Source organism: Epinephelus lanceolatus, chromosome 19, assembly GCF_041903045.1.
Source record: "Epinephelus lanceolatus isolate andai-2023 chromosome 19, ASM4190304v1, whole genome shotgun sequence".
Lineage (NCBI taxonomy): Eukaryota > Metazoa > Chordata > Actinopteri > Perciformes > Serranidae > Epinephelus > Epinephelus lanceolatus.
This window is the reverse complement of record NC_135752.1, coordinates 15,818,123-15,880,806: the sequence shown is the minus strand read 5'-3', so window position 1 is coordinate 15,880,806 and position 62,684 is coordinate 15,818,123. Positions and strand designations below refer to the sequence as shown.

Below are 62,684 nucleotides of genomic sequence, written 5' to 3'. Positions count from 1 at the left end.
AACCTGTGATGCTTACATCAGCTGTAAACCACAGATGGACCCTATCATACGTGACAGGAAGCTCCATGCTGTGGCCTAAGCTACACAGGAAATGCCCCCAGTGACCAGCCACCACCATTCATTCCAGCAGCAGCAGATACTCCAGATAATCCCGCCTTTCCTTTTCAACTGAGCCCCCTTGTGTTTCTCTGTGCTGTGACAAGGAAACGATGGGTAGGCCTTCAGAGTGAGTAGTGCTTTTTTGATCCTCTATCCCCATGTCCACACAGCACTTGAGGTCTACTACATGTTCCAAGTCAGCCATAGATCCACACACCCTTCTTCAGGTGTATTAAGCAGAATTTCTCACTCTCACATTAAGATAATAGTGCAATAGTTTAGGAAACAATGATGTTTAAGTAGGGCTGTCAAAATAATGCGTTAATTTTGATTAATTAATCACAGAAAAAATAACACGTTAAAAAATGTAACGCTGATTAATCGTGGTCTGTGGTGCCTTTTGACCCAGTGTGTCACTGAAGGCCACAGTGGCTTTGTCACATGATGGATGCAGACGAGACGTCACTGCTTGGCCCCCTGAATGAAACATTAACATTTAGAATACACCCAGATGAAACTTGATACGAGCACCTTGCTCTGCAATTTTTGCAGTAAGGAATTTGCATACCATCAGAGTACTGCAAGCCCGAAATATCACCTCAACACGAAGCATTTACAGTAGCAGCGAACCTAGAGGTCCGAGCTAGCACAGCCTCTGATGCTATAGTGCTAGCAGCCAGCCTTGTCAAGCCGCACTAGACCAGGCGTTTAGAAGCAAATTGAGTAAGTCTACCTGTGACGGACTAACTAACTCCCTCGCAAAATGGACTGCAAAGGACTGCAGTCAAGTTTCGGTGGTAGAGGACAGGGGGACAATTCTGTCTAAAATCCAGCAGCTTTACTATGATACATCTGCCAAAATTCATTTGAATTGAATTTTTTAAAATACTTAAGTTACTTTAAGTTGATGTATACGATTAATTTAGATTAATTAATCACAGAGCAAGTAATTAATTAAATTATTTTTTAATTGCTTAACAGCCCTAGTTTAAAATATTTTGTGTAAATTACAGTAACTAGCAATACCAATGCTTGACTTATGCATGATGCATGCGCAATGGTTATGAGTGTATGCAAGGTCGAAGTGATGTTACACCATCAGACTTGGTTCTTCACAGGGGTTCTGTGTGATGGGTTTTCGCCAGTCCATACAACATTTTGGAACTATGTGGGTGTGGATTGGCAGAGAACCATGCTTGAGACGTGCATTTCGATATAATGCCCCCTACAGTTTGGGAGACTATTGGTTTGCCATGAGGAGAAACCGTAAAGATCCAAACCCTTTCTCATCACGATCCCGCGTTGGCTCATCGGCATGCAACCATTCATGCAGAGAGCATAACTGAGCTATAAGTCTACAGTCATGCTAGTGGCTCAGTGAGACTCAAGGGCTTAATCCTCACATCAGCATTCTACCATACTCACAGTGACAAAGCTAACATGCAGATGTTTACCAAGTATAATGTCTAATGAACTTGCACTTGTATAGCGCCCTTCTAGTCTTCTGACTACTCCAAGCACTTTTACACTTACAGAGTCATATTCACCCATTCATACACTGGTGGCCAAGTGTACCATACAAGGTGCAATATGCTATTCAGTTTAAACGCACTTGCACACTGATGCCATCGGGAGCAGGGGGTTCAGTACCTTGCCGAAGGATACAACTGGGATAAGAGGAGCTGGGGATTGAGCTGCAGATATTCCAGTTAGCAGACGACCCGCTCTGTCTCCTGAGCCACAGCTGCCCATGTTTACCATGTTCATCATTTTACCTTTGTGTGTTAGCATGCTAACCTTTGCTAATTAGCACTGAACATGAACTAGAGCTGAGACTGTTGGAAAAGTTACTAGTTTTGCACGCATTTAGTCATGAATTTTCTTTTCATGGCAATACATGTTATTATTATTATATTTCACTAAAAGACAAACTCATAGTTGGACGAGCAGGGTTGTACAGGGTTATTTAGCAAGATAACTGAAAATTATTTTACTGTGGAGTATATAGCTCTAATTTGATTTTTGGCAGTAGTGCTATCCCAAACATTCAAACTGAAAATGAATACCAGCAAATTAAAATTCAATTTGATTATTTCACTTTGATACTGGCACTCCTGAGCTTCCATACGGTACTGACTCAGCTTGCACTGATCACGTTATTATACTCTCATGCATTATTTTTGGTCTTAGAATGGTGATTTCTGAGTTTGTGGCACAGATTCAAGTTATTAGGAATAATAACAACAAGACAAGAGTGTAAAACTGGAAGATGATGATGGTTTTTAAAATTTTGTATGATATCAAAGCTTCAGACAGCGTAGTCTTTTCTTGTTTAAATAATTTTAATTTCTCCTTTTTCTTCTAGCAAAACAAGTAGGTAACAAATACTGTTGCGCAAACTGGTAATAACTGATAAATATTTTTGCTTGCAGTAAAAAAAAAAAGAATCATTAATGATAACTATCTCAGAGGGTAATAATATTCCAATAGACTTTATGATATATTATTAAAATTTCCAAAAAAAAGGTACATTATTTGATATTAGCATACAGTATGTCATTCTAATGATAAAATCAAATTTGATGCACATTATGTTTTTTCTAAAGACAAATGTCCAAATATATGTCTAACCATATTTATCGATCCAAAATACATTTGTTGTTCTAGTACATTTGTACTATGTGCCCTTATACATATAAACAGTAAATTGCTAATTAAATGTGTAGGTGGTAACTGTTCACATGAATGTGGAAAAAAAGACCTGATAATGGTGACAATCAAAACCAGAGGGGGGTGGCATTTTTACTTCTGATTCCTTTACTGGATATTTTTCTTGTTTCTTATTTTGTAAACAGAACACCATCTTATTAAATCATGCCAACATCTCAAATCTGATGATGTACGTATCATTTTGAAAGGGCGGCAGTGAGAAAACAAAATGTACACCTGCGTCTGGAATGGTCTCTTCCACTATTCTGCAAGCCTCCCCTGAATGAGTCATCCAGCCAGCTCCTCATTGGATAAGACCATGCCATCCCAAGGGATTGCCTTGCAGAGGCAGAAAGGCCTTGCTTCCATTCACAGAAACATTGGTATGCCAGCCTGCTATTTCATTCACATAAAAGACTAAATATTGCATGCTTTTTGTCCTCTGCTCTTCTTCTCCTTTGTCTTCTTGCCTCCTCTTTTGATTTGCGAGGGTCTGCCTTTTCTTCCCTGCTTCTGTGTTTGCCTTTTTTTTCCTGAGGAGAGAAAGCAGACGTGCTGTCTTTTTTTTTTTTTTTTTTTCTATATTTGCCAGGCAGGAAAGAGAGATGTTGGGAGGGACTGCAGTGCGAAATCTGCAGCAGAGTGAGAGCGGAAGCTGCTTATGAATGAGTGTCAGTCTTTCGGCTTTGCTAGATGCTCCTGAGGACATTTTACATGAATGGTGTCTGGCTGTGTGCTTACCGCTACCGGGGAGACAAAGATGCTTCATTGCTGCTGGTTTTAAGGAGACCCATGAGCTTTTTGTGTTATCCTTTTGGTTGTTTCATTGACTCATCTGCCTGAGAAACATGCCGTTCATGCTGTGTTTCTTTTTTTCATTTGTGCCATTCATGTAATTCAACCTGGACCAACTGCTGGGTATTTTAGACAAGCTGTGAGATTGTATCCGCTTCCTTGTTGGGAACTGAATTTTTGATTCCTTTGTTGCAGAATACTGATAGAAAATTAGTGCTACACATTAGACAAATGCTCTCAAAACAATTTAATAGAAAAAAATCATTAATCTTTGCATTAATGCCTGATTATTAATATTTTGTGCAGAAACAACAAGTGTATTAAGCAGTCATAGGTTTTTGAAAGTCCATAACTGAGAACCAGGAGTGATGTCTGCCCATATTCTGCAGCTATTATAAATTAACATGGACAATATATGAATGATGTTGCGTATTTCCAGTCTTACCAAAATTTTACTGTATTCTGGCTTTCAGTGATTCCCTGTATAGAGGTTTATTTTAGGAAAATGGCATCTTTATGAAACATAAATAGAGATTTTATTCTTGAATCAACTACGTCTGTATTTTTTGTTAGAGAAGATTTTGGCAGTCACTCTGATTATAGCTGTTTATTCAATGGATGCTTGTGTTCGTTATTTATTTATTATCATTTCTGTAATTAGTTTATTGCATTTATCACCCTTTTATCACAACTTTTATCAGTTCATCCATTTAATAAGATATTAATTGCGTGTAACGAGAATTCAAGCAAATTATTCTCAATAATTATGTCACTGAGTTAAATAATCAAGCTACCTCTCATTCCTCATTTCCTTTTCCCAGAAAAACAAATTACAGAGAATAAATATCAGACTGGGGAATTTAAAAATTGATTGGTTCCAGTGTGCTGTAAGTGGGAGGTTTTTTTTCTCCCTCCGACAGGAAGTGATTTGCAGTGTTCAGCAAGCCTTTTGTTGAGAAGGTTTTCTCAGATCAGTGAGTCATGCTTTAGCACTGAGCCGGCAGGCAGGCAGGCAGGCAGCAGTCAGTAGAGAGTATTTGCTCTTCCCTCGCAGTATCCGTGATCATCGACAACATAGACCTTTCTCTGTTATTTTACTTTTTGGATTTTTGAGGCTAGAAATCGGCAGCAGCAGCAGCAGCATCACCGCTGGAAACCAAACAAGCTGCACCACAACACTGGCAGCCTTTTAGAGACCTTTTTCCTCTCCATCCTCTTCTTCCTCTGCCTCAATGCTGGGTTTCCATGGATTGTGTCTGTATATTTCTCTCTGACGGATTGGATTGCAGCTCTGGATTTTACTGAGAGCAGATTGGACTTTGGCGACAGCGGCAGCAGCAGCAGCAGCAGCTCAACACAACCACCACTGTAACCTCAATAGAGAAAATTACAGTCAGGTGGCCTGTGATTGCTAAAAGGCGTTTGCTGCCTGTACTGCTGCTGCTATGTTACAGGAGAGGGTAATCAGCACGGCTCAGCCACGTCTGCCAGCACACTTGTGAAAGAGGCAGGCTGTGCGTGTCGGTTGGTGGAGAGAGGGGAGAGAGCAAGAGAGAGAAGGGTATGCTTCACCGTACCAAATACAACCGCTTCAGGAATGAGTCAGTAACATCCGTCGATGAGCTTCTCCACGGCCTTTCCATGAACCCCAAGGTCTCGGCCACCCCCCAGTCTGCAGCCGAGACATCTTACACACCCCCGACTGAGGTCCAGCCCTCCTCCACCACCACCGCTTCCAGCACCCCCACCAGCCACGGCTCTGACCACCTGGAAGATGGAGGCACCACCCTCTGCACCCTCATCAACAAGGTGTCCAGCCTGAAATTCAGCAACTCAGGCAGCCTGCTGGGCATCAAGGGTCTGCCCTCGGCTGTCAAGGACCTGGCTGTGTCTAAGCTGCAGGGGGGTGGGGGATCGGGCTCAGGCAGCTCCAGTGGCCCGAGCCCCAGCGTGGCGACAGCAGCAGCAACAGCGGCAGCAGCCTCTGGTGTGGGCGGCTCTCTGTGCAGCTTGGCCTCCCATTCAACCCCCTGCTCGCAGCTGGAGCCAGCCGTCAGCATGAGCAAGAAGAGCCGGCTGGACGAGCTCCAGCCCGGTGGAGAGGACTGGAATCCAGGTGGAGGTGGTGGACTGGTGAGCAAACCCTCCAGAGGATGGCTACACTCAAGCGAGAAGATCTCTGGTCCAGGAGTGACATACATTGTGAAGGTTGGTGGTCTCTCTGTCTCATTTCTGTTTTTGTCTTCTCCCAAATCTTTTCCCATTCTCTCTTTTCTTTCAATGACTCAAGCTCAGCTACCTGCAAGGAGGAGGGCGATAAAGGAGAGATAATGTAGTTTCATTGGCACACCACAACATGCCCTTGAGTGGGTGTATGTAGGTTGGCTACAGCAGAAGGCTGAGTGAAGGAGCAGCGACCAGAAAAAAGATATTGAATAATTCAGGAAATAGAGAAGGTCAGCATTTGAGAAAAGCAGAGGAAAAACCTGTGATGGGAAAACAAAAACAGCAATTATCAGTGTCATGTAAACATTTCAATTCATACAGTCTTGTATATGTGGAGCCACAGCGTTATGCTTTTGTAACCATGGTGATGTGTTATTTCTGTACATTGTGCATCTCCGTGAGCTCTACAGCTGTTTTAGCTTGCAGATAGTGAAATGGTGGAATAGGACAAAAAATCGACATACAGTGCATGTTTGTCTCGTCTCATCCGTGTCTCATGTTAACGTTCGGCCATCATACATCATTTAAAGGGGCACAAGTTGGTGCACAACTACGAGAGCTGTGAATGTCATCATGCCGGCAATGAGTCACTAGCATGAGGAGTGATGATGCTGAGCCCTGGCTCTTCAAGGTGTAAAGTGAATGAAAAAATGGAGCAAACCATTTTCACTGGAACCATAACGTAGCAATAGAGTGTGCATCTTCCTTTTTTATTCACGCAGCACATTAAACAAAAAGCAGCATTTGATTTTAGGAGGGCTGAATGAGCATACAGAAGAGCAAGATGAAATGTGTTATATTCCAAATCAAGTTACACAGTATGATTGCCATCATATGACACCTACTACAACTTGCCTGAACAAAGCCTACAGTATCTGTGACCAGCGTGACATTCCATTAACTGCATTAAGGACAGGAGCGCTTATTTGTCCAGTCAATGCTGCTGAAAGCATCCACACTGTGAGAGGGGAAATGGGTCCGGTCCGTGCTCCCCCACCCTCTGCTTTCCCTGTGGTTTGAGATCCTGTGTGTATTGAGTTCAACGTGGTGTTATGCTCACAGCACTTTTAATTAGCATCATGTGGTCACTCCACGCGCATCATGCACCATTACTCTAAAGGGACATTGATTGACAGTGACACTGTTTACGCTCACACTTTTAGCCCATGGCCGCTGTGTGTTTATGCAAAAAAAAGTCCTCAACAAATGGCTAAAACTTAACTAAAAACCACAATAAAGATCCATGGAGCTGAGAGGAACTGCAGATCTTGGCGACCCCTATCACAATGTGATCCCTTGTTATATTATAGCTGCTTTAATTATTGTTATCAACATCCTATTTGCCGTGGTTAGTATATTCTAATTACCGTATTTGCTGCCTGTGTTGTCATCCATAACTGTTTATCCTGCATTTTTGGTGCACATTTTTTCATGTTATTCAACATCTATTAATACAGTTCAACAACCTACTTCATTTCGCCTCTTTATTAAATTTCAGTGCTTTATCCTCTTGACCTGACATATTCTGTCTAGACTGAACAAACTGGACTGTATGATATAATATTTTTAAAGTAACAACAGTACACATTATGAAACAACAAGAAGTTTTCTGACGTCTTTAACTCGAGTTAAACTAAGCCATGTTTTATATGTGGATAAGGTTTCCCGTGTATCATTAAAAAGTTTTAAAAGGAATCTATGAATTTATCTAAAACTAAGGCTTTAATTGGTATTAAAATATCTTAAATAAATCTGTTTAAGGCCTTAAAAATGCTAAGACATAGGAAGCAGGATTTTAGGAATATTTTATTTCTGAAGTCGCATCATAAAATCTCAGAATAATTGGTTACATCTATTACTACAATTCTACTTTAAAAAAACAAACAAAAAATTACCAATAACCTCTCACATAAAGTCATGCCAATCAACATAGCGGAACTAACTTCACTCATATGTTGTTTCTGGCAGGGGTGTTGTCTGCTAGCTAGCTGTCACTGTACCCTGGATGACATGGGGAAGTTCAGATTCAGTGGAAATTGGCCATTTAACCAAGATTTTGGCTGAAACGGGTAGAAGGCAATGCATACAAGGCTAGCTGTATTTCTGGAAAAGTTCATCAAGGCAGTGGGATCCCACAAGGAGAGTGAGGAACACAAAAATGCCAAGAAAATTTGCCAACAAATGCCACATACAGTTCCCTATTTAAGTTCTGTACCACCCTCATCTCCGCCACAACACAGAAAAGTCATGTTATATGTTAGAATAAACATGCAAAATTGTCCCCAACCCTAAGCGACTGATTATTTATTTATTTATTTAACTCCTATTTAACCAGGAAGTCCCATTAAGATTGAAAATCTCTTACAAGAGAGACCTGGCCAAGGTAGCAGCCAATCAGAACACATTAGTATGCAACAAATACAACATTTAATACAAAAATCCACAATAAAACAACAACTATTCAAACATAGTGGCCTCACAAGAAAAACTAGCACGCGTCTCTGTCACCACATTCATTTCATCAGTGGATATAAGTGTTTATCATTAGGATAATGCTGTTTTTCCCAGATCTGGACATTTCATTAAAAGAGTGATGTAGGTTGATATTTGGTTTTCTCCTTCAATTTTGGTCATTGTAAAACTGGTCCTTCAATTTCATCCTGAATGGCATTTAAAAAAGTCTTGGAACTTCTTAAATCTAACTTGCCTTAAGCTGTAGGAACAATGTGGAAACAAACTAAATGTTTAAGTCGTGAGTACAGCATCAAAACTCCAGTAAGCAACAGCTGTAGCCAGTATGATATATGACTTAATGTGTCAGGTCTTTGCCTGGTATAGAGCCAGCAGTGTGTGTGTGTGTGTGTGTGTGTCTGTGGTTTTGTTGGTGCATGTGAAAGGACCTGCGCTCACTCAGAGGCTGTTATTCACTGGGATCATTTATGAGCTCTTCAGAGCTGGCCTCCCATTGATTTTCATAATTAATTTGAAGTTCAGTTTTACTGTGTGAACCATGTACTTGTTTGTTGTACAGCATGAGAGAAAACATTGTGCTCAGAATAGGTCTGTACCAATTTTAGAACTGTTTGATATATTTTTGGCCCCGCTGAATTGTGCACTTCAAACTCACTACTCTGAAAATAGATAACATTAAAAATTTGCAAACGTCATGTTGACAAAACGGTATTTGTTTGCTGGTGCTTGCAAAACGCTCACTGGAGAGAAGCGGCCTCATAATGTGAAAGTTATGATTCTAATATAACTTTTTGGAAAGGAGTGGAAATAGAAACGTAAGTGTGTCTGGACGTCTGTTTTGTTTACAGCTGGATTATGAATGTGATTCTGATAACGATAGGAACTCGTCAGCACAAAATGTTCTCAGTCTGTGCGATATTAATCAGAGGAGGTGTTGTAATGTGAGTAGGTGGCTGGTACTGAAGATTGTTTTATGGGATGGGAGGACTGCAGTCACCTCATGTGGTATAGTAACACACTGATGCGGTTTCCAAATTGCTTAATTTTTTTTATCTCAACTCTGCATCAACCTGATGTCAGACGCTGGCTTTGTGAACTCCTGCTACATGTTGAAATCATGACACACATTTGCTGATGTAATACAGCTTTAGGTCTGCTTGCAACAATGAAAGAATATTAACTAAAATGACCGATTATGTGGCATTTGTAAGAAGCCACAGCAGCTGATGGCAAACAACCAATCAGAGCTGAGGAGTCTCTAATGCAGCTGTCAATCCAGATGATGCCTATTCTTTCCAATGGAGTTGCTCGCCAGGTGCATATGCCAAAAAAAGTTTTTCTAGCTTCCAGGTTTACTTTGACGGTATGTGGCCCACTGAATATGTGCAGTAATGTTTCTCCTGCTGGCCCCTCCTGTGAGTTCCCGCTCAACTCATAGTCTTTACATTGTGATGATGTCACAGATTTTTAAATCGCTTTTCTCAGCTTGAGAAAAGTTTTACAAATATAAAACCACCATGGCTCAAACATTTATAATATAGAGATTCATAATTGACCTTCTTTGCAGTTTGAGGTGTCCTGTCAACCGTGTTACATACGTGTCTTTGACAGTGGTGGTTTGGGAAGATGCTTTTGGGGCCCCTGGGGACTTTTTTGCTGCAGTACCATGAGTGGCCACTGGGAAGATTTGCTGCAAGGCTAAGCAGCTTTCCTGGGGGCCTGTGTCAATTACATCAATCAATAAGAGTGTTTGTGACCTGGCTGCCATGTTGAAAACAGTCGAGCTAAAACAAAGCACCGCCCAATGGCAAGATCAACTTTCTCATTTTACAGCTAAACAGTACACTAAAATATGTTTCTGAGAACATTTGAGAAATAGGCAATGCAGTAACAAAATGTTGGTTCATATTTGATCAGCACTGCTCAGTTTGACTGCAGTTCACAGGCAGTGATTGACATGATTGACAGCTGCTCCTTGGCTCTGATTGGTTGTTTTCTTTCGCACACAGTAGATTCTAGGAAATGCCATCAGAAGCACTATAAGGAGGAGGAATATGATTTTTTTCCATGTCTGTTTCGTGTACTTTGGACAGGATATAGTGACAGTTTCAGCAAATGTCACAAAAGGGTTTTTTCTAAATAAAAGTTACCAACTACAGCTTTAACAACAGTGACCCACTGAAAGGCAGCACTGTCAATTGTCAGTGTGAATCACCCTTTTGTGCAGGACACATTTTAAGTAATTTGTTAGTTGAGTTGGTTGGTTCATTGTTGGGTAATGGGTAGCTTAGCAATGGACTTTTATTATAAATAACGAAATTGATCTGTTCTCATAAAAATAAACTGTATGTGTTCTTGAGGCCTAACAATCATGTTTGCATTTTCTTCCTCATAAAACATTTTCAAAACTAATTTTAAGGTTTTTTTAATCCTAGATTGTTTACTCTATGTTTGATAGTTAGCAGACTTCTTCTTTGTATCCTGACGTGTTACTGCCAGAGAGTGTTGATCAATGGATTAGCATGAAACTGGCGACAGGAAATTATATTGCGCTGCTGCACACTTTCAGACATGCATATGTGTGCAAGATGGAAACAAATCAGGGACTTGCTCACAAAACACTGCTCCATAGTGCTACTAGTGGTCAAAAACCACTTGTGACAGTGATGTCAGCAAGTCCCTGATTTGCTTTGGTCTAGTCAAACCTTACCTCTCTGGGTTTAATCCCTGTGTTCTAAATATTAAATGTATGTTGTAGTGATTTGGTATATGTTAAAGGACTGCCGTTATTTGGATTTAGTGAGTTTGGATTGGTAACACAAACAAATTAGGTGTGTTGTTTTTTTGTTTTGTTTTTTGTACAAGATGATGTTCTAGTCTTGAATATAACTTTTGACATTTTTGCTTTCCAGTATCTTGGCTGTATAGAAGTCCTTCGGTCAATGAGATCCCTGGATTTCACCACAAGATCACAAATTACAAGGTATGTCCACACTTGGTATTCTGACTTTTCATGGATTCCCTTAAAAACAAATCCCAGAACATTAGTTATTATTCCATGTGATGCTTTATTGTTTATACAACACATACATAAGACTGATGCATCTTTGTTCACAAAAAGAACCAATTTAACTGTCAAACATTATTTCTTATGAGTTTTTTACATTTTTTAAGCTTTAGTGAGAAACTACAACATTTTGAATTAAAAATCATGTCACATCTAAAACACTGGATTATTAAACCCTTAATCGCCAATTATACTAACACAAGTTGTTATTTCAGCTGATATACGTGAACTTGAATTTATAGACTAAATTCCAAACTCACATTATAAGATCAAGAAATTATATTTCAGTAGGTTAGTTTCCATCCACCTGTTTTTATGTGCATTTTCAATTTGCACATAAACAATCTGGGTGGAAAGTTTGAAAAGATTTGGAAACAACACACTTATAAGTGTGTTGTTTCCAAATCTTTTCAAACTTACTCATATAGCCTACTCATATATGAGTATGCACCTGTGCACACGGGGCTGTTTCCAGAACTTTTGCAAGAACACATAGCTGTATTATTAATTGTTCAAAACTCTCTGTTTCCGTTGGCCAATGTGCTCTCCATTATTATACTTCAATTGTTTGTCTTCATGACTGACTCTTTCAATTTTCATGATCATCTAATTGTTATTAAGTACAAAGAGAATAGCAGCACCTAACTGGAGAAGTAGCACCATCTACTGCTTTTCTTGATTAACCAATCCCAATATTTACATAACAGAAATGGATGGAAAAGTCACATCAATTTGCATTTCACCTTACTGATTTTATTCATTTGGATGGAAACCCAGCAAATGTCAATCTCTTGATCACTAAAATTGTGCATCTGCTTAAGTTTACATTTTATAAACAGACGCAAACCTAGGCAGGAGCGTAGACAGAGTTTGCATCAGGTCCGTAAAACAAATAGCCGAAACTTGAATGTATCTCATCAGCATTAAATGCTGCAATCACCAAATTAGCCACAGTAACTTTCAGTCACCAATAGGCCTAATTGCCTATCATTTATTCTTGCTAACTTACGTCAGCATATCCACCCAAACGTGCTATCTAGCATGGTACCTATTGGTAAAAGCACTTTTAACCAAATTTTCAGAAAACTGGCAAAAGAAAACTGCAAATTTATGTGCTGTTACATCCACCACTGTTCTTTAGATATTGGGACTTGGTTTATTAAGATAATAAGTGGGAGGCGCTAATTCTTCAGTCAGGAGCTACTGCAGAAGAGGGCGCAACAAGATGATGTAATTAAAAGAGCGCAAATGATGGACACAGTGGATGTATAAAACAACACAAAGCAAACTGGACAATGGAAAGTTTTTAACAACGAATATTACAATTCTGTTACAGCTAAATCTGTTTCCATTGCCCTCAGTCACATTTACTTTTTATCGATACATCAACTTTTATATCTACCTCAAGTGTAAAGCTTTTTTAGCAATATTTTGAGATTTTTTGAATTTGTGGTGTTTCTAATCAGTTTTTTTATGTGCAAATTGAAAATGTGAACAAAAGAGGTGGATGGAAACACACCTAGGCCTACTGATGGCTCTATAGCTTGTCCAGGCAAAGGGAGTAGGAGCAAATCTGGGAGCAGAAAAGCGATGAGAAGGGCAACACATGTAGAGCAAAGGCAGAAAGTATCAGAATCCCACTGTCAGTAAACCTTTTGTGAACTGTATTGTCAGTTCAAACTTTTTTGCCTTAGCAGATACAATCTTATATTTAGGATTCAAGCAGCAAATTAAGTTTAATCTGCAATCCACCACTTCTAAAATAAAAACATTTTGAAATGTGATAGGATTTTGATAGAACATATTGAGAGTGCATTTAGGGTGCCTGTTATCACAATTTGTTTGCATGGAATTTTCTGTGACTCCATGTATATCTCTGAAATCATTGACCAATGTGCAGTGAGGCAAAGGCCAGCAGTGAATCGGTTTGTGTCATGTCCGCTTTAATGCTTGACTTCCTGAAGTCAGTCCAGGCTAATGTTAGCTTGCAAGGCCACACAGCAGTAGGCTCTGTCTTTCTCACTGTGTGTACGTGGGTTTCTCTTTCCCTCTAATAAAGAGAGAGATACACAAACAGAGAGAAAATGTTATGTCTCATGCTATTGCTATTATTAGATTTCCCCTTTTCTAAAAGAGCCTACTGCTGTGCGTGATTTATCCACGTAGAAAGGATACAGAAATTAACATTTCTGTTTCTGTCATGAAGCTGATATTCACTTTGTCTCAGAGGGGAATTTGACTTTTCTGCATCAAAGCAGCTCTATCTTTAGCCGCTGTTTAATCCACACATTGTTGTCTTATACGTAAAAATGATAGCGTGGTGATAGCCGCTGCAGATCAAACGGTTCACTTCACATCTTAAAGACAGTTTTAGATTCCACTCTGTGATGTGTAGCGCTGTGTACCGGATACAATTGCATGGTTTGAAGAGGTGCAGTGCATTTGTAATATTCCCTATGGCACCATATAAAACACTCTGCACTGCATATTGAATCTTGACTCGGGTCTCTTGTGGCCAAGGTGATTTCATTTTATGTGTAACAACCTGTAGAGTTCAAGCACACTGTAAATATAATCTTTCTCTTTTACTTGAGTGTATTACTAAACCCTTTTCTTGTCTTTTGTCTCATTTATTTATGGATAAGTTATATTTTATCCTCCATATGTTACTAGACACAAAATCAAAACCAATTGCAGCACCTGCAAATAAAGTGATAGATTCATAAATAAAAAAATAATGATATAAAATAAAGGAAAACATGGAATACAGTAAGTTAAAATTAGGATATACAAACTTTTTACTGTACATTAAGCCAAGATTTTGGTTTCCAAGGATTGCTGAATAGTCTAGTAACTCTCACATCAGATTATGCAAAGATGTAACAAAAGAGAAATAAGTACAACTAGCTGTAATAATGATAAGTAATGACAGAAAAAATCAAAAAGAATCCAGAGATGATCAGAAACCACTAAAAGAAAAAACACATACCATCTCTGTACCTTAAAATAAAATCTGCTCCTAAATCTGCTAGTTGAGTGCTAATTAGCTAATGCTAGCATGCCGAACACGTACTATACCTACTGACCATCAAGGGCCATATTCACAAACACTCTGAGGACTTCAAATTTAGCCAAAAATTTTTTAGCAAGGAGTCCTAACTTAGGAGTGATTTAGGAAAATTCCTAAATGAAATGAAATGAACTGCATCACATTATGAGTCTGAGGAAGCGCTTTCATTGTTTGTGTAATCATTGTGCTGGTGGAAGGTTATGACAAACCCACGTCATCACTTCTGCACTGTTGCATTTTCCAGTTTCAAATATCTTACTGTTGTGATCGGTTCACAGTGAGTACACTTCTGGACTCATCAGGTCATGTCACATAATTCACTTGCATTCAGTCAAAGGCTGTGATTAGGCTAATTGAATTCCACAGTTTAAAACTAGGGATAACTTTCATCTTTTTATTATTGAATATCATGTTACAAATAACATTTTATTTTTTTCTGTCCAAGAAAATAAAAATGACAAAATCCTCAAAAGTAATCAAATAAGTATTTGAAATACTGCCCATCTTTGTCTTATGTTGTAGTGTTGTTGTGTTGGGTAGAAAATGTGAGGGCATTCCTAATGAGATCAACCATAAACATTCTCCCTACACGGTTTAATCAGTAACTCACTGTCATCCAGTATTTGGAGAATATTTCTCCTACCTCTTTTTGTTTCCATTATCTTCTGCTCTGCTTATGCAACTCTTTAACCTCTTAAAAGTTCTGCCTACTCCTAACAGTTTTTCACCTGAGAAGCTCTCTCAAGGGCTGAGATGCTTTGGGAATAACTTTTACCAGGATCTAGTTTTAACTTAAAGGGGAAATTCTTAGAAAACATCGTAATTGTACAAATATTCTTAGAATTTCATCACTAGGAGCAACTCTTTGTACTAAGAGGCTTTGTGAATATGTGCTTATTATGTTAGCATTGTCACTGTTAAAATTCACTTACTCTACCATTACGTATGAAAATAGATGCATCCATTTTAATTGCTGCTCTCATACTTCCATGCATCCTTTATGATGGCATGGATACAGCCAATAGATGGCAGACAGAAGGCTCTGTCAGTCTCCGTCTCTGTCTCCTTATCTAACATTGAGCCTAAATGAGCCCTTAGTATGTGTGCGTGATGATTTCAGCATTTAGCTGAGAGTTCTTTTGTGCCTATGTACATCCTCACAGAGTCGCTAGTTTGTAGTAGTATGTAATCATGAGGAGTAACCACAAATACAGTCTCAACTTATGGGTATTAAATATTCGTAACTATGTTTCTTTCATTGATAATCACCTGAAAATAAGAATCGGCATGATTTTGTTACCTTGAAATGAGCTGTTTATATCTACATATAGAGTGGGTTTTCTCTCATGGAGTCCGCCATGTTGTTCTACAGTAGCCCCAAATGGACAAATTAAATCCTGGCACTAAATAAAGCCATTTGCCCTTTCGTGTTTTTGCGTCGGCCACCGTAGTTCTCCTACACGCTTGGCACACGAGAAGTTTGCAACCTCACCACTAGATGCCACTGCATCCTACACACTGGACCTTTAATGGCAAAATAACGATGACTCTGTGGCTGTCTATGGTCACCATCTTGGCTTCTCCCTCCTCTCGCTCTGTCTCTAGGGAAGCCATCAGCCTGGTGTGTGAGGCCGTTCCAGGGACCAAAGGAGCTCTGCGGAAGAGAAAGGTACATGGATGGACAGAGAGGGGAAGGAGGGAGGGAGATGGAGTGATGCCCACACTGAGAGAGCTGAGAAAATGAATGTTAGTAAAAGGTACAGTAGAGAGAAAAAAGAGGAAACAGTATTAGATATTCATTTACCCTTCTATATATAGCATCGCCTCTGTAAGTTTCTCTCATCCTTGCTTCATGTAAAAAGAGAGGGAAAACAGAAAACGATAGAAAGAGGAAGATTTGATGAGAGAGAGAGAGAGATTGTACTTGGAGAAGAGAGAGAGAGGCCGAGGAGAGAGAAGAGAGATGAAGAGGTATGGGACTGTATGTGCGTGGGCGTAGCTCCAGCCCACGATGCATTGCACACCGCGCACAGTGCTTAGTGACTCATGTAGTGCACAATATCTGTGATCAGGAGGCTGAGCTAGTGTGTGTGTGCTCGTGTGCATGTGTGTGTGAGCGTCTGTCTCGCGTGTGCATGTACATGGTGTGTGTCCACAGTGTGTGAGGAGACTGTGTCTTAATGTGGGGTGTGAAATGAAGCATTACTCTGCTCTCTAGAGCTTGTTCAAATGTCAGGGAAGAGTATATAACACAGCATCAGCGCCAGCTAGTTTCTCTCTCAGAATAGATGTAACACATAAGATAATGTTATTTTGGCTGTGTGACAAACGCACCACGATGACATCAGATTCATACTAAGAATTTTGAATGGATTTTGGCTAATTTTATCTGGCCTCTTTGCCTCGTCTCTTCATCAAAATCAACGCCCGCAACTGTATTTTGAGTGTGCAACACTTCACAGTTCCTCATTAATAAATTAAATTTGGGTGGCCTAAACTGTAATTGATAAAAAATATGGAAAAATAATATTTCATCTGTATTCTTTTCCTAGTGGTGAAAAGACACATTAGTGGATAATACTCCTCAAAGCAGCGGTTCCCAACTGGTCCAGCCACAGGGTCCAGATTTCTCCTTAGTCATTAGGTCAAGGTCCACACAGTTAGATGTAATCAGCGTCATACTTGCGTTTGGTCAAGTTGTCGAGCTAGTTTGCTGTCTCTGTCATGAAGCTATCCATTAGTCACTCACTCTACAGCAGGAACACTTTGGAATAAAAGCTATGCACCAGAAATTCACTGTACTTCAAATTAAAGGGTGTTTTTTACAAACTTGACACGTTCTTAAGTCACTTGCGGCCTAGTTTGCCATTTTGGGAATGCTTCATCACCTATTCGCAGAGAAAATAGTTAATATGAAGCTATAGCTAGCAGTAGCTTAGCTTAGCATAAAGCCTGGAAACAAGGGGGAACAATTAGCCTGGCTCTTTCCAAAGGTAACAAAATTCGCTCACCATTGTCTCTTCAGCTCAGTAACTAACCTGTTTTATGTTTGTTTAATCTGTACAAAAACAAAATGGAAAAATTCTGATTTTACAGTGTGCCGGTTATGATTATGTGCCAGACTATTTCTTGGTTGGAGGTCAGTGGAGACGCCAAGAAGACACTGCACTCGGGCAAGAAATAGCATGTCCATCCGCTAAGTCAACTTTTGGTCTGTTGTTGACAGTGGTGTCGGGAAAAGACCACTTCTAGTTTGTAGTAATGCAGAGAAATGTTCAGAAATGCAGAAAGTAAATATCGTTTTCTTCATGACATTAACACGCCAACATGCAGAGGAGCTGCTGGGTTAGTGGTTGTTTGATTAATACGACTAGACAAATCCAAGTCTCCAAGTTTTATATCATACCAGTTGAAGAAATGTGAAGGAAAAAGTTGCTGGTGTTGGCCATCAAGAGGGCTCATGCTAACACTGATGAAACCAAAACAGACCCTGGTCCCACAAGTGAAATCACACTTATGTGTGCTCTTCCCAGGTGAGAATAATAAATTAATTTCATACTAATAAGTTATATAATAATGGAATAACATTCGTCCAAGCCCATGTGCTTGGTCTTGCATTTAGGCAGTCATTAGGCCTAGGCTTGGTCGGTTTAAAATGCTTTACTCATGCCACACTTTATGCAAAGGTCGTTGTGCCATGTGAGACAATCTATGGCTTGAATGAAGATTGATCAGGGTGAGTCTTCTCTCATATCTTGCCTTGGAATCACAAAAAAGAGATTCAAAGCAATCTCACACCATGTTGGCCTCAATATTCTTCAATAAAAATGTAACTTTAGGTTGTGAAAATACCAAAAAAAGACTTTGCAGTTTACATATCCCCTATCCCCCAAACAAAGATGGCAGTAATCTTCAGTAATTGGTGAGCTTCAGAGGAGCTTGGAGGTGGATTGTTACCTCTGGACAGAGGCAGGTTTGCCATTTCCCCCGTTTCCAGTCTTTACGCTAAGCCAAAGTAAGCTAATCAGCTCTGTCTGCTATCAGTCTGTAGCTACATATTTACCATAGACACGTGAGAGTGGCATTGATCTTCTCATCTTAACTCTCAGCAAGAAAGCAAAGGAGTTTTTTCCAACTAATGTTAAATTATTCCTTTAAGCAATACTGTTTAATTATTAAAAAGAGACTTTGTTGCAGTAATTTGTTGTGTTTGTGTCTGTCTGTGTCCTCCTCGGATCCTCTCAGCCACCGTCCAAAGCTCTGTCCAGTATTCTCGGGAAGAGCAACCTGCAGTTTGCTGGCATGTCCATCAACCTAAATATCTCCACCAGTAGCCTCAACCTGATGACCCCTGACTGCAAACAGGTCAGTGTGCAACCTTTGCAAAGTTATAGGATTCTGTGAGCCACATGTGATAAATATAAATGATACAATAATAATGCTGTGGTCAGGAAAAAGCATCATTACATTAGAGGAGTCTGCACAAACATCCCAGCAACCACATGTAGCGTGTGTAGTAAGTAATGCTGGGTCAGATGCAAAAAAAAAAAAAAAGACACTGAAAAACAGATCCAGTGAAGAAGAGTATTGGACATGCTCGAAAGCTCAGTGAATAGCTAAATAAGTGGACCTTGTATTTTAGAGTATTTACCACATAGGCAGTATGTGTTATTAAGTTTAAGAATGAATCTCCATTGCGTGTGATCAGAAAAGTGATCAGAGGACGTTTGTTGCCAAATTTAGCTTGATGCAACTCAGGAGATCTTATTTTTAGCTGTTGCTAAAGTGACAAGATTTTTTATAAATAGATTTAAGGATGTTTGTGTAAGGATGTTTATGCAGTATAAGAACAGTACAAAGAAGAAGACAAGTAAGACCACGACCTCTCCAGATGTTGCTGGAATAACCGGAGGAGGTTGGCAACTTGACTTCCCTCATGCACATAACTATATTTAGCCAGTTATGGGTAATAAAGAAGTTTTCTTTGCGGTGGAGGTGGTCAGTGGTCACAGTGTGTAATACTGTCAGACCCAGTGTTCTTCTTTGTACTGCCTGCAGATGGCGCCAAAGTGAAATGTAATTCAAATCCTACACATAGTAACTCAAACAAGACATGATAATATTCCTGATATATTGAGTATCAGTGGGTAATAATGCAGAGACTGTTTCAGAATGATCTTCAGATCCGGCTCAACCAATCCTACCTGTCTCTGGTCCTAATCTCTGAGTTGTAGCTCAAGAAAAGTTAAACTGAACAATTATTACTTGTCTCATCTAACTCCAAGAGCTGAATATTTCCAATATGGCTGCCTCGTGATATGTTACATACAGGACTCTTCTCTCTCATGGAATTTGCAGGCAAAGGCAGATACACAAATGAAATTCTGGTGAACATTTTAAAGTGTACAATCTTTGTAGAGGCATGCATGCACATTTGTATCTACCTGTGTGTATAAAGAGGCATTTACTAACTCATATGTACTGTATACCTTTGCTGTTGACAGATCATAGCCAACCATCACATGCAGTCCATCTCCTTTGCATCAGGTGGAGACCCCGTAAGTAACTCAATGACCTTTGTTAGAGTAACTGGCATCTGTGTCTTGTGATAATTACAACGTGAAGTACTTCATAAAAAAAGGCCCGATTTACTGATACAATAAAAATATGTATATTTTTTGCCCATGGGAGATACTGTAATTTGTCAAAGGTCATATTGCCATTCTGTCTTTATTAATTTATATTTTTTTATGACACATTTCCATTCAGTGCATTTATTTGTACACTGCAGAGAAGCATGTAGCAGATATTGTGAAAACAGTTTATACACAGTGAAGATTTTAGTAATCTTTATCCAGTCTTACTGCAGTACATTGTTCACCAAAGACTGGTCCAAAAGATGTTTATCCCTCTTTGAACATGGCAGCAATGTTGATAATCAAATATTCAATTTGGATTACATTATCAATTAGTTATTCCTTATTTGGAAAATAAGAATTTTAACCTCACCATCGCTGACATTAAAGCTGGAGTGCACAACTTTTGTCTCCCCCCTCTGGCAGACAGAGTTATTACATAAGCACTATCAGTGTTTGCTTGTGACACAAGCCTGCAGGTGAGCTCAGCGCATCTCCCCACCCCCAGGAGTGCCCTTTTCAAGTTTTCCCAGGAAAATACCTTGACTTTAATCCTTTCTCTTAATGCAGACTTTCTTTTTTATCCCTGTTTCTGACATAATAACATTATCCAGATGATTGGCGCTGCTTCTTCATCATTGGGCCCATAGAGCAGGTGCACTTGAGACTCTCAACGGCCAAGTTGCCTACTTCTAGTTTAGCGCTCTGCTAACTTGAATGGGGATAAAATGATTTTTGCATGTGGCTCTGTTAGACTTTCTGGGCATTATCAAACTGAATGGATTAAAAATCCTGATAGTCAAACAAGTCATTTCCTGGCGGTTGTGATGCTCAAAAAAATGTATCCACTGATTTATAGACATATTTTTCCAGTGAGAGTTCATGGGCGATAAAAGCCTTTTTGGGCCCAATGGTTTCACGTGACAGACTTAGGAGTTGTAATTCCACTGTTTGGCTACTATGAAAATAGCTTGGCTTCAAAGGTCAGCGCACTTCTTGGGGGCCTGCTCCCTCGCTGTGGTCTCTCTCTGCTTCCTATCTCTTTTATGTCTGGTAGGCTGAAATAAATAGACACCACGACTCTGCAAATATTGCCAAATACATAGAGCTTGTACCGTGCTCTGGCTCTAATAACCAATGTGTAATAACAGTGACCTAACCAGAAAATAAAGGTTTTGGTATAAAGGTATTGTGTTATGTTATAGTTGGACATTGTTACAACAGTTATAAAGTGCCTTTTTTTGTCTTCAGGACACAACAGATTTTGTTGCCTATGTAGCAAAGGATCCTGTTAACAGAAGAGGTGGGTGTTCACTCCTTAAATACTCTAAAGAGTGTCTCATATCTCACATCAACATGCTCATTAAAATGTGTCACTCTGGCCCTCATCAGCGTGTCACATCCTGGAGTGCTCTGATGGACTGGCCCAGGACGTCATCAGCACCATCGGCCAGGCCTTTGACCTTCGCTTCCAGCAGTACCTGCAGTGTCCCTCAAGCAAATTGTCCTCCACACATGACAGGTGAGGAGTTCACATATCACTCACTGAAGTACACATTCACTAACACAAGCCCACACACACAGGCAGTATTGAGTTTCACAATCAAACTATGTTTTCCCTCAGGGTATTAAACATGGAGGAGTTACCATGGACAGAGGAAGAGGAGGAGTCCGCAGAACATCCCTACTATAACAACATCCCCGGCAAGATGCCACCCCCTGGAGGCTTCATCGACACCCGGCTGACCAATCAGAACACAGCATCAGATGGATGCCAGGTACAACTCAGTTTATGTGGATCAGTGTCAGAAATTTTAGCTCTCATGTGGGCATAATCTGAAAAACATAATTCAATCTTTTTTAACTTATAACTGTGTCTGTATGTCATCAGATGGGCCCAGGCTCAGTAGATCAGACATATTACCAAGGGCGGCATTGTGGGGAAAACTGGGGAGATGAAAAAAAGCCCATATTCATACAACAGGGTGAGAAAATCCATGCTTTCCCTCTACGTAAATACAAAAACTATGTTTTAATTCAGCAGAATGTCATCAATTTATCACCATGGCTGTGATTGTTTGTCCAAATGTCTACCATAGGATCATTTGATATAAGCAGCCTGCCCGAGAGTAAAGGTCAGGCACCAAAAACAGGAGAGATGCCCGCATATGTGAACACCCAGCAGATTGACGCCCAGGTGCTTGCAGCACTCCAGGCGGAGGCGGAGAATGTGACAAAGGGTATGGCAGCTGCAGCCAAAGAGAGCCCACAGAAGGACCTGTTCGACATGAGTAAGTCTTGGTTGGTCTGTGCTGTTGTTTTAGTTTCTGTGGTCATGTGATATGAATATTGGATTAAGAATCACCTGTTGAAGCATGAGTATCTCGACAGGATCTTTGCTTCGTTTTCAGAATATCATTGTAATGACTTTGTAATTCGAGTTCTTAATTATAGAGGTTTGTTCTTTTCAGTGACTTCATTGTGGCATTATAATAACACCGTATCAGTGTGAGGACAATAGTAGGCAGTGTTAATGCTAGTGTACAGCTTTATTCTTTCCTCCTTTCAACTTCCACCTTTAGCTTTGCTATTATTATACATCAAAGATCGGTTACATGACGATGTGTGTAACCATGTATGAGGAATCCATGATACAAATTACATGTGAGCAGTGAACTATACATTTCAAAAGTTAACTGTTCTTTTATGAAATCTAGGTTCAGGTGTCATTGTCAACCTACTGTAGGTCTTTAACTGGTAACAGTCACATTTTACTTTGTTTCTCTAATAATAAAATCCAGCTGTGGAGGAATAGTAAAAAAAATGTCCTATGTCTTTTCCTCAATTCTCTTCTTTGACCTTTATTGAAAACATCATGAGGTCAAGGAGAGACGTAAAGGACGTAGGAAAAGACAACCATGGTGCTAAAACAATCAGACTGCACTATAGGCTCTGTAACTATATGACAGAGGATGTTATTGACGCAGGTAATTTTAAATGTTGCTGTCATAAGGAACTGTGGGGCAGCATTATCTCCTTTCCTTTTGCTAAGAATGGTCTAGTGTACCCTGAAGGAAATAAAAAAGAAGCATTTAAGCACCTTAGAGAATTCAAACAGCTCTTATCATGGCTGACTCTTAGATACTTATGGGTCATTTCACTCAGTTAGGAACCTTCCTCAGCAAAAAAGACAATTTGATTGCCATGCATTTGTATCAATAAAGGTTGTATTTGAATCACTCAATCAATCAATCAATTAATCAATCAATCAATCAGTCAATAAGAGTACATATAAAATGATATGACTGAGTATAAAATGATATGACTGAGTAAGAGATTATGCAGAGAGGCTTATGCCTGCTGTCTCATATTCATAAGATGTGTTTTAAACTCTCTGGTCCCTTGTTTATTATAATAATAATGATGATGACTTTAATAAGGACACAGAAAAGTCCAGAGCGTACCACATAAAAACAGACAATCGTCTATGTACAAAAATAAGATATAATAAATATATATATATATATTTAAATACCCAACACTACATTATGCGAGTTCATATAAAAAGACAAATTTCAATAAACTGCACCCCAAACACGCTGGAGAGCCAGTGGCCCCACAGTCTTGATGAAATCCTGACTGAGCTCAGGTCAGGGTTGGCGAAAGTCTTGATAATATAATTTCTGAGACAGAGACCCTGCACATATATTGATATATATGATTTTGTATTAAAGCAGGGCAGGTAGGCACAACATTTACAAACATTTGGCTGGCACTGCACCATTGTGGAAGTGAAGCCCTCTCATTCCATCATGAAAGGCCACATTAAGTCCTTGCAGTATACAGCAGGGTACAAAATGCTCACAAAAGAGCTATCTTCACATTAACTGAACGCATGCTGAATTTGCGAGCAAGCATATTACATTGCACATACAACTTGCAACACTGTCTGTGGATATCTTTATCATCAGACAAATCATTGACAATATAATGGCCGAGATATTTAATCTCATTACACACTTGTTAAGTGTCAGGGTAACTGCTGAGTTTTGTGTAGGTGTGAGGTTAAAGTGAATGTCTTGTGTTAGTTTTGTAAAAGGCTGGCACCTGCCAAGTATGTCTCCCTGCCTCTAACCCAGTACATGCTGGGAAAGGCTATAACGTACTCATGTCATGGCCCTGAATAATATTAACTTGGTATAGAAAGTCAATGTATGAACATAGAGAACAAATCAAGACACTAAAGGCCCGTTTCCACTGAAGAAGTTCCTGGTACTATTTGGGGGGCAGGAACTACTACAGGAACGTCCTGTCGCCCAGCCCTCTCAACTAAAGTGTCTCCACTGAGAGGGCTGAGTAGGAGGAAGGTTCCTGTAAAGTTACCGGGCTCTGGATGTGACATAATTGTTGTGCGACCATTTTGACCAGGGTGACGTAGGGACGTAGTTAGCTGTTAGCCGTTAGCGGTGTCTGTATTAACTCAATAACTCAATAAACGGTCCGTGAAAAAAAAAAAATTTCCAGCGGATGTCTTAGTTACAACATGATTGAGCTAACTGGAGTAGTTTCATGTCGTATCCGACAACGGGAGGCTTTTAACAGATGATGTCCTGATGTTAGCTTTGCTGCTGCTGTTAGCTGTCCCTGTCAGCTGAAGCCACTGATGCTTTCTAGACATTGCGATTTCCCAAAACTGAACAAATACCACACATAGCAACACAAAACTGCTTTGCTAGCTCAATCATGTTGTAACTAAGATATCCGCTGGAAAAGATATTTTTTTCACGGACCGTACATTGAGTTATTGAGTTATTAGCGACACTGCTAACGGCTAACAGCTAACGTTTAGCCCAGCTAATCTACGATAAATATAGTAATTACAGAACGTCACATCCCGCCTTGAGTATATCCAATCAGCACCAAGTAAATCCCAAGCCCCAGCCAGGAGTCTCTCGGGGCCGTTCTGAGTACCTACTCCGAGGCAGGGACTTGTTTAGCCCCTGTAAAAGTTCTGTAACTCTGTCCTTCGGGGTGGTTCCTGCGGTGGAGACACGCACCAACGCCCCGGCCCCATAAAATTATCCCGAAGTTCCTGCGGTGGAAACGGGCCTTAAGTGAAACTGTCAGGTTTACTTATATACAACAGTGTGTCATCTGCATATCACTGCATTAGTTAACAAATTATATGATGTACAGTGTAAGTATACACATGTACTGTATGTGCATACAGATATAAAAATTGAGTGTGCAGACAGACTAAAAAAATAAAAAATAAATTTTTACCATTATGAAGAAAGGTAAAGAAATGATGACCTTGTGTTTCTGAGAAACATGTGAAGGTTTTCATATTTTATGGATTAGCATAGTTTACAAGTCTTGATGGCTGTAAGATACCGATTTAAAAACTGTACTACAGATATCCTTCCTCTCTTAATTCATCATTTTGGCGCTGCCCTCACCTATACCAGAGCCCTTTGAGGATGCCATTCAGTCGCAGTCCCATCCGCTGTCCCATGGGCAAACCCAGTCCCAGGTCTCCAGTCTTCACAAGGCAGCATCGGTGGACAACTCGAGTCCTCTTCTTGTGCGTTCAGTGGCCTTCCGGGCACAGGAGGAGCTGGAGGGCCAGCCGTGGTACCATGGCAAAATGAGCCGCCGTGACGCTGAAAAACTGCTGAAAGAAGACGGGGACTTCCTGGTTCGTAAGAGCACGACAAACCCAGGGTCCTACGTACTGACGGGCATGCACAATGGACTTGCCAAACACCTACTGCTGGTGGACCCTGAGGGCACGGTAAGATGGGTTAAAGGATGCGTAGAGTTTGTTTCAGGGAGATATTGTAGAGAGAAATGATTTGTGAAGGGGTCAGTGACAGAAAAACTCAACCTTGCTGAACTTAATCTTCTTATGAGGCCACAGCTGACATTTAACAACCCTTTCTCTTTTTCAAAGGTACGGACAAAAGATCATATATTTGACAGCATTAGCCATCTTATTGGCCATCACCGTGACAACAATCTGCCGATTGTGTCCGCTGGGAGTGAACTGTGTCTCCTACAGCCCGTTGGAAGGAAACAGTGATGCTTGCAATGCCTGATGGGAAATAGGAAGCTCCGGACAGTCTCTCCTTCCATCCTGAAACTTGAAGATGAACCATGAAGAGAAGATGCTTGACGGCTCTATGCGCTGACAGTGTTTTTGGGAGATTACTTTACTGGAGGCACTGGAAGATGCAAGATTTGTTTAAGACAAAAAAAAATTATTTATAGAACTGTTATTATTTTGTTGTGATGACTGAAATGCTATATTTTTGAGAAGACATAGGTGCATTTGGACATAATATCTTGATTTGGTGTTTTAAAAGATTAAAAAAAAGACAATTGTTCTTGTAGTTTAGATGAAGTGCAAATCAAACCTCAAAGAGGTGTTAACAAGAGTATTTTAGAATAAAAAAACCTGAAATTTTAGTTTTGTCTGTCAAGCACAACCACATTTCTACAGGAACCGTTGGCTAAGAGGTCGCTGAAACAAAAACAGTTTGGACAACAAATGCTGTTTATAAGGAATTACTTTAGGAGAAATGTCCTTTAATCTCACCAATAGCGTGACAGCTCACTCAATTAGTCACTATATGAAATCTGCTTTTATCGGGGATTAGAACTGAATGTGTTTTGCTTTGCAGTATCACAAAGTGTCGGGGTGCAAACAGACATCCTTCATAGTGCTGTCAATGGCTTTAAAGATAAACTTTTTTTATGAAGTATTTTCTTGTGTCACTGCAGTCGCATGACTTAAAAATCAACTGTTCTTGTGGACATTGTTCGTAGACCTTGATACCCCTTTATTTGAAAGAGGTGCTTGTGTATGCTGACACTGTAAAAATATTTATGCTTTTCAACCAGTGATTATTTCTGAATTGGTTCTCTCTGGATTCTTCTTTTAGGTGTGTAAGTCAATAATTAGTTTCGGGGCTTGAGTCATGCAATGGATATTCTCACATTCTTGATTAGCATTTTTTTTTTTTTTTTTTGGTGAACCTTTAAAAGCTATGATTATTTGAATGACCACAATTGAATAGCACAATCAGAAAGTTAGATAAGATAGATCATCCGTGTCAGTACCAAGACGAATTGTGTTTAGACGTCATTTACACTTTTTAACTGAAGAGACTGAATTAGACAAACACACAGTGCACTCAATACAGAATGTTTAATACTGGATCACCGTCACTTATCGATGTTAAACGAAAAAGATTTTATTTCTTAGTGTGTGGATATCTCATGGCAAGACTGCTGTACTGCCACTAGATGTCATCACAGAAATACTTGTTCACCCCGTCACTCACGTCAATTCTCCTGTGTTATCACTTATTCGTAGCAGAAGATGCTGGCTGTGTATTGCTTTACAGTACAGGGGAAAACACATTATTGCTTGACAGGTCCGAGTTAATTTGCATTTTGCAGTCCACTGTACACAATCATTCCTCAGAACAGTTCACTGTATTTAGTGTTACACAGACTGTTTTTGTAGAGTGGGAAGCAAACATTTGAAATGACTAACAGAAATTGTACACAACAGCAACAGACTCTTAAAATGCTCTCATCCTTACTATTGTCAGTACTCTGATGGAAACCAAATGAATGGGGCATTGTATTTGATATGCACTGGACCACTTCAGCATGTGTTCAATGAGTTTGACAAGACAGATGCAATGTAATATAACGTGCCTGTATTTTGCTGCAAGAGGGAGTGTACAGTACATGCATCTCACAACCACACGTTTTAGCAAAGAGCAGTATTGGGGGGGGAAATGTCTATCACCAGATTAATTTTGGTTTAAGCTGAGAGGATTTTCCTTGATTCCTTGTGTCTGTATGAGAGTGAGAATGCACGAGAGGAGGAACATGTTGGCATATTTCAGAGAAAGGTTAGAAGGAAAGGGCACAAAGAATCATAGAGGGGTTTTTTCTTAACAGTTATCCACCATTAACTTAGTCCAATTCTTTGTGACATAATTTCATCAAATCTAATATCTTGGGAGAAGGAATAATGCGCTATTTTTTTTTTTTTTTTAAAGCACTCTACTAACATAAAGAATTATTTTGAGATTTAGATTTCCGAAAAGCAAATTTGTTTTGGAGGAGTGTGCCTGAGACTGACATGACACCTGTCATTTACATGAGGGAGTCTTTATGAATGTTTATGACTGTTGTCATTTAGTGTCATACAGTCATTTATTTCATTTTCAATGCAAAGTTTACATTGTTTGATAAGTCTTTGTTATGACAACTTGACATTAAAGGTTCAGTATGGAATTCTTGAGGAAGACAGTTAATTGTTGAGTGTCATTCCCAGGTAGTCAAATACCGACGCTTTGGGTCAGCAGTTCAGTCTGACTACCAGCCCAAGGTTGTCCGTATTTGACGACCTAGAAATAACACTCAACAATCAACTATCTGCATCCTAAACCCTAAGTGCATCCTAGAAGTGCATTGTAAACCCTAAACCAAGACAACGTAACCTGTCATAAACATGACATAGCAGGCTGAAATATTAAACTGAAAGAAAGTATTAACAATTTGGACTAGTCCTTAAAATATCATGAAGTGTTATTACACTGTCAAATGCTTTTATAACTATCATGAATATTTTCCTTCACTTCAATTGCTGAGAATATGTCGAAATCGTCTGTTTGAGGAGGGACAAGTAATTTACTTGTGTATTGCTTTCATTAGGGTATGTAAACGTATTTGACAGTATAATAACATTTAATGACATTATAAAAAGTCTAAATTGTACCACTGACGTTGAGGTCAAGGAAATTATTAATGTTACCATTACAAAATGATTTGACAGTATATTATAACTTAATGGCATCTTTATGACAAATCCAAATTATACTACTGTAGTTGAAGTCAAAGAGAATATTCATGACAAAATCGTAATAGTCTCATGACCACACATTATTGCTGCAATTGTGGGGGTCCCAATCCCCACTAGGGGCCGCCAAAGCCTCACTGGGGTCATGAGGTCTACTTGACTTTAGGGAGAGTAAGAACACTTTTGAAAATATAAAAAGCAGACCTATAGCTCAGCATTCAAGACACAAACTTAAAAAACAAATCTCACAGGATAAGGGCACGGGGAAGACCTGAATACAAGCTGTATTTACAGAGCCGTCGCTCTTTGCTAAACAGGCAAAGGGCTAAAGGAGGGGCTGAATTTGTCAAAAAAGGAGCCAATGGCCAAAACAACAACAATAAATGCATAATACAGATAATTCTACAAATAGTTGCAAAAAATATAAGAAAACTCATCTCTTAGGCAATTTTCACAGGAAAAAATCAGTTCAAAATTCATCCTAATTACTCATTTTACACAAACGTACTACAGTTTTTGCGTTCACTATTTGGGTTACTTGTACAGTTTATCACTTGTCCTGCAATGTTATTGTTATGCTTTAAATATAATATGAAATATTTATAAAATATGCTAGGGTGTGTCAGTTTACTCAGTGATAGAAAAGGAGTCCATTAAGGAAAAAGGTTGGGAACCACTGGTTTAATGTACTGTTAACATATAAAGCTAAATATTTACATATAATTGCAGTCATAAACACTCACACAGACTCCATGCTTATGACAGGTGTGATGTCGCTCTTATGCACACCCCTTAAAAGAATGGGTTACAATTTGGTATCGAATTACCTTGGCAAAATGAGAAAAGTTAAGGACAGCATATATATATATATATATATATATATATATATAAAAATATATATATATATATATATATATATATATATATATTGCAGAAACAACTCCATACTTGAATCTCTCTGATAACATGATTAGCTGTGAGGCGTAAAGAAATTCTACAACCAAACACAGTGGAACACAAAAAGAACATGGCTTCTTTCCAGATTTCTGTTGATGAAAATGTGCCTTTTATTTGTACAAATGGTATTTTTATTTCTCTTTCTCTCTCTCTTCAAAGTGCAATAGCTGATCTTCAATGGGGCATGCCTGTTCACTAGAGGTTGTGTTTTGCCCTGCTGCGTGTTGCTGCTTGAGACTACTGTTTCCTCTCTCTATCTGTCTCCTTTCTCTCCCTCCCTCCCTCCCTCTCTATTATATATTCTAAATGTATCATTTCCAGATTCTAAATAAAAATCTTTGTCGGAGGGAATCACACAGAAACTCACTATTTTGGAACAGGTATAGTTGAAAAAAAAAGGAAATAAAAACAAAGAAGTCCAAATGATGTTTACAGATTTAATCTTTTGGTTGTATGGGTTTATCATTATTCTGTATGACTGTTGGCAATAAAACCGTGAATGTGTAGAATCTCTCTTGTATGCTGTAATAACATTCAGTTTATGGTAGATGCAGCATTAAGCATTCTAATTACATTTTGTCATGCAGATAGGTTTGGTTTATTTCAGCTCAGATTTTGAGATACTTGTTTCTGGGACTTTTGCCTTCATCCCCATACAATAGAGGTGAATGGAATTTAATTACTCATACTGAAGGCATTGAAAACTAGATTTTAAAAATACATCAATAAACACTGTTCTTGTTATTCTGGATTATCCTGGACAGAACAGACTTCTAATGAGAACTATTCACAGTGAGATCTTCGGAGTAACAGGTATGCTGTGTCAGGAAAAAGATGTTGCAGGTGAATATTTTTAAAGTTATTGTTCAAAGCTGTAAGCAACACGTTCAAAAATTAATTCACCTCTATTGTATTGTGGTAGCTGCAGAGATCTCCAAAGTGGATGGACCTGGACATACAAAATCAAAACTACCTGCAAGGCTTGATACCACAACAAACGTGAGAAAATAATATATATGTATTTGTAATTTAAGCGAGTCAACTTTTAAAGCTTCAGTGTGTAGGATTTAGGAGGATATATTGGCAGAAATCAAATATAATTTAATAAGTATGCTTTCTTTAGTGTATAATCACATGAAAATAAGAATTGGCATGTATTTGTATACCCTAGAATGAGCTGTTAGTATCATCATATGGAGTAGGTTACCGTCTACAGAGTTCGCCATGTTGCACCGCCATGTTGTTTTTTTTTTTAGTGAAACTGCTTTTCAGTTTTACTGGTTAAAATCAGTAAAAAATTAAGGCCTGTCTTCAAAGAGCTGAACAGAGTTGGAGAAACACCGATTTGAAGAGGAGACCTCTGTGGATAATTTGGCTTCTGCTAACAACCTCCTAAACAATCAACACGAAAGGAATTCTAACCGGGAGACGTTTTAGCTGGTTGCAATCTGCAATCCTCTCTGCTACATGCCTCTAAATCCCCCTAAATCTCACACACTGTCCCTTTAAGTAATTTTCCCAAAGGAATGAGGGAGACACTGCAACATGACGTGATCAGGTGAATCATCCTTATTCAGTTTACACGTTTTTTACCTTTTATTGTGTCAAAGCTAATATTTTGCATCATTTAAATAGCTGCACGTCGTAAACTATTTCTATTTCACATGCTGCATTCACATGCCTCTTCCTTCAGTTTACCAGCTTCATGCTTTTTAAGTTGATACAAGCTTTTCTACTTCTGGAATAATTATATTAAACAAACATACAGTGAAAAGATTCTGCACTGTACATGCAGCATGTTTTGCATGTACTACCACTGTTAACCAGCAGGTGGAGCCCTGGTATTATCTAAAACTAATGATGTTGAATGCACTGCATGAGCTACATTAATTCACAACAGATAATGGATGCAGTTTGAACATGAGGCTTCTTATATAATGAAAAGAATAGCTGGTTCAGCATGTGCTATTATCTCATTTATATACATACACGACTTATAATGCAGTTTTCATTACAGTAACTGCACAGTATACTGTAGTAATGCTGAGTAAATACAAAATTACAGAACAGACTACACTGAATAATAAATAATTGTTGGTCATTACACTAATAATTGTCTACAATCATTCTTCATTACATCATTTTGCAGTAAATTAATTGCACTTTAATTCATCGCATGTGAGTTTTCACGTCTTGTTTGTCTTGGACGGTCACATCTGTAACCACGGAGGTAAATGTTTTTTCTTTAGAGGGTTAGAGCACCATTCATTTGCAAACTGTCACTGACCTGTGAAAACCACGTACTCTGAAACATCCACTTTGCATGAGCTAAGAAAAACTGCCTTTTTCCAGCTTTGTGACGATGCATATTTTTCAGATGATCCAATGGTTTTTTAGATGATTAATGTTCTTAAAAACGATTTAACCATAAAATGACCAAATCTGGAGATACGTGTTTCTCACTGGCCTCTGCTGAAATATGACCTGTACTTCACAAAGAGGTGATATTGATTGTCTTGTTGAACAAATTGGCCTCATAAATTAGTCAGTCTAATGCCAAGAGTGGCCATTTTAATGCGCTTCCCAAGTATGGATGATGCATATATATATCAATATCAAGCACAAAGGAGAAACCACTGCCCTGCAGTCTAAGATATCCTTCACTCTGATTCAGTCACAACTCAAATTCCTTTTCGTCACCAATTCTGGCCACTGCACAAACCCGTGAGCTTAAACAATAGCATCACCCTCACCTTCAGTGGTGGACTCAGGCTGTCTTAAGGGCAGGGGTAAAATGAGAATAAAAAGGGCACCAGCGCAGCCTGTGTGGCACTGCATCATTTTTTCTTAATTTTAAGGCCACCTTGGAGGGCACTTTATTGCGTTTTCTCCACTGGAGGGTCACCCTAGAGGGCACTCATGTTTTATCCTCCATAGAGGCATCTGAAAGGACACTTCTGCAGTGTTTGTTCAAGCATGGGGGCACCAAAATAGGTGGTCTCCTGAGTCCACCAGTGCTCACCTCCCTCCTGTAGATATCTTGCTCCAATCATTTAGTCTTTCCTGTCACTCTCAATGACGGCCTGAGCAGCCCCTCCTGCCACCACTGAGACCTCGCCATGGCCCGTGCCGGTCCCCTGCCCCTTCTCCAGCTCCGTCTGCCTGGAGCTCTGATGGTTCTGGTTGGGGTTGTTCTGGCTGCTCCACGACTTGCTCCTGCTGCGGCTGGGCTCCAGAGACTGCCTGTTAGCGCTGCCAGTCACAGAGGCCTTCCCCTTGTAACAAACAGCACACACCAGACCCAGGAAGGCCCGTCTCATCTCGCGGCTGGCCAGGGTGTAAATGATTGGGTTCATGGCTGAGTTGAGCACAGCTAGTCCAATGAACCAGTCAGCCTTGTAAAGGATGGGACAACGCTGCTGACATGCCACATCCACCAGGAGCAGGACGAAGATGGGTGTCCAGCACGCGATGAAGACCCCGACTACAATGATGACAGTGCGCAGAAGGGACATCGCGTGCTCTGAGTTTCTGTGCTTGCTCACCTTTCGGCTGCTGGACTTCACCAGGATGTAGATGCGGGCGTAAAGGACTGACATGGCTAAGAGTAAAACCATGAAAACTGTGATACAGAAAGCTACATACTTCTTGGAATAGAGAGAGAGGACTATGGAGCAATCAGGGAGGTTGTCCAGGCAGTTCCAGCCCAGGATAGGCAAAGCTCCAAGACATATGGCGATCAGCCAGCAGGTCCCTATGAGCAGAAACACTCTGTAGTTCTTGTTGGCATCATAAGGCCTCATTTTGATCATAGTCAGGTGTCGCTCTATAGCAATAGCCAGGAGACTGAAAATGGACGCACCAAGTGCTACAAACATGCTTCCCTCTCTGACAAACCAGAGAGCAGTCGAGAGCTGCAGGGTCTTCTCTCCTGACAGGAGCAGGTTGACCAGGTAGGCCACTCCAGCCAGCATGTCACACAGAGCCAGGTTGCCAATGAAGAAGTACATGCGGTTGTGGAACCTGTGGTTTCTCCATATGGCCACCAGCACGGTGAGGTTCTCCAGGACAATGAAGCTGCATATGATGAGGAACATGATGGTCTTGGTGTCCACGGTGCCAGGGCTTGCACCAACGCTGGGCCGGTGGTCCAGCTTTCCTGTGTAGTTATAGTGCAGGTATATCTGAGGGTTGATCATCTTCAAAGCACCAGCTGCTGACACTGGATGTCAGGAGTGAGCAAGGAGTCCAGTGTCAGCAGATCCACCGTGTTTAACTGCAGTGGAAGATGTGATGAATTTAAGTGTTATTCCAGGAAGTGGCCAAATTATATCTCAACATATTGTATTTATCAAATGCAGAAGTTGATGGCTTTATATGATGGATTTTAACTGAATAATCTAGTTTTCTTCATTCCTATGGAAAAAAAGAGGTTTTTGAGACTTGAAATACCCGTTAAAACATGCAGTCTACACCTTCAAACACACAACATGCTGTTTGTTTGTTTACAAAGGAACCTTGGACCATTGCCCAAACTACCAGAAACACATTTAAAAGTTTAAATTAACCATTTTCTCGGATTTTTATACATTAACTTAAATTTATCTTTTGTCGCAATCACATGCAATAGACATTATTAATTCCACTTTACAGTAAATTCGATGTAATTAGCTGATTTGTGCCGAGTCGAGCAGTTTACTTTCCCCCCAGATGACAGTTTTAACACAACTTACCGTGGGATGCTCGCAGCCAGAGTTTAGTTGAAAGTGCACCGCACACTGAGAGACATACATTTCATTGCTGAGTAGTCGACTCTCCGTGTTTTCTCGGTTAAATGTTGAACTTTAGTCCCGTGTCCCTCGGCTCAGCGGAGGAGAGCAGCTTCTCATCTTTTACTGATCTCTAGACTCCGGAGATGTCGACGGTTGGCTGGAAGTCACTCCCCCCTCTCCCCCCTCCCTCAGCCCGGGCAGGGAGCAGCAGGGACGGCTGAAGGGTCAGTTCAATTCATGAAGCAGGAGGTATGTGGAAACTCATAATGTTGCGGTAATAATATCCCAGACATGTTAAAAGTCCCTCAGGAATATGTTATAGAGTCCTAAAAGTATAGTTTCTATATTAACTAAATTCCCTTTCCACTATGTTGTGTGGAAATGACAAACAATAAGCCTAGTTAGCATTTCATATCTGTTCAGGCATTAAGCTAACTGTATCTCCTCAAGTTTGTCATTTGTCTTGACATATATGAGTCAGAAATTGGCTCATAAAAGTGAATTTTGTTCCTTTGCTTAAAAGGCTTTTGAGTGTGAGTGAGAATAATGTAATTTAGCTAATGTTAGCGTGCTAGCCGAGGGTTAGCTAAGTTAGCTAGTTAGCTATTAGCTAAGGGAATGCTCTTTAACTGTTAGTTGTCAGAGGAGGGGGTGGCCAAGTGCCACTTAGTTGTTTTTTTTTGTTTGTTTTTTTACACTCCCCAAAGCTACTTATATTTTCCCCTGAGCCTCCCTCAGTGACTTACAGAAAATGCAGGACCCTCCCTCCACCATAAATTATGGTGTGTTCCAGGCAACCCGTAACCCGTGTTTTTACAACCTTCTACGCGTGAAAGTGCACTGGAACGGCAGTCAAACCCATAACTTACCACCCGTGAACTCGTACCAGATTGATGTACTCCCAGTTACGCTCTCTGATGTCACACAGCCCTCTCAATAACAATGGCAGGAGATACATGGTGAGAAATGGTGTCATTTTGGCAATTCTTTAAAGAAAACATATCTTCTAAACCCGCCCACATGTTTTCTTTAAAATTCTGTTATAAAATAAATACAAAATAAGACCATTTAAATGTGTATACCCCTCACCGAAGCCTAAATAGAAAACACAAGTTCCTCCCCGGTGCTTAAAACATTATTTGACGTCTCCCCTTTTTTTTGCACCACCCCTCCCACCTCATATATAACGAACAGTCCCTAACTGCTAAAAATAATTCAAACAGACGAGCTATCTTAAAATATACTAGCTCACTTGGATGTTTGATTCATATAAAATATAAGTAATGTTAGCTTTCTTACATTAATGGATGGAATAGATGAATATATATATATAATATAATTTACTTGGTATGCAAGACAAAATTCAGAAAATGTGTTCTGGTAATTAAAAGAAGGAAAGAAAGCACGCAAATAAAGAAAACAATTACAATTAAATAAGAATTAGATTAAAGACTTGAAAAACTAACTCCATACTCTCTAGTAACTAAATTAAATGCACAGTAATATATTATGTACAAAGTTTGGACAAATTTCAACAATGCAACAAAAGCCCTGTCCTGCAGATTTACTTTACACATTTTAAATAGCGCTAACAGTAACAAAAGCCTATAGTCTGAACAGTAATAGCTGAATTTCTCTGCTGCGTTCCTGCTTGACATGGACAAAAAAAGAGAAAGGGCGAGCATACAATATGCAGCAAGAGTTTAAGTTAAGATGACTGCAGTCCATCCTTTGTTCTGGTCCTTCTGTCGTGACCTCATATCCAGGAAGGATGGGCAGGGCTGGCAGTAAGGAGAGGGACTCAGAGAGTCTGGGAGGCAGAAAGACAGATGATGACTCTTTGAAAGAGATGTGATGAAGCGGAATCAACACTGCAGAGATTTTTAGACTTCCCTGACTGAAACTAAACATAAAATGACCAAAATGTGGCTGAAACAATAAACTTTATTTCCAAACAAAAATCCAGAAATTGCACCAAGAATAATTGAGTCATGAGCACCGTGCACTATGTGAATATGACTCAAACACTAAGAATCTTATTGCTTTTCTTTATACAGTTCCACACATTTTGCTGCTTGCAATTTTCCCCAAACTAAGCACATATTGTACTGTGTCACAGACCAAATCATTAAATAGTAGATCTCTTCCAGTGTCTGTGGTTATTAACCCAGAGGAATGTTTTGTGTGGTTGAATAAACAGCTGTGGTCTGGCATTTGTCCATAAGCATTGTTACAGTCACAATTCTCAGTCGTTTCCTGCAGGTCGCACAGTGCCAGCAGCAATGGGAAAATCTCAGGGAGAAAGCCAAATAGTTACTCTGGACCCACAGCAAATCTGGGACCAATCACAGAGTGGGTCCACGTAAAGGCAGCTGGATTAACAGACCGGGAACATGGTTGGAAAAACCTTGGGTTTTTCAGCAAACTACAGTGATGTGGGGCTCGCATCTGCATTTACATAAACTTTGAGCCAAATGTGAAACCATCAGCAAGTAGAAACCCATAATATGTGGTCAGAGTGAGTCTATGTCTATGTGTATTCATAGACTACTGAAGAGGAGCATGGGTGGAGGGTTTTCACTTTTGCAGGACCACCCTCACTACTTTGTAGGCAACCACTTTTTTGGTTTGAGCGTGGCTGAACTTTCCTGTCATCTTTGTCAGCAGGACAGTAATTAAAGCTGTCTATAGCTGCCATTTTCCAGCATCAGGAGCTGTACGTCTCCCCTAAATCATCAATGCACCCCATGTGTGATTTCCTGCTATTATAAACCTATATTATTTAAGTATAAAGCTACAAGCTGCAACCCCTTATTTGAAAGTACTGTACAATAAAGCCTTCCTTCCCTTAGAGCCTCACAGCTGGTAAAACCATTCCTCGGGGAAAGTTTCCACTGCTTAACTACAGCCTGCGCTGGACCTTATACAGTATAGGCCTACAGTGTCTGTGTGACGTTGACAGTGGTTGGAAGAAGTATTCACATGCTTTATTTGAGTGAAAGTAGCAATACCACACTGTAGAAGTATCCAGTAACAAAGCAAAGTAAGTAAAAGTACAGCCAAAATGCACTTTAGAATGTCCCTTGTCAGTCTATATTATTATATTTCACATTATTTAATTAATATTAACTAGTGCTGCTTTATATACAGTTGGATATTTTTTATCTATATTACTTTATCTTTTATTTGTTAGGATGAATACAACGTTTTGTTTACAAAATCTTAGCCTGCGACCAATAACCAATGTTACAGCTGTCAAGTACACTACCGGTCAAAAGTTTTAGAACACCCCAATTTTTCCAGTTTTTTATTGAAATTCAAGCCGTTCAAGTCCAATCAATAGCTTGAAATGGTACAAAGGTAAGTAGTGAACTGCTAGAGGTTTAAAAAAAGGGTAAGGTTACCCAAAACTGAAAAATAATATACATTTCAGAATTATACAAAAAGGCCTTTTTCAGGGAACAAGAAATGGGTTAACAACTTAAAGCCGTTCTGCAGCAATGGAGGTTGATCAAGCCTTGAAAGTTGGTGCTACCAATTCCTACAGGTGTTCCACCTTTTCTTGATTACTTACAACCCCCTCTGTCTGCATAAAAGCAGTGTTGGAACACACTGTGGTACCATACCCTTGTGAGCATCATTTGAACAGTATTGTACTGCAGAAAGTAGTGTGTTACCATAAAAATGGCAAGAAAAAGGCAATTAACAATGGAAGAGAGACAGACCATCATAACACTTAAAAATGTAGGGCTTTCCTACAGAGAAATTGCGAAGAAAGTCAAGGTGTCAGTGAGTACAGTTTCCTTCACCATCAAAAGGCACTCAGAAACTGGGAGAAACTCTGACAGGAAGAGGTCTGGCAGACCCAAAGCCACAACAGAATCAGAAGACAAGTTTCAACAGCTTGCGTGATAGGCGGCTCACAGGACAACAGCTTCAAGCACAGCTTAATAGTGGTCGTAGTAAGCACGTCTCAGTTTCAACTGTGAAGAGAAGACTTCGAGTTGCAGGTTTGAACGGTCAAGTTGCAGCAAGAAAGCCATTGCTAAGACATCAGAATAAGAAGAAGAGGCTTGCCTGGGCCATGAAACACCACCAATGGACTACTGAAGACTGGAAGGTGTTAATGGACCGATGAATCAAAGTTTGAAATCTTCGGTTCATCACACAGGATTTTTGTACACCGTCGAGTAGGCGAAAGGATGGTTCCTCAGTGTGTGACATCAACTGTCAAACATGGAGGCGGAAGCGTGATGGTCTGGGGCTGTTTTTCTGGATCTAGGGTCGGTGACTTGTACAGAGTGAGAGGCACCCTGAACCAAAACGGCTACCACAGCATTCTGCAGCGCCATGCAGTACCCTCTGGTATGCGCCTAGTTGGTCAGGGGTTCATCCTACAGCAAGATAATGACCCAAAACATACGTCCAAGCTATGCCAGAACTACCTCAGGAAAAAAGAACAAGATGGTAAGCTTGAAAACATGGAGTGGCCAGCACAGTCTCCAGACTTAAACCCCATCGAGCTGGTTTGGGATGAACTGGACAGAAGAGTGAAAGCAAAGCAACCTACAAGTGCCACACATTTATGGGAACTTCTACAACAGAGTTGGGAAGAACTTTCTGCAGAATATTTGATTTCCATTGTAGAAAGAATGCCACGAGTGTGTTCAGCTGTTATATCTGCCAAAGTTGGCTACTTTGATGAGTCAAAAGTTTAGAATACATTTTGGTTTATAAATTGATTCCATGATTTCTTTTTTGACCTCAACTGTTTATTTGTTCTATGCTTTCATTTCAGAGTACAATGAGACATTAAACTGCATAATTTTCAATAAAAAACTGGAAAAATTGGGGTGTTCTAAAACTTTTGACCGGTAGTGTAGATGTAATAAATAGTAATATTTGCCCTGAAATGTACTGGGCATTAAGTAGCATTAAATTGAAGTACACAAAGACATATATATCTTTTTTATTTACAGAGCTTTGTACAGGATCTGCTTGCTGTCTGTATACAAAGCATTTAACTAACTTGACTCAGGGCATGATCATATCAAAATATTCATTATTAATCTTAATGCAATATAAAACCAGTGCAGACTCACAAATGCCTACATGTATAAAGTCTCCTAAGATCATTCATAATTGATTGTAATGCAATTTATGTGGTAGCATAATAGTGTCTCATTCAAAGCAGAGAACTAATGGTTACATGAGAATGGCCGGATAGAATAATGATAAGGGCCCCGTGCTTTAGTACTATAAGCACATTACAAAATCTATTTGGCCGGCATGACTGCAGCCATTACTTTGCCAGGGTTTGCCGTGTTCAATCTCTCAACCCTTCATTAGAGCACAGGAGCTGGGGTCAAAGCCGTGGGCAGTGGGCACATCCATGTGCAATTACATGTAAACCCTGCCTTTAATTTCACCCCCGCCATTTTGAGGCAAAAACACACCCCGAGAGTCTGGGCTAGAAATCTGAGGCGGACAGTCCCCTCCTGCCCTGTGGCTTTGTGGCGGCAGTATTTCTAGGCACGGCGGTCTCTTGCATGCAACTTAACAGAACAAGGCCTTCAAGACGTTACTGAGGCATAATTTCAGCTGTGGCACAGTTTAGTCTGGGATCTGCCAACTTTAGAAGGCCACACAAACAGAAATAGGTCTTAAGTTCTGTCACTTCCTTTTGCTGCAGGGATATTTAGTGCTCTTACCCCCAGTTCTTTCACCATTAAGTGCAGAGCTTTTAATTTTCCATTTGTTTCCAGAGCAGATATTAATCAGTTGGTTTCATTTCGGTTCTGCCAATGTGTCTGACTTCATAGTACTACGTTGGCTCCTCAACATACTATCCACTTTAAACTGGCTGACATTAACAAATGAGGATAAATGTAATGGACTGAAATCACTTAACACTGAACATGGAAAAAAACCCAGAAGCCACAGTTTTTTGGTACTAGACTCATTTCAAGGGCTTCCGTGATAATTGCATGCTTCCCAGCCAAGGTTACTGCCTGCTCTGCTGCATGTTAGTGCACATAATATTTTCCTCACCTCCACATACATGCATATGGCAACAAAATATTGGCTATATTATAATAATACCATGCAAACCAACACCAACATTTAAGATTCCCATGTGTAGATTTTTACTGAGGTAGCATTTTGAAATAAGTCTCTCTTCTGGTACCACTGTCTAATGAGGCAACTTTTAAAAAGGTTAATGGCTAGCCGCACACTGATTAATCTAATGCATTTATTTCAATTTCAACAAAAAGGTCATGTTTAGGTTTAGATTACCCAGTTTTGTGGCACAATACTGGCAGGAAATGCAGCAATGTCTCAGTAAAAACCAACCACTTTTGGTGGCACAATAATGGCTGGAAACACAGTGATGTCTCAGTAAAAACAAATTGCTTTTTGTGGCACTATCCCAGCTGAAAACACAAAAGGCAGCAAAAACTGAAGTCGTTAGCCACAACTGATAGCTTATCAGACAATGGTACATTTTTGTTTGGTTTGGTACTGTGTGCAGTATGTGCTCCTTTCAGCCTTTTTAGAACTTGATACGTTTAGTTGAAGAAAATTTCCCTTTTGCATGAAGATAATATCATTATCTTGATTTAGCAGAACTTACAGAGAAGTGGTCAAACTCAGATAAGATTTTGTGGTGTGCAACATGTAGAAGTGTTCTAATTATGGTGGGTTACTGTTGCAGCTATGTGGGGAACTCTTGCACTCAGATACGTGGTTTTTGAATGCATCACTCAAATACGCAAAAATAGTGGTTATCGTCATGATTGATATAGGTCAGAAGGCTCCTGCTAATTCTGTTTGTTGATATGCGGCGACGTAGTCATCGGAAGAGGGAGGGGATGGTGGATGCTGTGACATCTGGGCACTTGCCAAGCTGCAGACCACTGCTTGACACCAACAAAAAACAACACAGGGTGTTCATTAGCGACACATGGCTGTATTTCCAGCAGCTGTTGTGCCCCCAAACGCAGGTGACTTTTATTAACACACTGCTGCAGTTGCAGCAGCGTTTACGCCCCCAAACATGGGTGGTTTTAGCCAAAACATGATCTTTTCCTGAATATAACTGCATGTTAACCACAGCACTGTTGTAAGGTACGGTAATATCAGCAGTAGTCTTCTAACCAATAACACTGATAACCCCTAGGAACACCTTTTTAATAGAGTGATGACATTCAAAATGTTTTTACAGCAGTGCTTTAGTGTAAATGCAGCCTCTGGTGTTTATTTTTATAATGTCTTGACTTTTGCTTATGTTGAGAATTTTTTTTTTTACCCTGATAAGTTGTCAGTCAGGCTGCTTCACCACAACTGCATTAGGAAGCGAAGCAAAACCGTTTCCTTTTTGTTGAGTGCAATTGCATTGGCCTTCCAGACAGTTAATGTGAAGTGTGCCGTAATCGTCCATAGTCCATTTATCACGAGGTCGGGCTTTTCTCTCTCAGGCCCATTAAGTCTGCAGTACTCATAGCTTGTTGTATTGATGTCTGGCAGTCATTGGTCATTGCCTGCCTTACTGCTGAGTGGATTGCTATTACATTGTCATTAACCAGGGAGAAGTCTGGAGTCTGTGGGGGAGAGGGCAAAGTTCATATATAACCTCAAATATCACTGTCTTACATGCAATATATTTATTAATCTTTCATTCAGTTGTTTTTCCCCACAACTCCTCTCATCTTTTTCATTATTATGTTTATCACTTAGACTAAACATAGTCCAGCATATGATACAAAAATAAATATATGAGAATCATTTAAAAAACAAAAACCTGGATTCTATTTTCATAGTTTTGGCAGCGATTCAAGCAGCTCCACTTTAACCTCATCATCTAAATTCGTGGCAGTAGGTGGCAAACCTACACCTGCACTTTCACCTTAACTCCTCTGCAGCTTTTGCTGATGCGGAGAAACTCTATTGTTAGTTTAACCCACTAAAAAGCTGATGTCATCTGTAGGTGTCATCACCACAATGTAACCAAGGAGAAAAACCTATGTGTTTAAACATAGTTACAGAAGGCTCAAAACCAGTTAATGTACACCTACTTAAACAGCAATAAAAGGGTGAACGTTAACGTTTTTGTATGACAAAACTTTAAAATCATCATGAAACCAACCAAAACCAATATTTCAATACTTATAATGTTGCAGGCAATTACTAGGGAGGTGCATAAAATTGTTGACTTGGCTTAAAATGCATTACAAATCGATGTTTCTGTCTTCACTGCTGTTCATTTTTCATCAGTTTCTTAGTGTGAAAACCATAAGAGCACATTTTAAACCAGACAAAAGCCTCATTTAACAGATTCATATTGTTTATCTGCACTAGTCAGACAACATTAGTTTTATATAATAAGATTATCTAAAGTAGATTTTAGTTGGATCAGTGTCTTGTATGTCCATTTAGGTCCACTGGATACAGCAGTGTTGCCACAGCATGGTAGGTGTTGCTGCTCAACATTATGCAATATTTTTGTTTGTGTCTCATAGCGACACAGTTAAACTCAGTATAACTTTTTATTTAGGGCCAGTCATATTACTAGTATGATTTAGGCTTCTCAAGAAGGATAAACAATCTGTTTGTTTGCTTCCTGTTGATGGGATCAATAAATCTGCTCTTCAGTTAGCTTGGAAATTACTATATTGCATAGTAAGTGTACAGGAAACCATTATAGCCTGACTGATTAAATGTAGTTGTACATTAGGCTAGACTACAAACTCCTGCTCTGCATCCAGGTGATGGATGCACATGCCGGATGCATGCATGCCGGTATATGTACCTCACATATCCACAGATTTTAAAGCAGTTAAGCTGAGCATGACGTTGGCTCTGTTGTTGCTCCTGAGATATAAAATATCCCCATGAAAACAAGGGAGAAACAAAGCAGGTGGTCCTGATGCAAAGGTCAGCACTTGCCCTTTCCACAAAAGAGGTAATGGGCTCCCCAAAAAATACATAGCCACCATAATATAGGCTGTTTTAAATCTTTGTACTCACCTTAATTTTGGGGGGAATCAATTTCCTCTTTTGAAGTAAAAATGGGGAAGAAACTGTCAGATTGTTTTGTTTTTCTTGCCACATTTGCTGCAGATACAGGACATTACTTAAAAAAAATATGAAAGGGTTAAAGAAACTTACCACAAGATATTTTTCACATGTGGCATCAACAGGTTTGTAAAACGATTTATGGTATCTATAGCTCAACAGTCAGAGAGAAAAATGTGCCAGTCCACATTACAACACAATTTCGTTTGTTTATTCCCTCCAACTCTGATAATCAGATGCTTTTCAACACATTACTAAGCCATTGCTTAAATAATTACTTGTAAATTTAAAAAAAATGATTCAGTGATTGTAGTAAGTCTATAGTTAGTACACTTGTATGAGCTGACACAAGGTGATGTCATGTAAACTTATTAGGCGTTTCTCCGAGGTCTTCAGCCGCCCTCGGGGGAGGGCAGGAAGATCAAAATGTCCAATTGTATTTTCTCAAAAATCCAATTTTAGCCGTGCCATAAAATTAGGCCGAGTTCCCTGAAAGAGAACAATACCTCACGCAGCACTGTCAGGTATTGTGGCTCCATCACTTCATTGTTAAAAATAGATATGAATAAACTATAAAAGCAGATTCCTCGTGGAGACATTCACTTTATTGTGATAGTTCCTTGCAGATGTCTACGTATTGTGTCATATGTGCTGAGGGTTTTGTCAAGATTTAGACACTTTTAATGGCGAGTTAACCTTCCAGCTGTGTATCCCTTTCCCCAAACTGTATACATATTTCATTAGAGGCCATATGACTGGTGCCTTCCTGACTCTGGCCCTCTTAAACCACACACACTGACACACACTTTACTTTAGTCTGCCACTGACGACTGCAGAGTGATTGTCCTGGAGTCAGTGATTGTCTGGTGCCAACCAACAAAAGACCGAGAAGGCAGCTGACAAACTGTCTGCAACTGAGAAAGATGCAGTAGCCTAACTGCTGTCATGAACTTCTGGTAATGTGTTAGTCAGTGAAAGGTCCTACGTAGAGCTGCATCTCTAATGTCTTAATATAATCCAGGACCTTTTCGTGCAAGTCAGAAAGCCGCAAGAGACAGGAAGTTAAAATACACAGTTTCTCCTTTCAAAAGAACTTGATTTACTTCTAGGAAGTATTTCATATACACTTGCAGACAGTCTTTATCTAAGCTAGTTCACTTTCCTATCAATGGTTTTAACAGTAAATATGTGAAAAGTGATTTATGGCTTGTTTAAAATTTGCTATAGTACACCATGTACCATTCAAAACTAACCCTAGGAATAGTAACTGTTGATTTCTCTTAAAGCTCACTGTTCATAACCTGCTCGGCACTAAACAGCAGACAGACAAAGTTAACAGCTAGCTAGAGGAGCCTTTAGCATTTCCCTCAGAGGTTGGTGGAGACCAAAACAGAGCTAAAATGAGACTGAATATTGGACTTAGATTTGCCAGGTGGCCAAAAACATGACTCCAAATAAATGACAGTGTTGTGAGGCATCTGCTGGATGTGCAATTGTTTGGTAACAAGGTCGCTCAATCAGCTTTTTTAGGTAATACTATTTTCGTATTGTGTTTACAGCTTGTTTTGCTGCCCCGAAATGGCCCAAATCTGTTATTGTAGGTCTTAGAATAAAGGGTAACCATGTGCAGATGGAGGTTTTTCTCAAATCTTTAATATGACATGAGACTGTTGCTATAATTTTGATTCAAGTTTTGGTTAATAGAAACTAATGTGGTTATTCACTGGTTTGAAAGGTTTTGCTCTTTGAGGTGCATTTATGTATTTATCTACCAGTTAAGCAACCCAGGCACACTTCCCTGTTCATTAATGACCGCTTTTTATATAACCACTATATGATTTTATACAAATAAATTATTTAAATTATAATTATAATACTAGGATAAAGTCTTCCATCAACAGTGAAATATTTGGAGCACTCAGTAAATTCGGAGCGGCTGATGTATATGTACATAAGCTGCTTTCTATGTCATGTGTTATGTCACACACATTGTTCCTTGTATTTGAGATCTTGTCACAGACAAACTGTTGCTTTTCCAAGGCCCTTTGTTTTGAAGGTGTTTCCTCATCAGCCTCTCAGAAACCCCACAGAGAACATCAGACCATGCTACCGTCAACAGTCCCTCTGGTCTAACTTGTAGCTGCATTGTGTTGCTGCATTGTCACGCAGCTTCCTCAGAGGATGTCCCATTAGAAATGCATTGTGTGTGCAAGTACGACGCACACACACATATAGCCACACAAAGCCGAGACCGCTGTGTGTACCAGCTTGGGCCTTGGAGGATCATCAGGGTGGTGACTAAGTAGAAACAGAGAGAGGAACCCAGGCAGGACTGTAGGTTAATGGGTCAGGAAGTCACATCTCAGGAGGGTTTGAGTTCAGGAAGTCATGTGTGTGTGCACACACTTTATATATTTTGTCTTGTGGGTGTAAATTTTCCACAGCAAACTGTCTGTCCTTGACTAACACTCACATGCTCTAACTGACAACTGAGACCACCAGACACAGTTCACAGTAAGGTCATTTTTAGAAATTGATTGTGGTGAGATAACAACAGTAAACAGCAAAGTGTAGTGGCTCATGTCACAAATTAGAGACAAATTTGGCCTGACTTTTCTTTAGTAATAATCTAAATATTATTCTATAATTCAATATTTACTTTTTAATATTTATGTTAAACACAGTAGTGGGGGGAGATACTTTTTACTAAACTGAAGGAGAGCTATTGGTAGTGACTGTGATTTAAAGGTCCAGTGTGTCGAATTTAGGGGGTTATATCAGCAGAAATTGAATTTAATGTAATAAGTATGTTTTCTTTGGTGCATAATCACCCGAAAATAATTGAATTACTTTGGAATGAGGCGTTTATATCTACATTGGAAGATCGCCATATTGCACTACCATCTTTCTATAGTAGTCCAGAACAGCTGAACAAAACACTGGCTCTAGATAAGGCCTAGGGCTGCCCCTGACTAAGAATTTTTCCTGCCCGACATGTTATTAACCAGCCTGTGTAATAACCACAGGTACCAGCTCTGTAAATGAACATGATGCCTGTCTGACTGCTGAGTGTGGCCACTTCCTGTGTCTGTCCTTTCAAATTAAATTTCCACATGGTCTTGTCATATAGGTTTTGTTTAATTTTGACAAGGCACAGCTCCCAATAGAGAACCTTTTTTTTTCTGTGACTAAGCAACCAGTGAAATCTTGCTGACTAATGACCTTTCTGGTGGACTCACTAGGGGGGAGCCCTAACTAAGCCATTTGCGTTTTCATGTTTTCATGTCAGCCACTGGAGTTAACAGTCCTTCCACGAGGAGAGCACTGGAAAAACACTTTTTAACGTGAAACTGCTTTACTTGTGTTTTTACTGGTTCAATTCAAATGGCTCATTTGTTTTGAAAAGGAAGACACCTCTGCGAATAGTTCGGCATAATTCCCAGTAAAAACCTCCTGAACGTCTTGATCTTAAATTATCAGAGAAAAAAGGTGAGCACACATTAGCAGGAGCTGGGTTAGCGACCATCTGCAACATACTAAACAGCATGGGAAAAATCACTGATTTATAATGTAAAACTGCTTTATTCAGTATTTTTACTGGTTTAAATCACCTGGTTCCCTTATTTAGGAGAGGAAGTGACTTCTGGGGATAATTGGGCCCCCAGTAAAAACCTTCTGAACAATGAACACTGAAGGAATTCTACACTACTAAATCCCCCTAAATCTTACACACTGCTCTTATAACTCTAAAACCTTAATCAGTCATGTGCACTGGGTTCCTCATTTCAGCAGATCTTAATTTGCATTTTTTAGTATGCATTGTTAGAGGTAGCTTGTGGTGTTTTTGACTACAATAAAGCTATTGAGTAGTGGGTCCCCACTTCGCCTGTCTTATGCACATGCATGAGGATACCTGGTCTACAGGTGGCGGAAATGCAGCACCAAGAAACACAGTAATGCGCCAACAAATGCAGTGAAGAAGAAGACTGCTGGCTAGTTAGCATGTATGCAAACTAATGGAGCCTTTAAAAAGGAAGGAAATGCATTCAGCATATATTTGTTAGACCTCAAGGATACACACAGTGCATTTTGGTGAGTAACACTGAAGGCAAACTTAACTTTTGTTTAGGAAAACAAAACTACACAGGGCACCATTAAACTGGCCCTCAACAATATGCAGTGAACTATTCATTAAAATATTTGCTGTCTATCAGGACATTAGAGTTGAGAAGGAAAAAGTTATAGGCAGCCAAATAGGAAGACAATTTTGCAATAGAGTCATAAGGGAACTTATAGTGACATGAGAGAATGAACCTTCCTCAAAATATCTTGAGTATCTCCCAAGGCTATTCAAGAGAAGGCTGAGACACGGGGTCAAACATGGGGGGATTGCACATGCGCAGTGTAACTTGAGCTGCGATGCTGGAGGTTGACAGCAGGGGTGCTAGATAAAAAGCGCAGGATCCGCTCAGGCGATCAAGGAGTGCGCTTGGTGCGGTCTGCTTGGACTTTTGGACGGCAGCTGCCTTAAGTTGTCGGAATTGCATCTCTGTCATTCTCACCCACAACGCAGGCCACCAGTGACAGTCCAATAATAAGCTGTGAAAATGACATGCATGCACGTCCCCCTTATTCTGCAGTCTCACGCCATCTACTGAGCCTTTGAGGAAGTGCAGACCAGATTTTACTGCGCATGTGCAATCCCCCCATGTTTGACCCCGTGTCTCAGCCTTCTCTTGAATAGCCTTGGTATCACCCACCCACAAGTCAGTGCTTTTTCATTCGTTAAGTCACTTCCTGTCAGTAGTTCATTGAAGCATTTACTGTAGCGTAGTGTTAATTATATAAGGTTAAGGGAAGGGACAGCGACTAAATGAATAAAACATTACATAAATTTCCATAACATATATGGTTTCATACCCATCCGAAATAACACTTTGCACACTTAAACCTAAACAGTGAATGATGGCAAACTGTCACGTAAAGAAATTCTGACACAAGAGTTTAAATTCATAAAACAACAAAACAAGGACTTTCATTTAAGCTATTGCTTCCTGTGACATTTCATGAGTCACTGCTCGCTCCACTATTGTAGGTACAAAAGTTTATCGCTACAAGACATCAAATCACATCAAGCACATCACATCAATAAACCCCATGAAAAGAAAAAAGTGAAACCACCAGGAAGCAGCTGCTGAAGACCATCTCTGCCCCACATCAAAGGACGTGGCTTGCGCTGTATATTTGTCCTACAAAAAGCCTCTACCAAAGTCTCTTTATTTTAGGGCCTCAATAATCTTTCTATTATTTTACCAGAATTTTAAAATAAGAAAAGAAAGAAACACATCTTCAACTGCAAAACATGTTTTAGGGCTCATTCAACACTACTTATGAATTATTAAGTACCTCTGAAATGCCTTCTAAACCCACTGTACAGTATTTCACTGTGAGGGCCATTTTTTCCACTCTGTAGGAGTCATACTTAAATCTTTAGCGCCCTCCAGAGGGATAAAGCTGTATCAGGATGGAGGGAATGTTTCGAACAGCCAGTGAGATTTTATTACTTTAATGAGCCACTGGGAGGAAAACCATTTGAAATGGTAAAAAAAAAATTTTCATTTGCATTTAATCTCATATTCAGATATGTGTATGTGTCACTTTAACATCAGTCTTAGAAATTCATTGTATTTATGAAATGCCACACTGTGCATACTCAGATAAACATTTAATTTGGGATATCCTTTAAATATTAGAGAACATAAACAGGGTTAGTTACAGTACCACCTATTATCCACTAGAGGTCAGGGCAAAGAAACAGACGAGCACTGTATGAAGAACAGCCAGTGAAATTTTCACTATAAGTTCTGAAAACAAGTTGAGCGTTGTAACCAAATGCAGGGGAAAAAAAGCTCTTAAACCTGCCTTTGGGTCATCACACACTTAGAGGATAAATAAACTCTCAGACAATAACAGAACTGCAGCACAGTGAACAATGTGACTATAAAGATTTGATCGATACAGCTATAAAAAGTCAAAGCCTCAAGGTCAGTGCGATCAAAGGAGACTGAATGAGCAGCATGGTCTAAATTATTTATTGATCCATTGATAAACCTCTTTGAACCACTTTACTGTATCATTAAAATATTATGTATATGATGCACTATTTACCGTGCTCCTAATATCCTTGAACTTTATTGAGTACTTAAATTGAATCTTCTTTAAAATGATTTTGTTGCTGTACTCTGTCATACGTAGCTCACAAACAGTACACTGTTACAGTATCCTGATATGTAACTTTGCTTGACTAATTTTATGTCTTAAAATAAGTCCTCCTTGTAATGGTGATTTTTTTGAGTTAATTCTTGTGATTTATACTGACACTGACTTCCTGTCTGTCTGTCCCTCTGTCCGTCCCTCATCCTCAAACATTTTACCCCCACTCCTCATGTCTTTATATTAATTTATGACAAATATGTATTTCATATGTACTTTTTATGACACAAAAACAGAGTTAACCCCAGCACAATGTCAGCAGCTGTCATGCGACTGAACATCACAGTAAATAATACCTACCTATTAGCCTCCAGCTGAGGAGCTGACTCCTTCTGTGGTCTTAGTCGTGTGGGCGTGAACAATGTACAGCATGCGGCAGGTAGTGTATCCACTTTAACAGAGCTACAAAGCTTATTTTACTCACCCTTTCATAGTAACATAGACATTTAAGTTGATGTGTAACTTCTTGGTCATGAGCATCTTTGACAGTCACACCTCTAAAAGATGATATGTAATCATGCAATTAAAATGCAGGACAGGAAGCCAATGAGATCCCGCCATTGCCATGTTCGTAAGAAATTAAACATGTTAATTTAACTATAACTGCTAATAACGAACTCATCCATAAGTGCCTAAATAACCAGGCTCCTAAGATGCTCAGTCCTTGGTGGTACTTGTCAGGGTTTCTGGCATCTACAGTATAGGGAGCTATAAGGTGCCCTTCTTGGACACCTTTGTCTGTTCAGGGTATCCGTGCATGGAACTCCTCACCCTGAGATAAAAATGGATCATGACTAAGACCCATTTAAACTCATTTTCTCGTGTTTAGAAATGTATTGACCACGCAGTCATGAATGAATGTTGTGCCAAGTTCTATAGTAATTTATTGTATCAGTGTTTTGTGCTGTTTTGTATTTTTCTGTTAAGTTGTGTGTATTTGAAAGACCCATCCCGAGATATAAATGCTGTGGTGTGTCAGTCCATGCCATAAACTTGTCCTGAGAAAGATAAACATTAAATAAATAAATACTGTACATATTAATGACTCTCAGATTGATGTGGGCTACAACAAAATATGCAAATAGATAAATAAATAAATAAATACAATAAAGCAAACAATATTACCTACCTTGGCTAGTTGTTAATTTGTATTGATTCCCCTTTAGCTCTTGTTCCTTTTAGTAATAAATACAATAAACATATATATGTATATATATATATATATATATATATATATATATATATATGTATGTATATATATATATATATATATATATATAGTAGTACTGACCATAGGGCTTGGCAGTATGGAGAAAATCAACAATCACAATATTTTTGACCAATCACCACAATACTGAAATTGCAATGATATTGTAGGGTTGACTATTGGTGCTTTCACAAAATATTAACACAATGAGACTTTTGATAAATAATCATCAGTAATATGGATATAATGATGCTAAGTTGGTAAAGTCACTTTACTGTAATGCAGCCTTTAAAACCAGTAAAAGATAACACTTACAATATTATGATATCCAAAATCTGAGATGATATCTAACATATAATATATTGCCCAGCCCTAATTTACCAATTAATTATTTTTTAGAAGTATAGCATAATTTTATGCAGAATGCAAGAGTAAAAAAAAAAATCCACACACCAAAAATCACTGGGGTTCAATTGACCCCATTTGGTTTTAATATAGTACCGACTCAGTTCTTGGGTAAACTTTCCTCAGTACCTATGGGCAGAAAACCATTTGGCTACCAGTCAAAACCAAGACAGTAGACCTTTTTTCACAGCCGACACTTTGGCTTGTCATTGTAAGAAAAGGACAGGTTTAATTGACGACTTTAAAAACAACTGCATTCCATTTGGGTGAGCTGATTCCAGGTTGCTGGTATTGTGCAGGCTGGCTCACTGTCACTCTCACACTTTACAGAACTGACCCATCCTTATTGAAATGTGTTTTATCTACTAAGTCAGAATATTTGCTGTGATAAGGGTCAATGGGATGGTGTTATTTTTTGTATTGCTCTTGGGTTATTCATCTAAACTAAAATATAGAATAGCTGTAAACTGTTATAATCTGTTATAATATATAACCTTATTATATAAGTATAATCTATTTAGATCCTCTTGTTGGGTTCCTCGCTGACGGTCTTAACCCTAACCATTACAACTACATACGTAACCCCAACCCTTAACCATAAAACCAAGTCTTCACCAGTAAAGATCAACTGAAATGTCCTCACTTTCCAAACTGTCTTCATTATCAAGGTCAAATCTCACATTGGTCCTCACAAAGATAGAAAGATAAGAGTAAACACACACACACACACACACACACACACACAACTCGGTAATTTTCTGAAAGTAATACTCCCAAAGAAAAGCAAAGTTCAACATTTAGTGTCTTTATAAAACAGATTTGCAAAATATAGCCAAGGCTCATTCATTTAAATATGCATAAATAGCAAGAAAATACTTTCCCATTTCAATTCAAATCATTTTTTAACTTCTTTGTACACAAATCAGAGATGAACATTATATGAAAAACGGGGCTGAAACCCTCATGATTTGTTGCAGCAGAGAAAACACAAGCATACTGTTTTGCTAAAGCGGCAGTTTGATTAGTCAGAAATATACATCCTCTGAAGACACATATTCATAAACATTAAAACAAAGTCTTATTCAAGTCTGTGAAATATCAAAGTACACATCTTTGGATGGATGCCTTTTAAGATCAATATATATATGTATGTATATATATATATTTTTTACAGCAACGCAACCGTAATTAACACCACCATGGCCAAAAAGTTTGTGTCTATGTACAATAGTGCAGACGAGGAGCTTAAATCAGAACAAGGCAGTGAAAGGATAATAACACATTATCAAATGTCCTGATTTATTAGACTTCAAGTGGGTTCCCTTTGTTTTGGAATATCATTAAATCACCATGTCAGGGTCAAACGTACTTACAGGACATGTGCCAGACTACGCCCTGCTGTGATGAACAATTTTTAATGTTTGTTTTAAAAGCAGTGGTCCTTTTTTAACACTTAAACACAACTATACAAAATAAAACTGTGATTTGTCTGGACGGAGGCTTATTTATTCATTCATTTAAATTTTATTGATTCATGTATACTCCTCTTGAGAAATGTAATAATAACCCTTTTCTACAATACAGTTTTGATTATTTTGTACATGTAATCATTTGTTTTACATTCATCATAGTCACTAATTCAACATTGTAAGAATTACAATAGGTCCTGCTCTGATTGATAGATTTATATTTTCTTCTTGCATATGAATTCAGTATAAAAGCCTCATCTCATCTTGTTTCAGAGGACATTGTAGAATGACGTAGTTTTTGAATTAAAAGCATTTTAGACAAAATTGTAGATAAATAATGCAAATAATATATATAACAGCATTCCGATACGTTTCCTCATTAGCAGTGTCAAACTGTTTGCCTCTTTTTAAATGCTATCAAAATATTTGTAAACAATTATTCAACATGACATCTGTGAAATTATTTAATTAGACTGTGCCCCCCCCACCCCCCCAAAAAAAAAGAGTCTGTTTTTAGTACTGCCACATCAGCAGGCTTCAAAAGGTTCATTGATCTCCCTTTCACTTTTTAAAAAGGTGCTTTAGCTTCTTGGAGCAGAACAGACACAGAGATTAAAGAGACTTTCTTCCTTGTCCTTTTTTTTAATTTTACTTCTACAGACCACGGTTCATTTGGCTGGCTCAGAGATGGGTGGAGCACGCTCCAATCTCATGGTCCAGGGGTCAGAGGTCGCAGCATAAAATGGAGAGTGGGTAAGCACTTCTTCTCCAGCCAGAGCAAAGGCAAACACTCCCCTCTGCCTCCCTGCTCCCGCCTTCTCCTCCTCTGCGACATGCTTCCCCTCTGCTCGCCGTTCCTCCCTGCTCTCCCTTCCCGCACCGTCCCCGCTCTTAAATCCTAGACCCCTGTTGCCGAGCATCTCTCCAAGTCCGTGACTCTTGACTCCCTGGTATGCAGGGCTTAACCCGTTCTCCTCAAACCGGTTAGCGGCAGCAGTAGGGGGGCACAGGAAGTTGCTGGCTGGTGTGGACCGCCAAGCAGCTGGCTTCCGTCCTCGCCGAGGGCGGGAGATGCGGCAGCTCTGCCTCTTGATGTGTCGATGTAGGTGGTCAGACCGTGTGAAACTTTTGTAGCAGTGCTCGCACTGGTAGGGACGGACGCCCGTGTGGATACGCAGGTGGTTCTTCAGGTCATAGTTGTGGACGAACTTGGAGTTGCAGTGGAGACAAATGTAGGGGCGCTCACCTGTGTGCTTCCTCATGTGTATCTTGAGTTTGTCTTGTCTGAGAAAAGAACAAAACCACATGTTTTCATGAGGAGTGTCGTGGGTGGAAAGGTTAACACATAAATTACAACACTGCATCTCTGCCCTTTTAGATCTTGTTACAAGTGAGTTTAAAAGCCGTTAAAGAAGATTTGTCTTCACTGACAACAGTAAAGTTCTGCTCTAAAATACAGGTGGAAAATATGCTAAAGCAGGAGGATGTTGGTAAGTGAGATATCACTAATGCAAAGAAATGAGCGGAGGGGGCTTTCCACTTAAAGCTCTTTGATATTCAGATTTGGTAAAAACAGATTAACCTCAGTCAAAAGAGCATGGGGTACTTTTCCGTTTACCCTGGTGTTTTACATAACCTGGTGCTTTGAAGTCAAAACGCACAGGAAGAGGAAGATCTCAAGTTCTCTGTGTGGCTTATTAATAAGAAGTAATGATGAGGTGCTAAAAAGTGCTGCTTCACAAACCTGGTGAATCGGACTTCACAGATAGTGCACATGTATGGTTTCTCCCCCGTGTGTGTCCTCATGTGTCGTGGCAGTTTCCCAGCTCCTTGGATGACCTTGTTGCAGATTGGACACTGCTGCGACGCTTTGGGTTTCATCTTCCTCTCCTCCTCCAGCTGCCAGGGAGGGAACAGCGCCCCCAGGTGGGATGCAGAGCTTAGGAAGCTCAGGTACGACCGGAAGTCGGCTTCATCTTTTATCGGACCCAGAGCGTGACCTTCTGACGGTACTGACCCAGCGTTCATGGTGCTGCTGAGGCCCGAGTTGACAAACTCCTTCAGGAAGTTGCCGTGGAGCAGACTGAGCGGGATTTCCTCTTTCATCTCCTCCTTTATGATCTCTCTTTTCACAGCTAGGTCGAGGGGCCTGGAGGCCTCGAGCGGCGCAGAGGTGGGGAAGCCATGGGGGAGCCTGGTTTGCGGTGAGGCTGCTGCGTGGGGATGCTGGTGGTGGCTGGGGTCCAGGAGCTGCTTGGGGAAGGACGGGAAGTCGGCGGCCCACATGGAGGGGTAGAAGCCTGGGAGGAGAGGAGAGAAATTGGCCCTCCTGTCCAGTGTTGACATGCGGGGGTAGAGCCCCTCCTGGAGGAGAGACTCAATGGAGAAATCCTTCAAAGCCCGACTCTCCATACTCTCCTGCAACACAAGACAGCGTCATCAGCCTTTTGAACTTTTTAATTTTTTGCTATGAAAATATAAGATCCAATCACCTACCTGTTTTCCTCTCATGGTGTCAGGAGACTGTGACTGTGATGACTCTCTGTGCAGGTCAAACTGCTGGTGGTACGTGGAGGTGCTGGGAGGCGGCGAGTCCTCCGTCCCCGGAGGCGTCTGCACCCCCCTGCTCTCTGATGACTGCAGCGACCTCTCGCTGACATTGTCCTCCTCGTCGTCCTGCTCATCCTTCCTCGACCCCTCGTCCTCCTCCTCATCCTCCTCCTCCTCTTCCTCCTCCTCATCTTCCTCCGCATCCTCCTCTTCCTCTTCTCCCTCCTCCCCTCTCCCTTCTCCGCCTCCGCCGCCTCCACCCCCGCTGTCCATTATCTCCAGGCAAACGTTGATGATACAGGGAATCTCCAGCATCTGAGCTGCGTTCAGGATCTCTTTAACGTTGGACGCCGTCACAGTCAGAGTTGAGGTGTAGGCGAACTCCAGGATGGCCGTGAGAGACTCTGGAGCCACAAAGTCGATTTCGTACACAGCCGCCGCGTGGTGATGATCCCCACCATCACCGGTCGCCACTGTGAAGAGCTTCTTAAAGTACTGGCTGCAGGCTGCCAGAACGGAGCGGTGGGTGCGGTACTCCTGGTCGCGGACGATGAGGATGACATCGCAGAGCAGCCCGTCACGACGCTGCTCATTGAGGCTGCAGAGGACATCACTGCTGTGATTCGGGAAGGGGATCCCGATCAGGTCCTCTTCTCTGTGATGAACCATTCTCCTTTCTCTGTTTCTGATGCTTATCTGGATAGAAGACAGTAACAGTGAACTGTTTAGTGACACTTGAATAGGAAGGTCAAACATTTTTCTCCCAAAAAACCTCCATTAATCCTCATTCTCTTAACCAAGTTTAGTGTTGTGCCTCTCATGTGGTGTCATAAACCCCTGGTTATCTTTTGAAAACCTGAAAGGTCATTCAACATTTACAAGAGTTTTTAAGGTATTTAAAGAATCCTTTAAGACTCTTTAGTCTGTCTAGAAAAAAAACATTCAGTTTGCCACACGATAAAAAAGATTTTTAACCCATTTCCAGAGTTGCGGCTCTATTTTCTTATCCAAAAAAAGCAAATTTGTTCATCACACAAAAGATAAAACAGAGCTATAATGAAATAAATTACCATCAATATAGATAATATATGATGATAAGGCTTATAAATGTTGGTTCATGTTATACAATTGGTTCTCTGGTCTCTTTTGTAAAAGAGACTTTGACCTCAGTGAGACTTCCTAAATAAATAAAGCTTAACTAACTAATTAACGAGATATGTCACAAGGGCACGATCTTGGTTTAGACTACAAAGTAGAAACACCATTTGGGAAAGGAATAAAAAATACTGTGCAGCCGATTTAAAAAATCTGAAAATACAATGATTAATTTGAACACTGATTTCCTGTCGTTTGATGATTGGTCACAGTAATTTTCACAATGGCACAAAGCAGTGAATGACATTTCTCAAAAACAAAATCCACATAGTTGGTTCTCAGCAAACGAAGAGTCAGTATCATAAACATTTGAGTTATCACAGGGATGAAGCAGTCGTGATTCTCCTGAGGAGGAAGTGCCAACAGGAAGGTGACGAGTTCACGTTAAAGCAAATAACGAAAGGGTTCATTATTTTAAAACATTGATTTAAAGAGTGCCACAGCAGCGACTGCACACACACAGGATCCATTCATTAGATGAAGGACCTTCACAAAGTGATGATATCTAAATAGATGGAGCTCTTTACCGGCGCTGATATTGTTAACAACAATGAGTGACAGTCTAGCTTTATTAAAATACACCGTAGGCATGCTTGTTTGAGTGCCATCTGTGCAGCAAAGGCAACAAGTGGTAAATACAGCATGTCTCATTTCGAGCAAACATCACATCGGGTAATATTTATTCTTGAATGTGCTATCACGATCTCTTGTAGGAACGTGTGGAGTGAGTTAGGGAAGCCCATCATTTTTGATAAGGCTTTAAACAACAGAGTTGACTTTCCTTGAGATAATTTTTTTTTGACATTTGATGATGAGTGTGTGACAGTTTCTGTGATCATGTGTGTAACATCCATCCCTCTTGTCTGTCTCTACCAGATACAAGCATGAGACAAGCTGATACCTTCATTCGAACAATACAGTGTGTGATTGGGATGTGGTGAGAAGAGAAGAGAACGACAAAAGAGGTCAGATTGTACTAGATACTGTATCCTGTCAAAATGCTTACTTGCGCAGTCTATCCTCTCCACAACTCATTTGATTTACAGCACGCTGACTACGAGCTCAATGTCGTTTTCGACGCACACGCAAATCTCTGCTCACTTCTCTTAAAACCCTCATTCCACAGCTGCCTGAGTTCCTACCTGTTGATTCACTGGGCTGTTGTTTACAGTTACAGTGATAAAACTTCCTCTGGCAAAGTGCTCATTCATTCACATCTATGAATAGAGCTTAAACTTAGCCGTCCACACTTGGTGGTCACCGGAGGCATGTGTAGATAAATACTTTGAAGCGGGCCCGCTCACCACAGCTGCATTGTTGACTGGCTCGAAATGGGCCAGGGCTGAAGCCACACAGACTTACACACACCAACGCACACACACACACACACACACACACACACACACACACACACACGCACACAGAGTGTCTTGCTTTTTGTGCTGCAGGGGATCACACCAGAGGAGCAGAAAAAAAACAGTTTCAGAAAATCCCTTAGTTCACCTGCAGGTATACAACTTGGATAGCAATCTTACATGTAGTTTATTCTTGTCGAACTTGTTGCTAGGTAACTGTTGCTATGTTCATGCCATTGATACAGTGTGGTCATAATTAAAATGTCTATAGAGGGGGTGATGGTATAGGATAGACCAACTGCACAGAGCTACCTCAAACTATCCCTATGGGGAAACTGGAACAAAAGAGCGACAGAAAGTTGCCAGCTGATGGAACGATATATTTAATAGAAAGGCAAATGGATCTATATTATATTTCATACAAACCCTACAGTGTAGTGCAAATCCTGTGTTATAAACTTAGGTAACACACTCCCTGTTCAAACTTCTTTCACTGATTCGGTTGTGCAGATTCATGTTGCTTCTCCAAAGACAGAGCGATATCCCTTTTCTATTATATTTCACACCATGTATACAACATCCATAAAAGTAATGAGGAGAAGGTGAGAGAATCTCCAGTGAGAGAGTTAAGGGAGAGATCAGATGGCCCTAAAAGTTCCCTAACAGGTTGCACAAACACCAGCGAAGGGGCCCCTCCCTGTAACAGCCTGCCAAGGCAAACAATAGTGCAGAGCTTGGAACAACACCGAGTGGATAAGAGGGAGAGAAAAGAGTCTGACTGGGAGGGCTTGGCGAACCCACTGTCATTCGTTTGCTCTCGATCCATCCCACCCACTCCTGGAACTATGAGACACGTGCTGCTGTTGCTGTTTGTTCGCCTGGTGCCCCGGCGAGCACCACTCCCCTCTGTTCCCACTGTTTGCCTGCCACTAGCTAGCGCTAGCTCTTAGCGGCTGGCCCCTAATTACAATGTGGAGAGGATCTAAGGAGGATGTGCCACATAGACAGGGAGGGGAGGAGGGCACAGCTTTCCCACCACAAGGTCCTAGAGCACATTTCATCAGCCAAACAGCCTTAACCCTTTGCACCCCCCCCCCCTCCCCTCGCCCACACCCCCCTCCACCCATCAGGGCAGCCAGGGTGGGGACTTCTTGTGAAAGGGCTTTGATAATTACTGTTTAAGTCATTTGGCTTCATCCATCTTACTCGTCCAGCAAAGTCATGGAAGGACAACTTTTTGTTTATTGACAAATCTGAGTCTGTAAATGACTGTGAGCCTATAACAACCTGCCATTATGAGGTGCCACAATTTTTTGAACAAATAAATAGTGAAAGTCATATTTTGTCGCAGTCATCACCTATTTCTGTTTATCACACATGCATCACTGAATTAATTTACTTAACAGGAATTTCAGTTCCATGCGTGAAAACTATTCATACTCAGTATGAGCTAAATTATTAAACTGACCTCTAGTGGTCTTGCCTTTCTGTCTGCCTCTCTTTCCTGCCGGCCTGTACCGGCCACGTCTCCTCTCATGCCTCACTTAGTCACTAACACTTTCAACTCAGCACTCCCACCCCAAATTATGTGTCACCTCCATTCAGCGTCGTCTTTCTCCCAAGAACTTCATCTGCTTTCCGGGCTCTGACCACCACCACCTCCTCCTCCTAATCATTCTCCTCTTCCTCCTCTCCTTCTCCTCCTCCTCTCGCTGCCCCTGTTGCAGCTGTATCATCATTATGCCCAGAGTAGAGCGGCTAACTTGTCCCCAGCCCTGACCGCTCAGGCCACAAATCAGCAGCTAATGTCCATCTCAACCCTTGTCACGGGCAGACACTCATTTGGCCTGTAAGCTACAACACCCAAAGCCTAGTTTATCCCTGTCAGGCCATTGCATCCACCTGACCCACATGCTAAATCACCGGCAGCCAAAGTTTACCCCTGTCACCAACTGCCCATAGCAAACACCTGCTAAACAACTGTCACAGACGGACAATTGCACGGCCAATAATTTATAGTATTGACAGCCAAAATTCACCCCCTTATTAGGAGAAGACATTCATTTGACCTACTGTGTAAGCTAGTCCATTATCACCAGTAAAACACCAGTGCACCTGTTTCTCGGGGAGACACTTCCCTGGTTGGCGTTTTAAATGACGATTGTCTGGAGCCTATAGGTCGCATAGGGGGAGTTTTAAATTCTGTCTTAATTGCTGTCAAGTTGAGCGGGTGAACTGTATATAATGCCAGTTACACTAAATGGGTTGGGTATTTACCTTTACAATAATGATGAAATGTCAGGGCCATAGTTGAGCATTTAACCGCACAAGTTTTGCTAAAAAGTTGAGGCTTGAAACTTTTTTTACATGAAGTTTAGTTCACATTTATTGCACATTTACGCAGTCATAAAACAAAATGGAATGAGGAAAATGAATGTGCTGCCAAACATATTATTAATGTAAGTATAAGCTGACTTATATTCAATATTATTTGCATTTTGTAAAAAACAATCGGCTTGTGAGTTCAGCAAATTTCCCCAAAACCGGCAACATATATGTCACTTTACACAACAGAGATTCTTGTTAAAACAGGTGCACCAATAAATTCATTATATTTAATTTCACAACAATTACTTAAGCAAATAATCAGCAATTTATACATTTAACTGATACTTAATTAACATTTATTAGAAGTTATAATATAATGAAATATATGGTAAGAAAATACTAAATCTGGTCTGCAGTGATCTGGAGGCCAATTTATCTCGCTCGGCTCCTTAAAGAGCCAGTTTGCACTAAGTGTCATCTCTGGAGCCTTCAGGGGGGCCCACAGCTACACACCATTATCCCTCTCACCCCTAAAGTAAACAAAAGTTTATTGTTTGCTGCTGGAAATCGGTTCAGTGATTAAAAATGTTGCTTCTAGACTATTTGTCATCTAATAGACAGATTATTTTTTATTCTATCACCTTGTACTTCTTTACGTCTGTGTTCGATCTGGGTAAAGACCCCAAATGGACAGAGGAAGGTTGTACTCAGTACTACAAGTGAGAATGGTATGATATGAAATCAATAAAATCTATTTTTGGAAGCAGGGATATTATTTAAGTTTTATAATTTAGCCTAGGTTAAAAATGTGGCCTTAATTTATATTTTTCTGCCGTTAAAAAATGGGGTTCACGCATTATCATAATGTGGTAACAATTATTGAACAAAAGTTAAAAGCCTTTATTACACACTGGCAGGTGTAGGTTAAAAATTGACTGCAGCTAATGAGATATAACCAGAGTTACAATATGTGATTAAGCAAACCTGTAATTGGTGTGACATTGATCTCTAATGAATTTCCTGTCACAGTTTGTGAGCCTGCTGAGTAGGTGTTTAACTACAGTTACTCTTTGAAAGTGACTTGATAAATGCTCCATTATCAGACACAGTACAACATGAAGTGCACCCTTATTTTACATTTTTATATGCAGATGGATTTTATGTGTTTTATCTCTGACATACATCTGTTTGGATCCTGGATTTATGACAATTGTTTTAATGTTTCTGCTCATAGTTTCAGTGAAGAATTTAAAACATACTAACAAATCTTAATGCGTGAATGAAAGACAACAACTGGTAAACAGTTTTAATGGTAATACTGGTCAAGGCATTTTGTAATGACATGAGGTAAGAGGTCTATAAGCTGGCTGACAACAAACCTGTTGTAAACAGTAATTTACAGCTCAGCCTCAAATCCATAACATGTTTTTATTTTGTCCCCTCTCACAAACATTCCCTTTATCTTTATGAATTACCTGAGTGTTTTTTGGATTTAAAGGCGATTGTCGCGTAGATATGGAATATCTGAAAGAGCAATGTGTAATTACTGTTGGAGACAAAACACATACTTAAGCCCACTTAAACTACTATGTTTGACATTTCCAAGACGTGCTGTGATGCTATAAACGCTCGTGCTATTTCCAGAATTTTACGGCACAATATTTACACTGCAGCCTAAATAATTACATGAGTCATTAAGTGACTTTATTGACCTGTTTGCACCTTGTCAGGCCTTTATGATCTAGTGCAGTAGGCTACAACACTCACATAAACACTCTTTAAATAGGGACTCTACAGTAAGTGCTGCACGTGTGAGCTCGCTGTAATATAACAAGTGCAAGCTTGTTCACACACATGCACACTCTGAAACAATGTGACAAATTATCATGGTCATATACGCACAGACACACACCCATGTGCATACTCCAAAACTCTGGCTTCCACATAAATTCACACATGTCTTGATACGTTCCCCAGCATTCCACAGCTTTCAGCACCCGTCACCTACCGTGCCTTCAGTTTCTTGATTCCCCTCACGTGTCTTTGTATTTCCAGACTACTAAGAGGCTCTGTTGCTCCTCGCTTGACCTCTCAGCATTGCCCTTTCTAATTGAAACACAGCTGCCTCTCTCTTTGCCAGTCTGTCAATCAGTCAGCCATGCAAAGTCAGCCCATTCACAAGC

General features: G+C 40.0%; 3 protein-coding genes across 4 annotated transcripts in view; 1 reads left to right on the top strand and 2 right to left on the bottom strand.

Moving 5' to 3' along the window:
- The first annotated feature begins 3,159 nt into the window (after positions 1–3,159).
- shc3 (SHC (Src homology 2 domain containing) transforming protein 3) lies at positions 3,160–26,231 on the top strand. The gene is made up of 12 exons (XM_033647386.2): positions 3,160–5,811; positions 11,214–11,284; positions 16,044–16,107; positions 18,684–18,803; positions 19,943–19,996; positions 21,326–21,377; positions 21,467–21,596; positions 21,699–21,852; positions 21,966–22,059; positions 22,174–22,365; positions 25,543–25,868; positions 26,028–26,231. The coding sequence occupies exons 1-12, from the start codon at positions 5,167–5,169 to the stop codon at positions 26,154–26,156; spliced, it is 2,031 nt and encodes a 676-aa protein (XP_033503277.2). The 5' UTR covers positions 3,160–5,166; the 3' UTR covers positions 26,157–26,231.
- A 5,271-nt stretch (positions 26,232–31,502) lies between these two features.
- On the bottom strand, positions 31,503–34,785 carry s1pr3b (sphingosine-1-phosphate receptor 3b). Its single transcript, XM_033646447.2, has 2 exons — positions 34,646–34,785; positions 31,503–34,188 (listed from the first exon to the last, which is right to left on the bottom strand). The coding sequence occupies exon 2, from the start codon at positions 34,109–34,111 to the stop codon at positions 32,966–32,968; it is 1,146 nt and encodes a 381-aa protein (XP_033502338.1). The 5' UTR covers positions 34,112–34,188; positions 34,646–34,785; the 3' UTR covers positions 31,503–32,965.
- Positions 34,786–52,429: 17,644 nt separating this feature from the next.
- The window catches only part of zbtb7c (zinc finger and BTB domain containing 7C), a 21,314-nt gene continuing 11,059 nt past the window's right edge, over positions 52,430–62,684 (bottom strand). Inside the window, exons 1-4 of one of the 2 annotated variants that reach the window (XM_033646470.2) lie at positions 62,510–62,684; positions 55,610–56,359; positions 54,858–55,531; positions 52,430–54,397 (exon numbers count right to left, since the gene is read on the bottom strand). The exon at positions 62,510–62,684 is cut by the window's right edge and continues 234 nt beyond it. In XM_033646470.2, the coding sequence (XP_033502361.1) occupies positions 53,782–54,397; positions 54,858–55,531; positions 55,610–56,332 (2,013 nt within the window). In that variant the 5' untranslated portion in view covers positions 56,333–56,359; positions 62,510–62,684 and the 3' untranslated portion in view covers positions 52,430–53,781. The remainder of the gene's footprint in view (positions 54,398–54,857; positions 55,532–55,609; positions 56,360–62,509) is intronic. The other variant, XM_033646471.2, reaches the window with a different exon arrangement.

Coding starts and splice junctions, on each gene's coding strand:
- shc3 (XM_033647386.2), top strand. CDS start 5,167: ATGCTTCACCGTACCAAATACAACCGCTTCAGGAATGAGTCAGTAACA. Junction 5,812..11,213: donor GAGTGACATACATTGTGAAG/GTTGGTGGTCTC, acceptor TTTGCTTTCCAG/TATCTTGGCTGTATAGAAGT. Junction 21,853..21,965: donor CAGCATCAGATGGATGCCAG/GTACAACTCAGT, acceptor GTATGTCATCAG/ATGGGCCCAGGCTCAGTAGA.
- s1pr3b (XM_033646447.2), bottom strand. CDS start 34,111: ATGATCAACCCTCAGATATACCTGCACTATAACTACACAGGAAAGCTG.